The sequence below is a fragment of the Haliotis asinina genome, chromosome 4 (assembly GCF_037392515.1).
Source record: "Haliotis asinina isolate JCU_RB_2024 chromosome 4, JCU_Hal_asi_v2, whole genome shotgun sequence".
In the NCBI taxonomy this organism is placed as follows: Eukaryota; Metazoa; Mollusca; class Gastropoda; order Lepetellida; family Haliotidae; genus Haliotis; species Haliotis asinina.
In genome coordinates, this window is record NC_090283.1 from 56,221,709 (window position 1) to 56,293,797 (window position 72,089).

The 72,089-nt window shown below is 41.3% G+C and overlaps 4 protein-coding genes and 2 pseudogenes across 11 annotated transcripts in view; 2 read left to right on the plus strand and 4 right to left on the minus strand.

Moving 5' to 3' along the window:
* Positions 1-235, minus strand: part of LOC137281700 (monocarboxylate transporter 2-like) — an 18,679-nt gene extending 18,444 nt beyond the window's left edge. The window contains exon 1 of one of the 2 annotated variants that reach the window (XM_067813112.1): positions 1-161. This exon is cut by the window's left edge and continues 42 nt beyond it. In XM_067813112.1, the coding sequence (XP_067669213.1) occupies positions 1-151 (151 nt within the window). In that variant the 5' untranslated portion in view covers positions 152-161. The other variant, XM_067813114.1, reaches the window with a different exon arrangement.
* Positions 236-3,944: 3,709 nt separating this feature from the next.
* On the minus strand, positions 3,945-7,693 carry LOC137281702 (monocarboxylate transporter 14-like). The gene is made up of 5 exons (XM_067813115.1): positions 7,495-7,693; positions 6,595-6,738; positions 5,152-6,120; positions 4,681-4,731; positions 3,945-4,151 (listed from the first exon to the last, which is right to left on the minus strand). The coding sequence occupies exons 1-5, from the start codon at positions 7,691-7,693 to the stop codon at positions 4,087-4,089; spliced, it is 1,428 nt and encodes a 475-aa protein (XP_067669216.1). The 3' UTR covers positions 3,945-4,086.
* A 19,775-nt stretch (positions 7,694-27,468) lies between these two features.
* On the plus strand, positions 27,469-30,569 carry LOC137281030 (putative nuclease HARBI1; annotated as a pseudogene).
* Positions 30,570-30,710: 141 nt separating this feature from the next.
* On the minus strand, positions 30,711-32,499 carry LOC137282608 (nuclear apoptosis-inducing factor 1-like; annotated as a pseudogene).
* A 1,402-nt stretch (positions 32,500-33,901) lies between these two features.
* LOC137282607 (monocarboxylate transporter 5-like) lies at positions 33,902-49,012 on the minus strand. 6 transcript variants are annotated; one of them, XM_067814385.1, is made up of 8 exons: positions 48,437-48,507; positions 46,811-46,928; positions 45,968-46,141; positions 43,868-44,188; positions 41,267-41,410; positions 35,851-36,849; positions 35,542-35,592; positions 33,902-34,838 (listed from the first exon to the last, which is right to left on the minus strand). In XM_067814385.1, the coding sequence occupies exons 4-8, from the start codon at positions 44,148-44,150 to the stop codon at positions 34,774-34,776; spliced, it is 1,542 nt and encodes a 513-aa protein (XP_067670486.1). In that variant the 5' UTR covers positions 44,151-44,188; positions 45,968-46,141; positions 46,811-46,928; positions 48,437-48,507; the 3' UTR covers positions 33,902-34,773. The 6 variants fall into 6 exon arrangements, with proteins under 6 accessions (XP_067670486.1, XP_067670481.1, XP_067670482.1 ...); XM_067814381.1 differs by lacking the exon at positions 48,437-48,507 and adding an exon at positions 48,786-48,981 and having other exon boundaries at positions 33,929-34,838; XM_067814383.1 differs by lacking the exon at positions 48,437-48,507 and adding an exon at positions 48,786-48,949 and having other exon boundaries at positions 33,929-34,838; positions 46,811-46,942.
* Positions 49,013-65,368: 16,356 nt separating this feature from the next.
* The window catches only part of LOC137282609 (monocarboxylate transporter 5-like), a 16,453-nt gene continuing 9,732 nt past the window's right edge, over positions 65,369-72,089 (plus strand). The window contains exons 1-3 of one of the 2 annotated variants that reach the window (XM_067814387.1): positions 65,369-65,591; positions 69,937-70,248; positions 70,935-71,078. In XM_067814387.1, the coding sequence (XP_067670488.1) occupies positions 70,050-70,248; positions 70,935-71,078 (343 nt within the window). In that variant the 5' untranslated portion in view covers positions 65,369-65,591; positions 69,937-70,049. The remainder of the gene's footprint in view (positions 65,592-69,936; positions 70,249-70,934; positions 71,079-72,089) is intronic. The other variant, XM_067814388.1, reaches the window with a different exon arrangement.

Genomic DNA, 72,089 nt, shown 5'->3' on the forward strand with positions numbered 1-72,089 from the left:
ACACCTTGGTGATGTCATTCTCCACTTCCTCCATCAAGGCAATGTTAAATATTCCTGCTGAGTAAATGATGATTCCATGCACAAACTGAATACTCAGAGCTGCCCCTAGCGCTACCCAGGCGTACCCCCGATCAACGTCTCTTGTCGCCATCTTTCTAGGACGGGTTATCTCCTTGAAAAATATTGACACAAACACAGTGTATTTGCGGCCTACTGCACTCAGTAACTTGAGGATAAATACAGGCTTCAGAGAGGATCGTGACTAGCATATGATTTATGCAACAGATGAATGTAACATGTATTCATCTGTGCCTGTCAATGGTATGCGCTTCAGAAGGACGATTAACAACGTTTAGCATATCATACAGATCTCGGTTACGCTGCAGATTAATAACATGTGCTCATTAGTTGTTGGCTGTTGGCGAGGGTTGTGCGGTTGTACGAACACTGCCATGGTTTATAATGAGAATACTCATTACCATCAGAATGTTGCACAGTTGCACATCACGGCCGGAGACATTAGAAATGGTCTTAACACATTGAACCCTCGTTCGGCGTGACGAGCGAATGCTTTAACCACGAGGCCATCCCACCACCTGAATTCACTCAAGACGTCCTGCACTACTAAAATCTCCCATCACAATTTATTTCACTACTTTATCTGCGGGTTAAATGTGGTGTGGCTCTACTTGGTTAAAATATGTCATCGGATCACAATTTCGTAGACCCATGTTCAAGCTGATCACTGGATTGTCTGGCCCGATTATTTACAAGTCACTGGAATATTGACCAGGGCAACGTAAAACAACACATAACAATAGCAACAACTTCGCATTGGCAGACAGTGTACACAGATGTTGAAATATCGACTGAGCCAAAACACAGAGCAAACAGAAGGAACAGCATTTGACACAACATCGTTTATGATATGAACGTATGGGAACAGGTATGAGGTGCATAACATGCTACTCAGTCTTAATTTGGCGTTTTGGTAGCTTTGTGACTAAAGCATGTGCTCGTATAGGTTTAAGTTCGGGTTTAAAGCCCCTTTTGGGGGTCTCCTGCCAAGACCATGATTAGATATTGCCAAACGCAGTGCTAATTAGTTCGTCCAATGGACGGTGGTGTGTTTGACATAAATGGATTGTCATTACATTCTTATACGCCAACAACGTTTTCTGCCATCTGTGAATCCTAGGCAAAACCTAGAGTCATCAGAGAACATGGTGTAACGCCAGTGGCGCATAGCCCGTCCCTGATGCTGCCTAGCCCATGACAATCTTTGGCGCTTATGGTGAGCTGAAAGGGTGACACCCTTAAAAGGCCGTCTTGCATTCAGACGAGCTTGATAGAGTCGGTTTTTAACGGTTGAGGCTGAAATGCGTCTTCCAATGAATGTGCGGAATTCTCTATTGATGGCAGGGGCCGATTTAAACCTATCGCGTAGAGTAATTAACGTAATGAGACGATCCTGTCGTGGTGTCGTTGATTTTGGTCTACCACGCCCAGGTCTCGTTGCAACCCCACCCGTTTGACGGTACTTATCCCACAGGTGTGAAATTACACTTTTTGATTTACCCGTTTGCCGGGCAACTTCACATAATGATGTCCCCCCCGTCTATCATCCCCACAATTCTCCATTTTGTTGCTTCACCGAGATACTGCCTCGGAGGCATTTCTGTCAGTAAGTGCCAATCTCTATTGCATTAGTGATTGCGACTTCTCCAGTACATTTACAGGAGTTACCTTCTGTATGCACGTGTAGCACGTGCTGGGCATTGGATGTTGCGTTCAGGAGATACGCCACGATAACGGACCCTGTCACAGTCAAAGTCATCTACATTCAATTTCTTGGTTCCCTTATTTTCTGTCGGTAGTATATGTAGGTTGCATCGTTCGATCTATAATGCATGACTGCGACTTCTTTTAATTTGTTTATTGACAGTGGCCTAAGCGCCAGACATGTTAACTGGGTGAAGAATCTAGACTGAGTGATGGCCATTGTGAAATAATTGTGATCTGCAGGACACCCTGTGTGCTGCTGCGTTGTCATCCTGAAACACAAAACGACAACCATGCCAGCGCGCAAATGGCACCACCTATGCCCCAGCAATGTTATCACAGTTTTACTGATAAAGTGGGGTAGCCTAATGGTGAAAACTCGGGTTCGATTCCCCACAAAAGGGGACAATGTGTGAAGCCCATTTCCGACGTAACTTGTCGTGATGTCGCCGGAATATTGCTAAAAGCAGCGTTTTAAAAGCAAACTCACTCATTAACTCACTGAAGTGAGGTTTCAAGCGCTATGAGCTGCCAACGCAACTGATTATGCTACAGGTATATTTTACAGGCACTTCATGTCCATCCTCGCTGAATGGGTTATTGTTTCCTTACTGTGGATGCACATCAGGTGTGACCCGATTTAGAAATGGTCTTCAAGCACTCATGTGTGTCCTAAGAAGCGAATAACGGGATCGCCTGGTCAGACGTGTTGGCTTGGATGCTGCATGCTAGTGTTGCCCAACTGCGTAGATCGATGGTAATGATGTCAGTCATTGTATTGTCTGGTCCAGACCTGATTGTTTGAATACCACCGTCGTATAGCTGGAACATTGCCAAGCGCAACAGAAACACAATATGGTCAGCTTATAACATGTAATTAAATCTACACACTGATGTATATAAAATCTAACCTAAACACGTCGTAATGGCAGCGTTCGCTCCATGGTTTATTATAACGGAAGAGAGGTCAAGTAGAAAAAAATACAGATAACCACACACAACAAACTCCTCTCTAGGTGTAATGACATTCAATTATCAAACCGTCCTTTTGTAACGAGATATAAGCAAATCAAAATGGCCCGCTGATTCCATTCTCAGTGCTGTTGTCAAATGACGTACTGTCTTGGTCTTTCAACCTAATGACGTCACGATCCATAACGATATTGACGTCATAAATCATGTTCCATGACGTAACAGTGTTGGGTTCCACACGTTGCGAGTTGTTTGAAGTAAATTTCTGATGCTGTTTTGTCTTTGCTTTACCACCAAGTCCATCTATTTTAGCTATAAGAGTAACGCGTCCTGTTTCAGGACATTGTCATTTGCAGAAGCCCACAGTATTTACAGCTGCCCTCCTTCGTCGGACAGTTTAATTCTGTTACTTGCAAACAAAGGGTTTTCCCAAATGATAATGCCCTCAAAAACAGCGATACCCCTTTACAACTATGCATCTTTTGCATGCTTTTCTTGATCTTTAGTTACAGAGTATCTTCTTTAAGTGGGCACTCGATGGTTGGTTGGTTTTACAGTTTTACAGGCGACATGGGTCGCAAAATGCCTATTGGCTCCCAACGCATTGACTTCATTTAAATAACAACCTTATGTAACTGCACTGTAATTTCAAAGGGAATCGTTTGATTAAAATAAAATAAACGGCAACAGTATCAATATTACTTCAGATAGATACATAAGCATATCGAATAACATCTGCTTAGTGTTACGGATTAAAATCCTCAAGTAACCACTTCCATTTCTGAAAGACGAGATACTTTCTCATTACAAAAGCAGTAGGTTCAGATGACACAGTGTTAAAATGTTTTAAAACCATAGACTTACATCTATGCCATTGGAGACTCTGTCTAGATTTCATACTTTTTCAGTAGACGAGACAAAATCTATAACTGCCCGTTGCACAGACCCATACATGGTAGTGTGGCCCAAAGCTGTTTCTAATGGAAATACACCATCAACCTCAAGTACAGCATTTCTGAGATTATGTCATATGTTATTCTGTCCAGGGCATGTAATTAAATTAATGTTCGATATTTTCAGGCGTCTCCAAATTGCAATGGACACATTCAGAAGAAACCGTCTTGTCTATAATACTCCAGTCAGCCCACAGTGTCCGAGTCTAAGTCGTGAAAGAATAACCTTACTACGCCTTTTAACGACATCAAATTTTATGACCAGCTTTCAAGGATGGTCAAAGTTTGTACATATGAGGGCCGGTATTCCCTGTATCCCACCTCTGTTGCCAACTCACTGTAACAGATTTCGATTAGACACTGGAAGGTTCTCTCAGAGTCACCTTCTCTTCCTACACACCGTTATTGCTGCTGTTGACGTAGAACTTAACAGGAAACATACACCTGAAATACAATATACAGGACCCAGATTATCGAACGTCTCTTAGCGCTAAGATAGCCCTACGTGCCATACATTAACTTACGACTATCTTAGCGCTAAGACAGCTTCGAAAGTCCAGGGCCAGGTGAACATACATTTTGTCAAAATCACAATGCTATCATCCTGTTTCAATTTTGTATTGGAAGATGTATGTGTTCAAGTTATACATGTATTGCAGTGAGATATGTTTTACATACCCTCCAATAGTCTCGACAAATGACCTAGATATTACTTGTATCCTACCGGTAAATCCAGCATACAAATGTATTTGTGTAATACTGTCATACATCAATTGTCCCCGTGACAGGTGATGATGTGATGTTCTAGTCTTGTTCTGTCCATGTCGCCTTGTAACGCCACGGAAGACATACATTATGTTGTTCATAAGTCAATTCACGATGTGTGTAAATCTTACATCTGCCTACAAAACATTTATGGCATATTTGGCTATAATAACATGCAGGTACTTAAAGAGGTTATTTTGCGACTTACCGGCGAAAATGAAGGTAAAATCGTATAACCCCGAACTTTCGTAAATGAAACCTGAAAAAGAATAATCTGATTACCTAGTTACCTAATATGTGTGCATTTATCTAACGTGACGTCTGAAAAAAATGACATAACTACCCACGAAAATTTAATGTGCTTTTGAAACCAATATAGAGAAGATATAATTATAAAATAATTATTAATTATACAATATGCATGCATTCCTACATGCAATTACTGCTTCGTTTCAAGTTTGTTAAAGATCAATGACATTCAATTACACGTATACACAGAACAGGTGTTTGTGTCAAATTTCAAAATAGTAACAGTTATAATAATTCGCCATTTGTATATCGTTGGCTATAGCCCATTCAATATAATGGATTTTAGTACCCATGATAACCCAAGAGGGTTAACAGTCATCACTTATTCCCGGTACCCATGTTCTGCTATGTTTCTCAATGTAGAACTTACTCGCAATAACAGGTCCAAGAAGGTATCCAACTCCGCATGAGAAGTAGACCATGCCAAATCCAACAGCAACAGTCGCCAAACCCGCCAGCTCTATGGCGAAAGGACCCATTAAGGAATTCGTCCCATGACTGTATACCCCGTAAAAGAAACTAAAATCAAGTTGCCAACAATAGGTATCCGACATCAGAGGAAACAGAAGTGTGATCATACCAGTAATGCCAAGGAAACCCACTTGGAGCACTGAAAATTCCATGCTGGAATCAGAGGCCCAAAGTCCTATAATAAACCTCGCAAACACGCCGCCGGCACCAAGTGCACTCAACAGATTGGAAGCTGCTGTTGGAGAACTTCCCATCACCTCTGCATAATTTGGTAAGTGGAATATACATGCAGCGTCACCTAGTGACCAGAAAATGATGGTGGTGTTATATAGAAGGAACGATTTGTTAGAAACACTCTTTAGAACACTACATGTTGATTTGAGGCAACACTGTTTTGACATTTCCTTTTCAAACGAAATGGTGGAAAAATGTGCTTTATGGAGAAATGGGGATTTCGTTAGCTGATCATCAGAATTTTCCAAGCGCTGAGATGACGTCAGAGTAGTTCCGTTTCCGGTGCCTGAATGTAGATTACTCATACCGATAGCATCTTCTTCCATTGCCTCCATCTTCTTGGCGGATTCGTCTTCGTCTTCGTGTTCCAGCTCAATGTCAACAGTTCTGATGGACAGTGGTGCTTTACGTATGAGGGATGCTGCAACGCACATGTGAAATGCAACAGCTCCAATAATGAGGAGTGTCCCATGCAGTTTGTATTCGTCAAGGAGGTACCTTGCAAGGGGGCCAGCCACAAACAGACCCATACCTCCACCTACCATGCACAGTCCATAGGCGGCAGGCCTCTTCTTCTCAAAATATTGTCCAGGGATGACACCAACAACGTTGGCTCCCAGACACAACCCAAATCCTGTTGGTGAGAAACCAGCAGTAAGCCCCTGGACATTTAACAGACAGCACGACATGAAAGAATGGTACTAAATGAAAATGTGTGTGTACTGTGAATTTATTTCAGTAATTTTAGCACTAGCTTAATGTTGCTTCTGACTGTCTTTGTCCTCAATATGAAGGATAGGATGTCAACTTGAGTGAGTGAGTTCAGTTTTACACCACTTTTAGCAATATTGGTGAGGGACAACAGAAATGGGCCTCACACATTGTACCCACATGAGGAGTGGAAGTCTTCCACGGGGTCCCGTTTGTCAGATGGTTCCGAGGTTCGTACTTTCGAATTATTGAACAAATGTTGGGTGTTTACTGCTCTCCTTGCTCTGTACTTTGGATGTGTGTAGGTCAGCGAAGGGGAGTGTTTGGCGGCTTATAACAAACGTCCTAGGCATTAAAGGTCACTGAGAAAGTGACTTTACTTGATAATGGTTCTTACCCGCCATCATCCCATACGTGAAGATCAGTCCTACGACTGTTTTACAAAACGATGCAATGGTCATCCCAATCAGAGTCAGAGTTCCTCCGGCGAATGCCGTCAGTTTAGACCCGATTCGGTGTTGAACCATACCAGCTATTGGTCCTGAAGAGAATGAGTGAGTGATTTAGGGACCTTGTCCCACAACGGCAAGTACGAGACATGTGTTTTCCACGTGAAACAATGTCTGGAAAATCATGACCTGTCACCCTATATGTCCAAGGATATGAACATTACTCAAGTCGTAAAATCCCACACCTCCAACACAGAAGGATTTCCTTAAACTCCAGCTGGCACGCCTCGGCTTGTAACTGGAATAGTGTTGAAGAGGGTTACATACTAATTACAGTTTACAAAGTGATTACTTATTACAGCCTTGATGATTTGACCAAACCGATCCCAGTGGAGTGAGTGAGTGAGTTAAACTTTAAAATGACATTTGCAGTTTTTCAACCATATCGTGACGTAGCTAAAACAGTTGGAAAATATACTTACCTTCAGTAGAACAACTAGCGTATGAAAGAAATATAATTATTTAGAGACAGGGATTAAATCTAACATACTTTCACTATAAATGACAATAAAATATAAAACCTACAAAGCTATATACGGCCACCAACTGGAGGTAGATCATCATTCTACGGCAATTACAGTTCGCTGACCCTAATCCAAATGGACAGAACAACGATGAAATTTGTGACCGTGAGTGAATCATGTTTGGCGAAGGTTAAGCATGTCCTAGCGCCCGCCAATTGGCATAAAATGTATAGTTTGTGTACCAGATACAACCTAACCCATTTACTATTCCGCAAATAGGTTTTATAAAAGCACAACTACTGAAACACAAGCTGTTTCTCCCACCGAGTAATGTGTAAGATCCAATTAGAGTTGAACCTATCCATGATGTTTTCGTGATGTCATTCTCCACCTCGTGCATGATGGCGATGTTAATGACTCCTGAAGAAAAGGCAACCAGTCCTGCTAGAAGCTGAATAGAGACAGCTGCTGCCAGAGCTACCCAGGCGTACCCGTGGTCGACGTCCTTCCGAGTTGTCATCATCAGCTGTGGAACATAAAATATTTTCTTTAAATTGACAGTTACAGCACGTCCCCAGATATTTACGCAGCAGGGTGAGTGATATAGAATACTAAACGACCTTCCGTGTAATTCCATTTTTATTAACTGAGTTAATGAGTTGTTATCAAACGATTGAATTGCGTGTTTGATACTAAATCTTTCGATAGTTTAATGAAAGTGTTTTTTCACGGAAGCGAGTTTAACATACTGTTTATTACTCTCCAACATAATTGACAGAAACTGGCGATCTTAGTGTTACGATTGTAATAGTCGATCATAGTCAGTGAACAAGACACAAGTGTTCACAAGAACACGCAAAGATGTACGCCATGGTCATACATAGTATTTTCTATACATCATGTATATATATTGTCACACTTACACCTGCTCCGTCGTGCAAACTATCCTAGCCCAAATGACCCCAAAGAGCCATAGTCTCGTGGACGAAATATTACGTTGTTTCTCGAAACAGCTGTACACGGAGTCCTTTTCACGCAAGTAGTGGGGGTCGGGTAACACTAAAAGACCAATCATCGTTGAAATAGTTACATCGCTTCTGGATATGTTTCTATTCTGAATGCATGCTCAGAACACAATTTGTTAATTGTTTAATATTTAACGCCGCAATTAGCGATTTTCCAATTCCGTGGCGTCGGTCTGTCAATAATCGAGTCTGGACCAGAGAGTCCAGTGATCAACAGCATGAGCATTGATCAAGACAGCCAGCCTAACAGCCCGACCCCGTTAGTCGCCTCTTACGGCAAGCATGACGTATTGAAGATCAATTCTAACCCGTATCTTAGTGATTTAGGGGTTAATGAGATATATGATCATTTAAAATCGCCAATGTATATCACAGCTTTGTAAATTATAACACAAGTAAATATACATCAACGTTCATACGACAAGCACGGGTTACTGAAGCACAACAGTAGTATAGGGAATAGGGGTTCTGGACCACTTTCAAGAAATGTCTCTACAAAGCCTTATTTACTAAATAAGGCTTTGGTTGGGCCATTAGCTCTTGCTACTATTACCCCTACTACAAAAAAGTTGGCGGTAATTACTATGCCTACTTTGTGTTGGTAGGAGGTAACACTGTGCCGTACGGTACGATCAATAATTCTTCTCTTACAAATCCCCTACCCGGCCCACCCCTCAAGTAGTACAAGTTAGGTTCGTCGGCTTTCATATCCACTTTATCTATGTTGTAAGTTTTGACTGACCATATAGGATCGGTGGCTCGCTTACGGTTATCGCCCTCGTGTTCCCCCGGCTGGTATAGATACCTCACTAGGGCCCTATCTGGTATCTGTTTCTCCTTCCCACGCAATGGAGCGGCCGATTCTGCAACTATTGATTTTAGTTTGATAGCGTCTGCCGGTTTCTTACCGGTGAGACGGGTGACTTCATGGTTGATTGCCGACACCACCTTGGGTAACCTCGTGACCCATTCAGTCGATCGTTTTCCAGGGGTGGCCATCTCCCTAGCATACTGATAGCCGAACAAGCGCTCAGCCAAAGTCCTATTAAATCTCTCAACTATGGCTTGGCTGCGATGGGCTCCGGCCGTGCCACGCCTGACCTTTGTATCGTGTTTGGCTAGCAGTTGTGACACGGCACCCATGAACTCCCGTCCGGGGTCAACTTGCAGCTCTGTTGGCCACGTCAGCGGACTGCGTTTGTATATGCGTTCGAATCCTCTGGCTACCTGGACCGAATCTTTCGTGGTCAAGGGTTCGGCTTCCTTGTAACGACTGGCTACGTCCACTACGGTTAAGGCATACTTGTACCTCTTGTCGTGGGGTAGGAACAGTAGGTCTGCCTGGTGAACGCTATTAGGTATGTTAATACCGAACCTCCTTCTAGGCACGTAGCGTGGTGCCGGCAAAGAGATCTGCCACAGGGCTTGTTTTTCAAGCCACGCTTTGGCTTCCTCCGGGGGTACTCGCGCTATTTTAGCTAGCTTATCTACTGCGCTAGCTCCTTTCCAGTACCCACGCGGGCTGTAGTAAATAGCCTCAAATTTTTTCATGTCCATATGCATATGTGTTTATCCCATCAATAGCTATCCAACGTTTCGTGTCCATAGGCGACAGGGACGTCTTGTTTATAGTCAGTCTGTATATCTTATGTCCATCACTTCTAAGTGTGTTCATTTTATGCCTAAAGGTACGGGTCTTGAACAGGGCTTCCTTGAATCTGGCGTGTTTGATGTGTTGTTTCACCACATACTTCTTAACCCCCTTAGCCTTCCGGATCTCACTATTGTCGGCTTTCAGTATGGAGTACATCTTAGGTCTCAAACCTATGTACTCGGCTATGGGCGTGCCAGCACACTCGTCCTTCATCTTACCTAGGACCTTTTTATTTACCGTACTGTGTATGGCATGGGTCTTAGGGTAGTCGCTGGTGTCGTATAAATCGAGGTGTTTTTTCATGTCCTCGTACACGTCCTCGGTTCGAATCTCCATCAGCAGGGAATCCGTGTCAGTGTACAGCACTTCACACCTGTCGCCGTACTGTTTCTTGAGCTCGTTGTAGTAAAAGTCGTACATCAGGTGTTTGGATAAATCGAGGATGCTCATCCCCACGTAAACAGGCCGGTTGAATTTTATGTGACTTTTCTTCATGTGTAGGGCAACCAGGTTGTCTGTGAATATCTTACTACGGTTGAATGCCGGACTGGCTATCAATCTCCTGAGCTTGTCTTCCTCACTCGACCGAACCAGCTTCACGGTCACGCGTTTCCTCAGGTTCTCCATAGTCTTACCAAACACCGAGTTGTTCATGAGCTTGTAGAGATTTTTCTCAAAATCACTGGTGGCTTTTTTTCGTAGGTCTGTGTTCATTCTGATGTAGGGCTCCATCCATGGACTCTGGTCGAACATGAGCACCCTGTGTATTTTGGTCAGCCTCATACCCAACGACAGGTACAGCTGTAGGTTGCGATAGTGAACGATGTACTTGGTCTTATTCATTAAGTTAGGCACGAGTTTTTCAACGTCTGTAACACGCCCACCTGACAAGTTATGTTGGTACTCAGACATCCAGTCTGGGTTAACCCTCATACGTTCGGGGGCCAGGGGGTAGCTGTTGTGCGATGTGTGTAATTCCTTGGGATACTCTAAGTCAACCTCGAGGATATAACCTTTGTTCGAATCTGGTGCAACCCCCATAACATCAACGTGGGGTACCCATTCGAATCCCCCTGTAGGTAGATACTGACTCATGGCCCAGCCGTACAGGTTGTTTGCGTCGAGGTAGAGAATGTGATTGGTTGGTTTGTTAGGATCGTAACCTTTCACGTATTGATTATTTGCTTTCGCGTATCGTTTGGATGCCATGGAAATCCCACCTCGCAAACCTTTCTCAATGAATAGGTGCATGTCGTAATCTGTGAGCAATTCCAAATTAACTCCGGTCTTTTTAAGCAAGGCGTCCCACGACAGACCTGGGCTGGTGTAATACCATGCGGGGTCGAGTTTATACTGCTTGAAACATGTCCGCCTAAACGTTTCAAACACGTCGGCTAACAGCAGTACATCTGTCCTCAAGTACAGGTCGTGATAATCACCCAGGTTCTTACAACCCAGTTTATTCCATACGTTAGTCGCGTGCGAGTAATCATCTCGTGAGACGGACGCCTCATTCAGCTTGCTATAAAAGCAGTCAATAGGGGGTAGTCTGGTCTCGGTGAACTTAGCCCAACTATCCATGTACTCATAGGGGTACACACCCTTCCTCATAAGCAGGGGTCTAGTCTCGGCGTCTGTGTATCGATCGGTGATAGGGAAGGTATTGTTGGCCTTGACCAGACTGTCGAGTGACGACAGGAGGAACTGAAACGAGTCAATGAACCTAAGTCCGTTTAAGCTGAAGGAGATGTATCTCTCCATGTTGTTGGGGATGCACGTTATATTACCATCGATTTTCGCGATGGCCTGCATGATCAAGTGTGAGTCGTACCCTCTCAAGTTGTGAAAGACAACGGGGATGTTTATTGTCTTAGGGTTGATTTTAAGCTTGAGGTTGCACGCGTTGTGAGCGGCGCCTCTATACTTACCAGTTATGTGACAGTGATCTCTCACCGAATCACCGTTAAGTGGTGATTCACACACGTGACAGTTAGTGCTACTAGCGTGGGCTAGCCTGTCGACTCGGGTCAGACGCATGGGAGCGATTTTATACAATGCATTCCTAATAATTTTTTCTTCCTCCTGCAAACACTTTAGAAAACTTTCAGCCGCGTCAGGCCCCCTATACACTACCGGAGCTTTCGTTTCCCGGTCACAACAGACGACAATGTATCCAAACGAACAGGCTTTATGCTCTTGTGTTTTGTGGGTGATGGGAGCCTCGCCGGCGGCACCACTGGGGGTATCCCCCACAACTAAGGCTTCGAAGTCGGCATATATAATATAAGGCACAGACATTTGGTTCTTGTGGTTATTGAATTTTAGGATATTGTCACCTTCCTTAGGCATGTCGACTCGTATGGCCGTCTGCCCCACACCTTGACAATCATCCCGGTGGGATTCTAATAAATCAGCTCGGGTGAAGCCATGTAGACATCGTTCACAGAAGTGGGTCTTTCCTTTGTATGCTGATTGGTCATACAACAGCTTGCTAAAGTGTTTTATCCATGTGTAGTGATACTTTTCACCTCGTTGGATCATGAATATATTGATAACTTGGCGATCCTTCACCGGGCTGACCCTGTGTACTATTGTTGTGTTACCTTCGTGCCCAAAGACATTTATAGCCAGATTATTCTGTTTTTCTACTTTAGTGATCTGGGATATGGGGGTGGGTTCATCTATACCATCCCAGTTGAGCCCATCGTCTTGGGGATAGCTAGAAAGCCTATCTGAATGAGTGCCAGCTGGAAATAAGGCTGACCTGATAGCTAACCTCAGGCAATCGTTTCCTCTATTCTTAACGTTTACTATGGCATGTTTGTTCCTATAGTAGGGAGGCAAGGCTAGGTATGACCCGCCTCTGAACGGCACGTAGTTAGCTATGTCTAGATAGACATTATCGATTTTATCTACAGCCCACCCGGACCCCAAGTGTGTGTAGCGTTCTAGGTATTCTCGTATCTGCTGAAAACTGGTATCGATTGATGTATCAATGGTCTCTGTATGTGTGGCGACCTCTTGTTGACCTCGGAAGTAAGGCTGAACATACTCAGTGGTACTCCCAACCTGCTTATCGAGCGACATTTTCACTGTGATCTGAAACTTGATACTTCCTAGGTTATTTAGTTCCTGGTTGACCTTATCAGCTATCAGAGGCTTGATATCTGTAATGTCTATGTTTCTATCAACGTGCATGCGCCAACCTCTCAAATAGTTGCCTACAGCGCGCTCAGTGCGCATGAACTGTAGGTCAATAGCTCTATTCTGTCGTAATAATTCTAAAAGCTGTGGTTTTCTCATACGGGAATACCCGCCTAAACCCAAATCGTGTGCCTCGACTTTCAGTTGTTTTACAGTGGGACGTGCTACGGGGGCATGTGATAACAATGCGGTTAACCCGGCTCTCCCCAGGTTTGAATAACTCGTGTATCCAAGCTGTTTTGCTTGAGCTTTTAATTGTTTTACTGTAGGAGGGGCTTCTAAACCTAGTAATCTCAACAATGCTGACTTCCGCATTCTAGAATACCCGATCACACCTCTCTGTTTTGCGACCCGCTTGAGCTCGCTTACAGTAGACATCGTGTTTACACCTAAGAGAACCAATGTCTAATTGGTTCACAGTAAGGGGAGGTAACCCTTAAGTGGCTAACTTGAGCAATCGCCTACGTTCTTTTATGTAGCCTTTTTTATTCTCGTAGATGAGTTGATGTCTGACTACGTTCGCTCCGTGAGCTTTACATAGACAGTAGTGTCCTTTAACCCCGATACCACACACAGAACACGTGTAGTTAGGACTTCCCATATGGAAACAACAGAACCCCTGATTCCTGCATTTCCTACCACAGGCCTCGGTCTTCCCCATAAGTATATATTCGCATCGGTATGGAGCGGGTCTCATGTTTACTTATATAGGTATTTTAATTTAATTGCTTCGCAACCAACGCAGTAGCTGCTATACCCAACACTATGAAGCCCAGTTCACGATTCATTTGTCCCTTGGATGGTGTGTAGTACTGAGCGAGTGTGGGTTTATTGAGCGGTTCCAATTGTTTACCAGTTAGTAGGTAGTATTCTTTCATTGCTTCATCGACATCGTTGAATGTTTGAACGGCATGGTTTTCACGCTTGAGTTGTTCGTTAATAAAATCGATCCTCTGGAGACGTTTTTTAGCGTACTCGGCCTGTGCTCTTTGTAATTTCTCAGTAGCGAGATCGTGTCGCTTCCTTTCTTCCTGTATTTCAGCCGCGTGATCATCTCGTAGTTTAGAGAAGAGGAAATTACTCCCGGAAAATGCCAGGGCATTCACTAACGCCCCACCGACCATCATAGCTATCGTGGCCATCCCTATATTTATTTCATTATATTATCAGGTATTATTCCTTGTTTTACTAGGATGTCTTTTGTGGCCATCGCCATACCAAGGTTCATTATGAGCATACCCATATCCTGCAGGTTGAAATCTAGCTTGATAGTTGGTTGTTTAAGCACCATTTTAGTCAACCGAGCGTACCCTACGGCTAGACTGGCTACCACTGTGGCGTGGTATGCGTCGTTGACGAACGTTTTCCCTTCAGACATTATGTATATGATATAAAATATTAAAATTATAACATGATTTGCGGGTCGACAGTGGGGCATGCCGGCGGCGTGGGGGTACCCCCAGAGTTTCCCTCACTGTGGGAGGGTACCCCCACGTATAACCACGAGATAGCCAAGGCAGCAGTTACACCTACAGCCAACAACAGTCGGGTTGGGTTGGCCACTTTATGTTGGTTACACCACCGTTTTTTACCGGCAGCTACTCTCTTAGGATTCTTCTGTCTGGTTACTGTTGGGGGTACCCCCACTGAAGGGGTCTCCTCCATCACTGTTGGGGGTGGGGTCTCCTCCATCACTGTGTCCACTGGGGTTTCCTGTGCAGCATCCATCTATACTATTATTATTATTCTTTCTCTCAAATTGACAATGTTTTGCCGTGATAATCGCCGCCGTCACTGGAGCCAACAACATACCATATTTGTGGTACAGCCCGCAGCTGATAGAGCTCACGGCGTGTTCGATAAAAGGGTCTTTCTCGAGGTCCTCCCACAGGTAAAGTCGGCGCTCTGGTGGAATGGGAAGGAAGTGTGATACAATACCGGTGTATATCTGGGTCATAGCCGATCCTATTGTCTTTGTCATTTCTGCTCCGAGCCGGGACTCGTATCTAGCGTACAGCTTATCGATTTCTTCGGCTGACATTTTGTGAATTTTATCCGGGGTGTAGTCCCCAAAGTAATGTTTGGCTTTGCCGCCAACAGCCAACGCCACCAGTTTCTCTCGCTTGGGGGAATCCCCCACACCCCCAGTGGGGGTACCCCCCAACTGTTCGAGCAATTCCTCACACTCCATCTTATAATATAACAAGTAAGATTTAGTTTTAACTATATAATACCCGATACAGACAAAACACAGTGAAATGAAGGTTAAGTTGCACACGACAAACACTTCAAATATCATAGCTATATACTTAGCTTTGCTTAGCTTTGCTTAGCTTTGCTTAGCTTTGCTTAGCATACTATATATGCTGCTGGTTGGTCGGTCTTGAGCACGAGCTTAGCGTGTTTAGTTTCAGCGAGCTGTTTCTTCACCCGTTCCCATTCTAATTTGCTCATCACATCGTTCTCTCTCAAACACTCCTCGAACGAATCCCTGTCCTTGCAGTGAAATAAGGCCACCCATCGCGTCTGCTCCCTGAGGTCTTTCAACACCGAGTTGAACTTCTGCGTTAGCACCCAGACGCTGTGATTTGCATGCCGGCCGGAGAAGGCCAGGTACGATAGCATGTCTCTCTTTTTTGTTATCTCGCGATTAGCGCTGCAGTCGTCCAGTATAAACAGCGTCGGTTCCCCTTTAAATTTCTCGTGAAGAGCTTTCAACCAGTCCTGCAGACGTGTTCCAGGGTCGATTTTGTGTACGTCCGGGTCCGTCATCACCCAAGGTCGCGCGTACGTTTTATTCATGCTCAGAGTAGGGCACATGATAACACATCCTTGTAGTAACTCTCCAACATATCCAACACGAAAACGGTCTTCCCACAGCCAGTCTGCCCGCACACTATGGCGCAGTGTGGGTCAGTGGGGAGGTGGGGCAGTTTATTGTTGGGGGGTGTGGGGGGGTACCCCCCATCAGTAGATGGCTTGCACGAATCTCCCATTGTCTATATTAAGTTGCGCGTCCATAATAACGTACAGATATAATTTCAACTTACCAGCGGTTTGAGCCTTCTTAGTAATCTGGATGGTTATCCCTTCGCTGCCGTTATCTATACGGCGCCCGCTACCGTGCAGTTTATCATCATCCGTGGATCGCATGTCCAACCATAGGGCGTACTTGGTGGTCAGGTATTCACCGATCTGCACGGAGCCGAGGTCCAGGTCCTTTGTTATATAATCCCCCACTGGTAGCTTTTTTATCTCATCCCACTGCTGGTGTGGTCTCATACCATGACTGAACAGCTGGTTGGGCACGCCCTCGATGGTAACTTCCACCTTTTCAATCTCGGGGTTGAAAAACTTCTCGCTGTCCCTCCGGAATGGATCGTAATCCTCCACGGGGACGACCAGGATACCTTTCATCGATCGCGCCGGCACGTTCAGGTTGATATTCCACACAGTGTCGCTCTTATCTCGCACGACTGATCTATGCCTCAGTACGCGATCGTACAGGATGGCCATCTTCCCAGAGTGCTGGTTTCGAACCTGCCTGGCCAGCTCCGGGCTAGTGACCATGTCGAACTCCAGAGAGATGTTGTCTATGGCATAACTAGCCTCATCACCGTTCGGCGTGCGCACTACTTTGCTATAGTCGTTAAACGTGAGCTCGTATTCGAGCCTATCACCCAGCGCGGCCTGGTAAAACGGCGCGTGTCCCGTGAGCAACTCGAAGTCGAGCGGCACGCAGAATCGATTCCCGTATGCTCGAGCGATGGCCTTTTCACCGTCCGATAGCTTGTCTTGCTGGTCTTGCGTGAAGACATACCCTATGCGCGCCCGGGTTGATTTACTGATGCCCTGGTACACATCATTGACTCGTTCTCTCTCGCTTTTCCAGAGATCCTTGTAGCAGTGAAACACGTCGCTGTCGTCGATGCTCAGCACCTCGTTACCGCTGATCTTGACGGTCGTTTTCTTGATGATAGCTCGCCCCACGTTCCGCACTAGCTCGCGTTTGTCGTTGTCGGAGGTCAATGTGATATTGAACGCCACTCGAACAGTGCCTGGTACAATGAGGTCATTCTCACCAAGGTTTGGAAATCTAACCAGCAGAGTCTGGTCTATCTTGCTGGGATTGTTGGTGATGGTCACCGACTGGCGCACGGCTCTGGCTCCTAATGGCTCTCTCAATCTTCTGAAAGGATCTAATTTTCTGCCGTACATTGTTATATAAAAGAAATATATTTTTAATACTAATGGATGAAGACATAGATATGACGGAGATGCCGGGCGCTAGTGCCCAGGCATTCGATGATGAGCAGGAGACCTCATTTACTAGTTCACCATTGAACCAAGAACTCTTGGAAACAACGGTAAATGATTATTACGAAAGTTTAAGAAGAGATAAAAACTACGTTGAACCACAGGGTCGATACCATAAGAATTTTTTTATTGATGCAAAGGGTGTTCTACGCCTTAAGTCTGACCCAGGGGTTGACCTCTTTAACAAGAGCAATAAAAAACCACTGGCCTTGTCAACTCTAGCCAGCCGCCATGGTGTCGAATTTATCCGTAAAAATCTAAACATGAATGATTACGGTGGTGTAATACCTAAGGTCGTTAAAGAAGATCTGCAAGCTACCAGATCCCACCTCACCACTAGAGATGAAATGACACCACAGCGTGCTACAGAAGCCTCGGACAGTATAGAAAAACTGTTGAGCACCTACTGGGACAAACCGTTACCGGGGTTTGACTTTCCGGTAAGGGAACTGCGCGGCTTAGACGAAGCCGTGAAACGCGTGCGTGGAGAACTCGTGAACAACATGGGGAAACTGAACGAAATCGACGAGCACATCGCTAGGGAAAAAACCAAACTCAACGAAACTGAAAACGATGATATGAAGCGCCGTATCAATGAACGACTACGTGATTTAGAAGACGAGAGACGTACACGATTGGAAGCCGCTTCCTCGAATCGTGAACAGCTTCGATCCCAGATCAGTCGCATTCGGGAAACAATCGATAGAATACTGAATGAGGATACAACTTTAGCCAACAGGATTCGGATATTGTTCCGGGAGCAAGGGATCACCATCGCCAGCATTCTGACTGCATTGGGTTTCATTATATCAACCCTGGTGGTGTCACTGGTGGGAGGAACCCCCACACCTGCCGGCGGGGGAACTCCCACTAGCGGTGGGGGTGTTAAAGACTGGATAAAAAAACTCGGGGAAGGCCTAGCTAAACTGGCTGGTAAAGCCGCCGAAGCCCTTCCCGGCATCCTGGGTAGCATCGTCTCGTGGTTGTTGAGCGCTCTGTCTAAAACTGCCATGTGGCTCAGTCAAAACCTGTGGGCAGCCATCGTCGCCGTGGCGGGTCTGGTGTACGTAGCGGCTAAGAAATCTTTAACCAAATAAGTCCCACAGTTACCCCACCAACCACTAAGGCTGTTTTATTATCAATATGCTGCTGATAGGGGGGTACCCCCACATGCATATGGGGTACATGAACTTTAGACTCCGGGGGTGGCGCCACTATACCCTTTTCACGTGGTGGGATGTGTGGGATATAGGGGGTGTTAATATCGGGGTTGATACCCAATTTTTGGTCCGCCGTGGCTATGACTATTTTGTTGTTATAACCCACCACTTTTTTTATTCTCAGTTGCATATCACTCGGAGCCATGTACAACCCCACGCCGAACACGTAATTGACTTTCGATCTGGCGTATTCTAACACGTTTTGGTAACGGTCGATGGCCCTCGGGAGATCAACTGGAGAATTGATAGCATCATCAACGTTGGAAACGAACTGTTTCTGAGCGTCGTAAGCAGTTCCCTTACCGAGGATGTTGGAACGCGTCATCGACTGCGCACCCAACAGCGCCCACACGTACGTTCGAATCAAGTCGTTCAACCTGACTACCCCGGCACGAGTGAATCCTTTCGACGTGTCCAGCATGAACATTTTCCACCCGTCTGCGGTTGACTGCTCCACTTTCTGGACTGTGAAAGCAACACCACCTTTAAAGTTCATACGATCATCCCTCCATTCATTACTCGACAAAGCAAAGTCCTGGCGTAGTATATCTCGTTTCAGTAAATCATCACTGACTTCTTTCACTGATCACGCGCCATCATAAGGAATACCCAACCCGTGGTTCGGCCCCGGCAAACGCCAATCCGTCTTCGGGTTTATTTCGAATTCATTGCAAATACGTTCGTAGGCCCGTCTATCGTACGGGTTGTTTGTTGCGCCCCACGCTTTGTCCTGTGGGAGAGGGGCGCTGATCTCTTTAAGGATACGTCTGACCTGGTAGTACACGTGGAACTTGAACACAGACTGACTCAGCGGTCCACGCCGAGTGTCGGCCAATGTCACACCACACCCCGTTGTAGCGCACCACACGGCAAAGTTGAATTGATTCTGCCAGAACTGCATAGGGTTGTTGAACCAAGCGTGGACTGCCTTGATGTTAGTCACCGAAAGCTTATACTTATCGAACACATCTAAAAGCTGGGCATTGAAATACAACTCAGGAGCAACCACGATCTTCATGGGGGAGAAATCTACGTCCAGTTTAGGGTAAAACACACCAGGGGAATACATTTTAAAACTATTATATAATGAGCATATATACTCTAACATGTACATAACACTTCCAGGAATAACGAGCGGTGAGGCCGTTCAGCTGACGCACGCGATCGATAACACGTCAGGCCAACTCGAAGTCGCACTCTGCGATATCACCTACCTACCGCAATGGACTAACATCAATATCAGCAACAATAAGCTGTTCGTCAGTGGAACTCGCAGCCAGATAACTGACGGCTACTACAGCGTGTGCTCTCTAAACGACGAGGTCTTCAAACCCCTGGGAGCCGAACTCAAGATGAACGACTCAAACGGCACAGTGGTGTTAATCAACAACGGAAGAAACCCCTTGAGGCTCGGCCGACCATTAGCAAGGATACTCGGTATGTCTCCTGACGAGATAAAACCAACAACAACCGTCACAGGCACGAAGTTACCCGACCTAGTACCGTACCGAGAGCTGTACATTCATCTCGATCAGGTGAGCACAACGTATAACATTCAAGGAGGTCACCCTTCCACTATACTGAGAGCAGTGCCGGTGAAAACTGAGAAATACAACGACGGTAGAACCGAGTCGTTTTCACCACGGCAGTATAAGAGATTAACCCAGGGCAACATACCTGAGCTGACAATATCGGTGTTAGATATAAATCATAATCCTGTAAATATAGGATACCTCAGCTTAACGCTTCATGTAAAATGACCAGCGCACAAGGGCCCGGAGTGAAAAAATGCGTTAATATCGGGATCTCCGACCTTGGAGACACGCGCGGTTTCGACGCTCCCGGAGTAGATGGTAAATCGTACGCCTTGCAACTGAAAAACAACATTTACAAACGCGTTGAAATCCCCTCCGGTGGAACCCTAAGTGATATGATAGATACCACAAGAGCAACAGTCAACACTAAGTACGCCCTTGTCAACACCGGTCATAACTGGATAATATACCCATCGTTCGGGGGTAAACTGTTCGACTTAGACGATGTTGAGAGCACTACCGTCGTCCAAAACAAACCATATATGCTCGTCTTCACTGAAGATAACAAGTGGGTGTTGTTACCCGACGACTGGTTTCTCAATATTAGACTCGTCTCCCCTTACGTGTTTACTGATAACAAAGACAACCACCTAAACAAAGTCGTGAACAATGGAACCCTGCTCGTGGCTTACGTCCCAACTCAGAGACGTAGCGTAGTCGTCAGCCCAGTCAACACTATGGCAGCCCACATGCTATCGAGTAAACCGGCCATACAAAACGTGACATTGCAGTTGGTGTCTGAATTCGAAGGTGTGGTCAAGATACTAGAGAGTCTACCGGCAAACTCAACATTGATCATCAAAGTCTACCTAGGGGAACCATCGGTGAATGATGTCGAGATCGTGAAGGGGATCAAACTCGGGTGGGTGAAACGACACCAGTAACAAGTTTGCAACGTTTACGTGCGGGTGGGTGTCGACTCCAACACCAGTCTGCAGGGGATCAACGTGATCGTGGAAAACAAGATATCACTAACCAAGATCTTCCTGCCTGACAACATACACTTCATGGGTATGAAGTTCACCCCTGAATTATTATCAGAAAACCAGTTGGAAATTATATCGTAATAGTATAATAATGACCAGTCATCGTCCCAACACTACGCTTAACGACCTAGGAGACACGGAGGGATTCGATCAGCCTGGTGAGGAAGAGGAATTATACATCCTGCAATTCAAAGACAACGTGTACAGACGGATGTCGTTATCAGATTTTAAAGAGCCCAAATGGTTGATCAACTTAACACTCGCCTCACCTTATATCACATTAACTGAATTGGGGCGTATCTCTAAGATTAGGAATAACGGTATCTGGGTCGGGGATTTCATTCCGGAGAGGACATTAATAAGAAGTAGCAAAAATGGGTTATCGGCTTTCTTCGAAAATAAATTAACATTTAGTAATCCTGAAATAATATCCCCCCCTTTCACACTCATCATAGAAGTCTTCTTTGAGTATTCAGACAATGGAGACCCCCCAATAGTACACCAAATTTTACCTGAGGTGTTAATGAGCTGGTTTAGCATACACAAAGGCAAATATTGCCGTATTGTTATACAACAGGATACCACGGGTCCTATAAACCACTTGATAAGCCTCCTGGGTTTTTTTATTACAACAGAAAAATCTATTAGCCTCTCACCTATTACCCTGACTAATAGTCTAGAACTTGTAGACTTTAAATTCATTAATAGATTTTTAACTGAAACCCAATTAAAATATCTTTCAAAATATACATTATAGGATGGGTCTGTACCCAGTCGTAGAGGAAGTAGCGAAGACGCTGGAAACCGTAGATGGGTTCCGCTTGAGGCAGTTATGTGATGTGAAACGTCAACTAGAACAAGACCGTGACACGTGGAAAGCACTATGTAAAAAGTATAATAGAGCTTTCAATATCGTGGACGGGGCTGACACTACCCTTATGGCAACCAGCATGGGACTAGGGGCGGCAGGCGTTGGGTTGTTGGCTACCATCGTGGCTGCACCTATAGTGCTAGGTATTGAAATAACGGCTGGGGTGGCAGGGTTGGCAGGGTTGGCGCTTAAGTTAGTATCACGCAGACTTAATCGTAAGGCATTGAAACACGACGAGATCAGGGTTCTGGCCGAAGCAAAGCTGAACACAGTGAGTGAGCGAATTTCCACGGCACTCTCTGACAGTAAGATCTCAGAAGAGGAGTTTCGTTCAATCCTATCTGAACTCAAAAAATATAACGGAATGAAACAAGATATTCGGTCCAAGTCTCGTAAGTCTGCTATCAGCGAGGACGAGAAAAAAAAGTACATAGAACAGGGGATACAAAAAGCCCAGCAAGCCTTTATTATGAACACCAAAGAGATCGTAGGCGGTTCACGTTAAACTGTTTCATCGATATAAACATAACATAGGGGAACACGAGGGTGATAGCCGTAAGCGAGCCACCGATCCTATATGGTCAGTCAAAACTTACAACATAGATAAAGTGGATATGAAAGCCGACGAACCTAACTTGTACTACTTGAGGGATGGGCCGGGTAGGGGTTTTGTAAGAGAAGAATTATTGATCGTACCGTACGGCACAGTGTTACCTCCTACCAACACAAAGTAGGCATAGTAATTACCGCCAACTTTTTTGTAGTAGGGGTAATAGTAGCAAGAGCTAATGACCCAACCAAAGCCTTATTTAGTAAATAAGGCTTTGTAGAGACATTTCTTGAAAGTGGTCCAGAACCCCTATTCCCTATACTACTACAACTTACTGAAGCACAAGTTACTGAAGATCGGTTCTAGCCGTGTTTCAGAAAATAAGTAACGGGCCTCCTCTTTCAGTTCAGTTCACATCACCTTAGCCAGGGTATTACAGACACCTCAGTATCCTGAGGACAATGAAGGCCCAGGGCAGGTACATGTTTTATGTCTCACATAAATAGCTGTCTGTCTTATATACTCAGGTCTTGTTCTGATGACATGGATACATGTTTTCATTGCTCTAAGTCCAAATATTTTCTGGGTCATTTTAAGTCACGGCGTACGTGCATTGTGTTGCTACGACTGACCCTGGTACTGAAAGACGAGAATACAATACAGTAAAACTAGAGACAATGTAATTGCAACGCATCTTTTATTCTTGTTTTGTCTTCAGTCATGCTAAGGTTCGCAACCAAGAAAGTAATTTTAACATTTTGGGTCGTTATTTGTCGGAACGATGTAACTACATAGTGTTTGTGATATTTTGGGTGCCTACTTCACTTTTTACATATCTAGAATAATTAATTAGACATAGTACAGAAAGTGAGATTACAGATGATAAATCACAGACTCATTTGGGTCGTCATGTAATTATCTACCACACTGTCACATTGTGGCCATCGCTGGTCAACTACTACCCAGGTGGTAGTGGCCTGGATGACCCGATACGTTTAATGTTGCAAGTGCGTATGAGAATCCTTCCCGGATGAGTTCAATACTAAAGAGCTTAATCCTGCGTTCCCTGTCAAGATAAAAAGTGCATCTGGGTCTTGAAACTGGTAGTTTACATTAAATTACACTGTACCTTCATTCAGACTGACGCAGAGTAACCTTTTGCCTTCCCATCAAATTTGACACTTTCCGAAGTCACTGATAAAAGACTTCAGTTGTCGAAACGAGTCAACGAATGGAACATTAGAAGATATCATATAATGGATTATGGACGACGCGTTGCGATTGTGTGGAACTACATACCTGCACTAAGGGTCTGGAAATAGATACTGGATAACCAACCCTGTGCCGCACCTATCTGAGGCAAAAAAAGATGTATTCGGCACATGTTATGTGATGGATAGCATTCAGCATGGGATAAAAAATCTAATTAGTATGCACACCGTCGAACTTTGTTTTGACTAAGGGCTGGAGTATAACTAACAGTACTAGCACATAAAAAATCTGCAACCTCAGTTAGAAACAAGGGACACGTGAGACTGATGCATCTGTTTCAAATAAGGTACATGCAGGAAGACTCAACGTGACATGAACTACTCCACTCTGACGTCTTCAGTTCACCTTAACTTCCTTAAATAGGAAGCAATATTCCATCAGCACTAGCGTGTTGTGGGCACATTTCACGGCCTGATTTACAGTAGAGCAACCTCGTTCAAAGATGATTTCAAAGAAGGACAAAAGTAATCACAATCAAAACATTCACGTCCCAGGCATATTTCCACATGCTCTGTGGAGGATTTTCAGGTAACGTGCCATTGCATGTATTTAGTGCGTATGCCGCCACTTGGGGAGAAAAAACGTGTCGGTTCGTAAAATCATGGTAATTACTATAATATCTGTTTGACACTGATTCATCTTTCCGTCGCAACTGTACTATAAAATGATGGTCAATGATGATAGATGATAGATTTTCTCGCTTTAATCTATGATAGAATGGGCTGCATGGCATGTCAAACTAAATGCTTGTCTTCTTTGATAATATATACAACATTCATGTTTATATAAGAATGCTCTCAATTTCTTATACGTTTAAAATGTCATCTGACTAACTAATATTATACAGGATTTTCAAATGTTTTGAAATAATACGTGATTATGTAGCGTTTACAGAAAGAAATAGATTTGTTAAATAAGATGTAAACAGATAAATATATTATGACTGGCAGTTGAAATATTAGTAGCCGGAATTGTTTGCGGCTGTATCCTGCCAAAGTTCCATAAAATTATTGTCTCCAGAGAGGGTACGTAAATACCAAATGAATACAGTCACAGTAAATTTAAACTTACCAAACTCTGTTCAATTGTAGCATATGTGTGCTTTTAATATATGGCCATATTTGTCCCCAATCACCCGTGACTGAAGGGTTGGTGCAAATCCAACTTGGGCCTATGCAGGTAGCAAAGGTACTATAAGTCCATTTTGATTTTACTTTGTAATGTCCATAAAAGTGTGTTGAATTTTCCAATTACATGTTAGTTTTAATTGTCTGTCTGTGGTAATGTAGTTATTTTACTGCTCTTCGTTGACAGGTTTTGACATTTTATTTGAGCCTATTATGCATTTATAACTTTCATGTTGCGATATGGCTGGAATAGTGCCAATGTGACTATAAATGTTAACTCACTCACCCTAGATGTTTAGCTGATCAAATTAACATTTCAAACCGGTGTAAGTAAATCAACAAATTGGACTCATACACTGCCTGTTGAGCATGCAAGACTTACGGTCGATTCAGAGAACAAACATGCTAATGACCTGGTTCCTCAACCAAACAATTACCTGTCATCTGAACGAAAGAATCAATGGTAAACGAAGAAACGACAACCAGCAGATCTAAAGATAGCATGGCACATTAATATGACGAAGCACAGATTCGAATATCCACATAATTCGTTCACAGCAACTCACAGCCTACTTTACCACTGTGTCCATGAAGTGTATGTCACCCATACAGCTGCTCCATCATACATGCTGTCATACAGGTCATCTGAATGAATCTCCACGTGTATCTCAGTATTACATAAATGTCATGCTGAGAGTCTGAGTCGTCCCAAGGGAATATTTTCTCACTGTGCTATATACAGTGTCAGCCCCAGTGACGGACAGTTAAAATAAAAGTGGAACTGAATTACTTATTCATGCTTTTGTCACAAACGTGTCAACACATATCACCAAAATTTAGAAACGGTTGCATTGTAATTCGTCTCAAACTTATCTGCCGGTGTTAGTTCACTATCTGATGCTATCCTGTCAGTTGTTTGTGTGTCTGTGGCAAATTCACCGTGAGACACGCGCCTGTCTCCATGTGTTGATGAACGCCTCCAAAGAGCATATTATTGACCAAACGTCAGTTTCTATAACATCCGTGTCTTTCATCACATTTGGCTTCCATCGAACAATACCCGGTCCAAAAATGGCGTAACAGTATGTCAAACATTGAACCGTATTATCTATCTTATCACATAAGGCACGTGCGGTAATGACAAACCTAGTGTCACGATTAAGATAAATCACCTATTCGAAGCGCAGATCAGCAACGTCAATGGGAACACCAACATCACGCCAAGGCAACCAATTTTCTAAACATGAAATAATTTTCTCCGCGATAATAGATTCATAAACGAATGCAAGATTGCATTTTATTAATGCCAAAGAAACGAAACATCAAAACAACGATCGTTTTGGAAAATGTCAATATGGATCTTACCTGTTTCTGAGTAACTTACACTGTGTGAATTATCACCCCATAACTAAACCCCTTCCATGGCCACGGAGTTTGATGTCACCGCTGTGTAATCCGTTGTTTAAGTCTTTGTAGCACAGGCCATATGTGTTGTAACATCTGACCATATAAACCGGTCACGTAGTTGAAATCATAATCTTGACAGGGAGTCGGTGTGCGTTGATATGGTCTGCCAAGTAGTTGACAGGTCTTGACCCCAGATTACTAGGGCATACAAACGCAACGCTGTGTCCAAAGTCAACGTGGTGACATGACCTCGCTGTGTGCGAGATATAGATCACTGGCCTATTGTGTATCTCAAACAAGTGACGTCTACAGTGTTGTGTTGTCATCCACGTTTGGCTGTTGCAGAATGATTAGGGTGAAGGAAGTCATACAGACTTCAAGCGCGGTACCTGTTGCTCGGGGCTCGCACCTTCTTCTATATATATGAGCATTTCTGTTCATCGTTGGCGATTGGGAGGTTTCAAATCGCTAAAAAAAAGAAAGAAAAAAACCCATCTAGTTAGTATGTAACTAACTGAGACTGGACCACACAAACTGAAAAACGTTTGTAAAAGCGCCCAAAGAACAGTCCGAAATTTAACGTGTGGGGTGTGGCGTATCTGTGTTAGGGGCAACGCCCCTCTGTGTATTTAAAGGAATATGAACAGTGAGCAGTACACAGATGTTCTCGAGGGACATTTATTTCCATCTGCTCACCTGTTCGATGGAAAGTTCCAGCGCGACAACGTCCCGTTCAAAGCATTCACAGGCTTGGTTTCAGACCCAAAATATGACATTATTAGATAGGCCAAGCAATAGACCTGAGGCGGTATTCTAAAAAAGTCTCAGATGTTTCTTAAGGTTTGTCTTAAGTTTCCAAAAATCGACTTAGCTAAGTCAGAAACATAAGTTCGTATTAAAACTTGAGTCGGAGGTTAAGTCGATCATAAACTTAAGTTCTTGACCGCTGTGCGTGCGCATCGTTGCTAATGGGAATATAGCAGCAACGGAAAACTTCCGATGGAACTCTTTAATGCAAGAAAATAAAACGTGACGTCAAGCGGAACGCAGACGACAAAGAATCTGTCAGCATGGCCAAGACCGATACTAGCAAGAAAGGAAAACCCAACTGGCATAAAGAAGAATGTCTGCTGTTAGCAGAATTGGTGAAGGAGAGGAAGACTGTAATAGAGGGGAGATTCGGACCGGGTGTGACTTCGGCAAACCGACATGAGGCGTGGCAGGTGAGTGCATTCAATACGTTAAAGAACGTCTTATCAGGATAAATTTGTTAACATGTATTTATGTATAATTACCCCATGAATTGATGGTACATTGTACAATAGGGAATATATACGAACCTTCGACATCATCAATTAGTATAGAAATTTACGAGCACTATTTAATGCATTTTATCAATTTTTGTGTAAACTGATTTTTTTAAAAATGGTTGGTTTGGCAACAATTCCCTCCTTGTAATATAAAGTATTATGCTGTCAGTAAGGATTGTTTATTTACAGAAATATTCCATACATTCTTCTTTATAGACCTAAAGACGTTTGCTTCAAGTTATAATGTCCCTGAGTAATGGTACACAAATACTAAATCAGAGAAATCATTAATCATAATGAAAAATTACTTTTACATTAATTTGAAAATTGTCATGTTCTCTCCTGAAACAGAAGAATGCCAAAACCAAATTTGTTATTTTCAACCCAAGGATCCAGGTAATATTAATCCAAATGTTGACCAATTTTTGTCTTAGAAAATCACAGACACCCTCAATGCAAATGGTCACCAACAAGGAAGCAAAGAGGAGGTCATTAAGAAATGGAAGAATCTAAAGAGTGCCGGCAAAGGTGCTTACAGCACTTTCAAGAATTCAACAACTGCAACCTGTAATTCAATGCGCTACAGGGAGCAGTTGGCAAGGACTCACTGGGGCGGTATTCATAAAAGAACTTAAGTCAGAAGAACGTGTTTCACTCTTTCTGACTTAAGTTCTGTGATTTTACTTAAGTCATATTCATAAAGCAGCTGTGGCTTAAGTTTTGGCAATTTCTGGCTTAAATCAGAGGACTGGGCAGGGGTAGGCTTAACTAGAAGGTGTTTGACTTAAGTCAGTAAACAGCAATGGCTGCCTTAGCGAGGAGGCGTCGTTCATTTTCAACAAAGAAGGCCAAGTGTCGTTGAATACAGTGATGAAGAACTAATTCGGCGATACTGTCTTGATGGGAATGGCATTAGATTCGTTGCCAGTCTAATAGCGCCAGACGTAGAGCCTACAACCACCCGTAACCTCGCACTGGATGCTACACAAAAGACACTCATCACACTGAGGTATTTTACCACCGGAAAATTTCAGTTGTGTAATGCGGACACAGCCCACAAGTTCCAGAGTTGTGAATGACTGCATACGAAGTTTGTCATCTGACAGGATTGTGAAACAGTTCGTTTGCTTCGCCCTTCAACTTCGTGACATCAGGCGTCACCAGTCAAACTTTTATCAGATTGCACACTTTCCCGGAGTTGTAGGGGTGATCGATGGAACACACGTTCTGATTCAAGCTCCAACAGAAAACGAAAATGAGTTGTAAACCGGCATAATTACCACAGCATCAATACACAGATCGTCTTCGATAGCGAAGACAGGATGATTGACCTTGTTGCTCGGTGGCTTGGGTCGACACAGGATTCACGCATATTGACTAACAGCGATCTCTACCAGTTATTCGACGGCAATGTTGTCCCCATCGGATGTCACCTTCTCGGTGACAGTGGTTACCCCTGTAAGAAGCGGCTACTAGCCTCTTTCCTAAGACCATTTGCTTGACCACAAACAAACTACAACAGGTACGTCAACTTCCGTGTACAGTTGCCGATTGCAACATAGAGTGGTGTCCCTTGTATTTACCTCGCATAAACATTGGGGACTCGTTGTCATTAATTATTACAGAGCATATTCGTTGTTACATTTAGTCTGGATAACCAAAGCAGTTACGGAAAAATACAAAAACAGTGTAAGTAACATACGAAATTTGTAAAAGGATATATCCAAAACGAATATATAATGATGTATATAGATAATATAACCGTAATCAGGCTGTAGGCTCTTTATGAGTATGCTGAGTAATAATCCATCAAAATAAACTATGTTAATGAATTGCTAGTTATTGTTAATTTTCAGAGTTACTTACTGAATAAATGGCAGTTTACAATGATGAGATAAACAGTTCTTGAAGTGCTGCAGATTTATGTACAGGCTACTGTATTATGTTGTTTTCATAACCCAGATCACATAAAAGGACAAGGAGCACAATTGAAAGGGCTATTGGCCAACTGAAGCGCAGATTTCCTGTTCTTCATGGGGAAATCAGGTTAAAACCCGATGAGCCTTGCAAGGTAAGAAAAATATAATAACAGTTATGTCTTTAGCACACTTTACTTGCTTCATGAATTATACAAAAAAATGACAAGGTAACAAAGCTGAATGGCAAAACTATGAAGAAGAAATTACAGTTTTGCAGGATGTATGTTTAATTGCATGAGGATCATTCATCAAACTGTTTAAGTATGTACAAGTATTGTACATGTGAACAGCTGCATTTTGGTGTACTGGTTTTTTAAGGAAATGAAGGCATTTTTCACAGCTAGAGTCTAATCATTTATTGAACACATGTCAATAATCTTTTCAATGTTTCAAAATTGTTTCACAATACATCAATTCATATGTTTTCACAATACATCAATGCATATGTAAACAGTTATTTCAACAATATGTATTACTTTGCAAAATATATTTTTGAACAGTTGACTGAAGTATGTGGCTACATTTTCACTAGTTGTTCTAAACTTTTGATGGGTAGTGTATGTATAGAGTAGTTCATCATCTCAAATTATATATTGCATGGCCTTGCCTTAATTGACTTTTGAATGTAATTTCATTTATCCCTAACTATATCAGGTGATCATAGCATGTGCTGTCCTACACAACATATGCAAGGAAAGAAAAATTCAAGTACCATCCACAGATGGGAATGATGGATCTGGGAGGCAGGATGGGCCTAATGGAGGTGTACCAGGGATTACTACACCAGTGGCTGCACTGAGATACAGGGAACATTTCGCCTATACACACTTTCCTTGTAGGAAATTAGGATCTTATTTCATAGTGTCTGAGTTTGGACTATAAATGGTAGATTATGTTCTGTTAAATTTAAGTCGCACAATACTTCTCCTTTCTAACAGAATCTGTTTTATCCATATATTAAGAAGAAAATGGAAGCATGTACATATGTCCAATGTTCAACAACAACATTTATGGCAGTTTAAGTTAATTCAGTTTCATTATCTTCTGTTTTAGGTGCTCCTTTTCCAATTTGAGGCATTCTATTTCTAGTTGCAATTTCTGCTTTAACAGAGCTTCAACTGTGGGGCGTCCTGTAGCATTGTGATGGATTGCTGGTTGCTCCTCGGGACCCACTGTCGCTCCCTCTGGCTGTGGATAGGGGTCACACATGGCTGCATAAATCTGTCTACAAAAAACAACATTTATATACATATTGTTTCTGTTATAACTGGACTTGTTTTATGTTATTACAAGTCGATAAAATTAATAATGGAAGTTGTTCATTACATTTATTACAATAGAGAGTGCACATATGCCACACCAACAGTGTGCGATCACATTTATGCACAAGTTATGTGATCATGTTCTAACCAAAAGGTACTTCATATCATTCATGTTTACCTTTCATCAGCTCGTACCAAATCAAGTACGTACCTGCAGCATTGTCAACTGACCCAGACACACCTGTCAGTGCCACGTTGTCCTGGCCTAAAATATCAATGACAGCATTGGTCACTGGGCTGACTGGTGTTGGGGCTGGTCCACCTCCTATATTAAAATTTAATCACATTCATTAACTTGATATATTTTATGTAAAATAACTTCATATAGATATCCACTGGAATAAGAAATAGGACAATCACTGTTCCATTCAGTTCTGGATCACATTTCTTAAAAAAATATTACCCTTCACAAAAGAAATACGACAAATATGCAGAGAAGATTGTTACTGAATATTGATCCATCAGAATTACTTCTTTATCAAGAGATCGTTATCATTTAGCACCTGTGACACATATACAGTATTTTTGAACTGAAGTCGGTTACTGGCCTGTTCCTTTAGCCATTCTGCTGAAGTCCTAATATTTTTGTTTTGACTGACTCTTTATGTTCTTCCACTTTTTTTCTACCTCTTCCTTAGTTCTGGGATGCAAACGAGAAGAGTTGAGGGTTGCTGTAATAACCTGTTGATCTGAATGAAAATTGTCAACCTTTATTATGATATATATGAGTTATCTGCTTATGAATTGCTCTCTCACAGCCATAACATGTTTGAAATCAAATTACTGTTTTACTATTGTGACCAAATAAGAGGCAGTGCATTTGGGAGAAAGTATATCCTAGTTTTTAATTGTCCATACATTCTTGGCATTGTATTAAAGTTTATAAATCGATCCCACACTTTTGATGGTAATACTTAAACAGGTATCACTTTAAAGCTTTCACATTAAATTTTAGTACCAGTTCTGCAAGCAATGAATTGTCAGTAGATAAAACAATCCAAACATTTACAATTATTGAAGAAAATATATGCTGTAGCCTCATCACATTATTTGTATGAGGTCATCTTCACTTAGAAAACACTTTTCGTTTATACATGTTCCTTACCTTCGTTGTGTGACTTCTGTGAATCATCAGTCTATTTCGGCTGTATGTTTCTCCAGTGTTTGATGAATATTTGTTTGTTTCATAAGACTACCGTCGTAACTCAGGAAAGAAAAGGGAAAATCGTACATATATTTCATATAATTCAAAACAAATAAGATCAATGTGTGGCGCGTAGTCTAAGGCATTTCTGTATTCTTGACTGCAATTTGACAGTCGAACCGAATGTTTACATTATCTGCCACGCCTCTTGCCGCTTCGCCGATGTCACACCCGGACCAAACTTTCCTTCCAGCACACTGGCGTTTGTTTTGACGAGTTCTGTCAATAGCAGTACTTCGTCTTTGTTCCAGTTAGGTTTTCTCCTCTTCGCTTCTGCCTCCGACATTTTCTTTGACAATGTATAAATACCGCAAGCGCAGTACCGTCAATGTGTCGTCTGCCGTAAATAACCAACGGGAAATCCCCCAAAAGCGATTTTCAGACCTTTTTGTAAAAGAGTTCCACCGAAAGTCTAAAAATAACTCGGAATCACCCTGGTCATCATGCGGGTACACACTATGGAAAAAATGTTGTCTTTGGAAACTTAGCTAAGTCTCTGACTAAGTTGCTTTATGAATATCAACTGAAGTCTCAGACTTAGCTAAGTCAGTTTTCAAAAACTTAAGTTTGGACTTAGGAAAAATCTTAGTTTCTTTATGAATATGAACTCTGACCTAAATCCAAAAGAAAATGTTTGGGGAAAGTGTCAGTTAGAAAATTCTGCCAAATATTACTGAAATGGAAAAAGGAGTTGTCGGATATTGGGACAGCATGGACCACGACTTTCTAAGATTAGTAGTATGCCCCTCCGCATTGTAGCATGCATTGCTGCCCATGATGACTGTTCATACGCACTATTAACATTGTCGTTGTCGCGTAAGAGACCTTCAATCCTGGTTATGCTTCCAGGTAAGTAGCATGACGTATTCTCATCAGCCAGGAATTCCACAGGCTCAGTATTTACATTATAACGTCTCATTCCAACTGAAGAAATATATCCGAACAAGCATCGTCGTTGGAGGAGAATAAGACCCAGACAAGTTAAGAGGGTAAGCTGACATGGAATGGCCAGGTAAAAATTCTGGAGCGCTATCGGCATACATACCAACAATAGAAGACATAGTGATACCTTCAAACTCATCAAACAGAGGCAGCTGTCCTTGGGGAACGAGACCATAGTCAAGCACGGATCGTTCAGTTTGACTGATACACGTGAAGTCGTTATTTATACCATTTCTTCCATTCAGCATTCAAAAGTTGACGTCTACCAGGAAATCTGTCAGATATCTTCAATATGGTACTCACCGTAGTGGACTATATTACGTATTGGCAGGGAGTCTACACCATCAACCCAATCAGAGTTGTCTCCCTTTCTAGCGTTACTATCCCGCACACTTGAACAATACCTTCGGTCCGGTTGCAATACACTTGATGCAAAAGACTCTCTAAGAATTCCTCTTGGTCTCTGACATGGGGGAAACCAAACGGGGTAAGGTAACAGACGGCTAAAACCACTTTAAAATCTACTGATAGGTGAGAATATCTACACCATAAAACATCATCAGAAGCATGATCAACGATATCACATTTAAAATGTTCAAGCAGTGACAATTTCCAAAGAGGACTTAGTTGTGAACATGCTGATTGGATGCTAACTGTTTAGTTGATTGGTTAACTTTTTCATCGACCGACGTTACGCAACTACTTTCCGCTCTTCTCCTGACCATAAAGGCAATTGAGGTCCATGCAGTAAGTAAGAAGTTGTCACTCATAAAGTGGTATGCTTCGTTGTTTATTTACCATAACAGCGACCTAGCAACAGAATTTGAGATAGTTTACATATGATCAGCTTAAATGTTGTTATATTACTAATTATAAGTGTCATTACATTAGCCTCTGTCAATGGGTTAAGTCACATTAGGTTATAGATAGATAGGAATGAGTGACACTGCAGTAAGTCATGTACATGTAACTAATTCATCAGCGGGTTTTTCAAGGGACCCGTGTAAATGGCGTGAAATCTATAATGTTTGTATTTATTCGTTCATGTGAAAGAATCCAAACATTAACATACTCAATCATATATATTTTATGTAAGGGAAAACACCGTCTCTATATTAAATCGGTTTCGATTCAGATAGGCCCATTTTACATTAACTTCTGGGTCAAAGATGCGTCTTGCTGTTAGTGTATTATAATTCGGAAATTATTTACCGTTTCACTTACTACCTTTTTCATCAGATGTTTTCATCAGATGTTTTCATCAGATATGCCTCGCTACGTTCTTGGCACCAACAGTTACTGACGTTGTGTACAACGTTATAATCATGCACTGTAATTTGATAACAATCATTTGACCAAGTAGTTACAACAAGAAACATGGTCATCAGTATCTCCCGCTACAGTGCTGTGTTCCTCTTTGGTACCATCCACCAGGACATTCATGTCCTGAAAACACATAACAAATTTGGTTTCCCTTTCTGTGTCAGTTCTTGAGAAGATCTGTCCCCATCATTTCGGACGGACGGAGGGAGGTGAGACCAATATCCTTCTCCAACTTCGTTGCGAGAGATAAAAAACATGATAGATATTCATACAAAGTTCAGATTAAAATATCAACTTATGCTGGCTTCTTGGACAAGGGAATACACAAGGCGAAGAAGGCACTGATGATGAAGCAGGCACCTGTAACAAAACAATGAACAAATATACACAGAGTTACAAAGATATGTCTTGTGTCCTCCTCTGTGACATTGCTGATATAATGCTGAAACGGTGTAAAGCTGTACTCCCTTACTATGAAATATGTAGACAGCAATGAAACTGATATTGGCAAAACATTTTGTACTGAAACAAGCGAATGCATACACATTAAGTATATACTTACAAACAATAACATCTGATGCTTTCAATGGAAACGTGTTGTTTCTAAAAATATGTACGATTGTGGTTTCCTCATAATCTAATTACTTATCTTTACGAGAAATTAAATGTAACCACTTGCTTTGTTTGTTCAGCACTCTTGAACATGGAAAACGAAGCATACAACGACATGGATGACATCTTGATTGTTGCACAGAGCAGCCTTTCGATGTCTGTTCTTACAATGTTATCCAACTAAAAGTGACAACGGTGTGTTATTCTACATCGAAACGTCTTTTCAGTGTCTTTCAAGCTGGCATCCACCAAACTGTATGCTTCATTAACGGTTTATTATGCGGACAAACAAATGGGACAGGAATGTTGAGGTCTGAACAAAATACATACTACACACTTACTCTCATACTTACCCAAAACATTACTTACATCTGACGGGTTGCATTAAGTAAATTTTACTTGCTTCCTTTAACTAGTATGATACTTAATAACGGTGATCAGAATTACCTACCTGCGAAAAGAAAAGTAAAGTCATACACTCCGGTACTTTCATAAATAAGACCTGAAACACAACGTGGTGGGTCTTCATGTAACATATGGCTCAATTTAATGACAAAACAGTTCATGGTCTTGAAAAAAATAAAAGCTTTAGTAGTATACACCAAACTACATATTTGAGCATTTATGCACGTTTCATGATTGGTTCATACCATCACGCACCAGTCAGATAGCGGATTACACATTAACACAGTTATTAAAGCATCATCGTATCAATCACTCACTAATTCACGGAGAAAATATAGGTTCAAAGTTAACCTACTTGCAATAGGTGGTCCAACCATGTTTCCGATTCCCATGCAGAAGGAACATACACCAAATCCAATGGCCAGTTTGGAACGGCTTATCAGCTCAATGCATATTGGACTAACCAATGTAAAAGATCCTTGACCGTATGCACCATACAGGACACTGAAAATCATCTGGAGACTGTACGTATGTGAGAGCACAGGGAGTAACAGGAGGGACACCCCTGACATTCCTTGTAGTCCAACGTGAAGGATAATGCTTCCAATAGCTGGATCAGAAGCGGCAAAACCAGTCAGCAGTCCGGAAAAAATCGCAGGCACACCCATGACAGTGAACAAATTTGCAGACTGTGCAGGTGTACTGCCTTTCAATTCAGCATAATATGGTAAATGAACCATGCAGGCTGCATCCCCAATAGCCCAGAAAATGATACTGAGCAGATAAAAGAAAAATCCATTTGAGCAGAACATGTTTACACACTGAGGTATGATCCTACTCCGTGAGTTTTCAGTTGCTAAATGCAAGTTGTCTTCAAGCAGAGATTCTGCCGTTTCATTACCGTTCCCTGGACTGTTTTCTGCAACGCTCCGAGGCGAATTAGCTGGAGAACAACGGTTCTCGTCATTCTGTTCAAACTTGTCGGTTGTGTCTTCAACAATTAGAGCGTTATATTGTGATTGCGTCTTCATTGTAGGGTCTCCTTGTGCATCACAAATCTCCCCTGTGTCGTCCTGGTGGGCAAGATCTTTTGACATTGACTCCTCTTGCTTCAGTATAGACGAAGGTCGAATTAGAGCTCCAGCTAAGCACACATTGAATGCAATGGCGCCCCAAATAAGCAACGTGCCGGATAAAGTGTACATTTCTAACAGCTGAATTGTTAATGGTCCGACTGCCAGCAGTGCTAGTGCATTTCCAGTTACGCAGATACCGTATACTACTGGGAGTCTTTTCTTGAAGTAGTTGCTGGGGGCCACGCCACTGACATTAGCAGCCAGACCACAACCTAAGCCTGTGGATATAGATGCATACACCAATGAGATATTACGTTTAATACAGAATAACCAACGAGGTATGGGTATTTACGGAAAATGCCTCACGAATGTATGGTTTCAGTACAACGCTTCGTTAGCAATTTAGACAGGTCTAGCCATAAATTAAACTCACACTTATTCTACGATTAATATATGGTGAGTTTAGGACTTGTGTACCCTCTCAATACGGACAATAATTTTAGAGTACTTTCACCCCTCTTGAGGATACAGCCACTAACTTGTTACTAATTCAAACTTCCAATCATAAAATATTTATCTATGTACAAACCATTAGCATATATCAAACTTCCAATCATAAATTATTTATCTATTTACAAACCATTAGCATATATCAAACTTCCAATCATAAAATATTCATCTATTTACAAACCATTAGCATATATTAAACTTCCAGTCATAAATGTTTTATCTATTTACAAACCGTTAGCATATATCAAACTTCCAATCATAAAATATTTATCTATTTACAAACCATTAGCATATCTTGTTTTTGTTTTCAAAATGCGATAACTAAATGATAACTGATATTATGAAATAAATATTTCATTGTTCGTGATTAAAAATTTAAGTTATCGATTGTGATTGAATATTCAACAGAGTCGACGAGCAAGACATGATCCTGATTTTCTCATCACAAGAGATGTAAGACGAAGGATCCTCACCGCGTTCAGTAAAAGGTGTGTGATGACCTCTCCAAATCAGGGCCTGTTGCACAAAACTCTCGTAAGTCTGAGATCTCGTAACTATTCTAGTAGCATTTGCATCTCCTATGTTAGAATATACCAGATATAACCAATGCAAGCTTTTATGCATTTAATATATCTATACCTACTTGGGTGTTGTATTGCTTCCTCAGATCACGGATATAAGGTCTAACGGTAGCTTTACAACGATTGTATGGAAGGAGAAGTGGTGTTACAGATTTTTTGCTAGCTGCCTTAGCAGCAAGTTCATCCATTGTATTCCCAGAAATGTCAGCATGGCTGGGTAACCAACTAAAGACGAGTAGTAAGATAATTGTATAATTCAATTATTTCAATTACAAGTGGAAGAAAGCACGAAAGACAGTCTGAAAAATTGCTATATTATTTATATTTAAGGTCTTGTACTATATTTAAGCGGCACTATGTATATGTGGCATTTTCTTCAGCTGAGAAAATTGAGCTGTGACCCTCTATTCTTGTAAATAATGTTCTGGATCCAATAAGAGTGGCACAAGCAGCAGCGCCACCACCCTTGGATGCATATGTAGATATGGATTTACCTTACCTCACACATAAAACTCGCTGTCTGATTGAAAAGAATAGAAGAGCGCTCAGCCAATGTACCGCGTGTACAAGCGAGGTGCATTGCAATACACCCCGCTGCCAACAGCAACTGATTCGGTACTTCGTGGTGGTTACTTTTTTTTATCTCGACTGACATTAACCTACGCATGATGCACGGAAATTACCGATTTTTGCGAATGCAAATCGATGGTTTTCTTGTGTCGTCCGCAAAATCTAGCTATGACTACAAAACATTTGACTCTCTTTCCAAGAAACAAATTTTGACAAAACGTTCAAATGTTGTCCCTGTGAATATTAAGAGGGGGAATTAAATCGCGGTGACTTTACTAAGACAATACCTACTGGGAAAACCAGCAAGATGCATGATTCGAATCGTTTGATTCACACAAGTTGGTTGAAGTGTATGGTCCAATACCCATGCTTTAAGCAGTTCAAAATTAACATTGAGGTGTTCCCCAAGACCACGGGGACCACGGGTTCAGGTACTCTCGATGTTTGTTTATGTTCCCCTCGTGACCACTGAAAAACCTATAATGTATGCATTATATACTAAGCATCAAAAGAAACGTCAGTAGATATTCCAAATTTGACAGGCACTTTATTCAATTCATTACAGAATGTGATACAATAAGTGTATGGAAAAACGGTTTTGTTTACAGTTTCTACACACATTGATGAATAACTAACCAGCATTTCATTGGAATACGTTAACGTTTAATGTCCAAACAGAGTCCTGACTTCAGTACCTCGTGTGACCACCACGAGAGGCAATGACCGCAGCACAACGTCGAGGCATGATGAATGCCATGGGCACCTGGTTCCACACTCTTAGGAAGGCTTGACGCAGTAAATCAGCTGTGTTTGGTCTTGGGATGACGTCATTCAACCGCCTTTGAATTTCGTCCCAAAGGTGTTCAATTGGATTTAAATCGGGACTTAGGGCTGGCCACTGCATTACAATGACACCATTCTGCTGTAGGAAGTCCCGTGTAGCCCTTGCAGTGTGGGCTCTGGCATTATCGTGCTGAAACACGTTGTTACGGTGACGAGCAAAATGTGGTATAACGTGGGGTCTGAGGGCTTGGTCAATGTAACGCGCTGCTGTGATGCCGCCTCCTCTTCCAGGACCAAGATTCTGGAATACCACAGGACCAACTCTCTGGTTTAGGCCAATTCCCCCCCAAACCATGATGCTGGCACCTCCCCATGCGTCCCTTTCCATCACACACACGTCTGCGTAACGCTGGCCGCGACGTCGCCAAATTCTTGTTCTGCCATCTGCCGTAGAAATGCAGTACCGACTCTCATCTGTGAAGAGAACAGTTCTCCACTGTCTGTGTCTCCAGTTTTGACGGTACTGGGCAAACTGTAGACGTTCACGGCGATGACGTGGCGTGAGGATTGGTCCACGGTAAGGTCTACGGCACTGAAGGTTACTGCTGCTAAGACGTCGGCGTACAGTGGAAGTGCTGAGCGGTCGCCCATATGTCCTAATTGTCTGACGTGCTGTCTCAGAGGCCTGTTGGAAAGGAGTCTGTACGTGGCGTCGCACAATGTAGCGATCTTGACGTCTCGTGGTGACCCTTGGTCTGCCGGTGCGGGGACGGTCGTCTGTGGTGTTGGTGGTCCGGAAGCGTTCCTGAAGCCTGTAGATGGTCCGAACATTAACATGGAAGTGGTTAGCAACGGCTTGGGCAGTGTGACCAGCTTCTAGTCGTCCTATGACTTGGTTCCTCTAAGCTGACGTAAGACGTGGCATCCTGCTGCCGTTTTGACGTTAATGTTTCAACCAAGTTTGGGGGTGCATTTTATAGGGCTGCATCAAGAGAAAAGCACGTGCAGCATTTGATGCATGCACTGCATGCAGAACACCGTACCCTCTTCATGTTCATGCTGCGTTTTGGTGGACCTTTCCTGGGTTCGAATTTGTGTTTGGAGACAAATGGTTTTTGTCACGTAAAGCTTGATTTTCTGACCAAAAAATACAATCACAACATTTCAGTTTTATGGTCGCAGTAAGGAAACTACCAACCTGACGTTTCTTTTGATGCTTAGTATATTTAGAAGAAATAAGAAGAATGGAAGGAGATATATTTTCTTGTTCGGTAACAGCATCAAAAATATTATTATTACAGGCACTATTAGTTTAGCACACGGAGAGCGCACATTATTTCCATGTTATTGCTTGCATCGAAACAGTAAATGTGAAGGCGCAATTTTTGTACACAATCCATCATGTAAGGTAATCATTCTCAGAAGAATTTACCAGTTATGTCAAAGAGTAAACATTTAGGAAAAAGCGGTTACTGAATGTTTAGCAATGTAATGTTAATCGGCTGTAAGTTCATTAAACGAACCCCCAAACAATTTTATTCTGAGGCGAGCGTGAATCATAGAGTGCTGCAGAACCCTTATTTGTACAAATTGGTGTGTAGAAAGTGCCCACTTGATTGTGTTTATGACATGTCCTCATTTGCATGTGTGTCTCAACAGGCTTACCCCTTTGTCCGGCTGTATCAGACGTACCCATTTGGATGTGTGTGTATATGAGGTGGACACATTTGTAGTTGCATTTACAAAACCGAAAGGTCCTCGATTAACAACGCATGGGTTAGATCAAATCGGATTTTTTAACCCATAGGAATTCTTTAAGTACTAATTCAAATTCTTATTGAAAATATCTGCTCAAACTAGTGCCTCATGTTTAACACATGGCCCCATGTGTGTGTGTGTGTGTGTGTGTGTGTGTGTGTGAGAGAGAGAGAGAGAGAGAGTGTGTGTGTGTGTTTGTTTGTGTGTGTTTGTGTGTGTGTGTGTGTGGAGATGTCATTCGGGGCAGTTGCGGTCATCGCATGGATTCCGCCATCTTGGTTTGGTGATGTCATGGGGCAGTACATTTTCGATGCACACGTATATTGTGTCACCTCGGAACTGTGCTGGTCTCCTACTTCTGAGTTTCAGATATCGTAACTCGTTGATGTCGTCAGAATCGACCATACACATTTGAAGACTGTTGATCTGAGATCAATTTCTGTCACTTTTCATTTTGATTTTAAGTTTGCACAACAGGCATGTTGATTCTTACCTGTTATGACTCCGAAAGTAAGGATCAAACCAGTGACAGTCCTACAAAAAGATGCAGCTGTCAGTCCAAGAAACATCAGTATACCGCCCAGAATCCCTGCCCGTCGGTTTCCAATTTTGTCTTGAATAATTCCTGCCAATGGTCCTGAAAGAGTCATTTATTTATTTGTTGGTTCCCGTATTGACAGCACAATACAAAGGAAACACTTGACACGTTTGGCTCTCGAAACCATGGAACAAATTTTCTATTTAGATCTCATCGAGGAAGATATGTTAATATTGGTGTCCGAATTTCATTTCCAACATGTTTAAACTTTGAAGGAACCATGTATTTCTTTCATCATACTACATCCATGAAGGAACCATGTATTTCTTTCATCATACTGCATCCATGAAGGAACCATGTATTTCTTTCATCATACTGCATCCATGAAGGAACCATGTATTTCTTTCATCATACTACATCCATGAAGGAACCATGTATTTCTTTCATCATACTACATCCATGAAGGAACCATGTATTTCTTTCATCATACTGCATCCATGTAGGAACCATGTATTTCTTTCATCATACTGCATCCATGTAGGAACCATGTATTTCTTTCATCATACTACATCCATGAAGGAACCATGTATTTCTTTCATCATACTACATCTATGAAGGAACCATGTATTTCTTTCATCATACTACATCCATGAAGGAACCATGTATTTCTTTCATCATACTACATCCATGAAGGAACCATGTATTTCTTTCATCATACTACATCCATGAAGGAACCATGTATTTCTTTCATCATACTACATCCATGAAGGAACCATGTATTTCTTTCATCATACTACATCCATGAAGGAACCATGTATTTCTTTCATCATACTGCATCCATGAAGGAACCATGTATTTCTTTCATCATACTGCATCCATGTAGGAACCATGTATTTCTTTCATCATACTACATCCATGAAGGAACCATGTATTTTTTTCATCATACTACATCCATAAAGGAACCATGTATTTCTTTCATCATACTGCATCCATGAAGGAACCATGTATTTTTTTCATCATACTACATCCATAAAGGAACCATGTATTTCTTTCATCATACTGCATCCATGTAGGAACCATGTATTTCTTTCATCATACTGCATCCATGTAGGAACCATGTATTTCTTTCATCATACTGCATCCATGAAGGAACCATGTATTTCTTTCATCATACTGCATCCATGAAGGAACCATGTATTTCTTTCATCATACTACATCCATGAAGGAACCATGTATTTCTTTCATCATACTGCATCCATGTAGGAACCATGTATTTCTTTCATCATACTGCATCCATGTAGGAACCATGTATTTCTTTCATCATACTACATCCATGAAGGAACCATGTATTTCTTTCATCATACTACATCCATGAAGGAACCATGTATTTCTTTCATCAAACTACATCCATGAAGGAAAGATGTATTTCTTTCATCATACTACATCCATGAAGGAACCATGTATTTCTTTCATCATACTACATCCATGAAGGAACCATGTATTTCTTTCATCATACTACATCCATGAAGGAACCATGTATTTCTTTCATCATACTACATCCATGAAGGAACCATGTATTTCTTTCATCGTACTACATCCATGTAGGAACCATGTAAATCTTTCATCGTACTACATCCATGTAGGAACCATGTATTTCTTTCATCATACTACATCCATGAAGGAACCATGTATTTCTTTCATCATACTGCATCCATGTAGGAACCATGTATTTCTTTCATCATACTGCATCCATGAAGGAACCATGTAAATCTTTCATCATACTACATCCATGAAGGAACCATGTATTTCTTTCATCATACTGCATCCATGAAGGAACCATGTATTTCTTTCGTCATACTATATCCATGACAAACTTTAGTAAATACGCTGCACATTTTCTTTTCTTTTCTTACTGTAATGGACTTCAAGATGGGATTATTTTGTGGTTTGGCATCAAACGCTGAAGAGCAATGTTTCAAAATAGGCATGATCAGCCATTAATGCATTACGTGAGATACCGAACATATGCCCCTTATACCCACACAATGACCTTGAGTTAAGTATGGCAACGACTGACGTTGTTTATGAACCACACAGATTTGCATGGTCAAGTCATTGCCGATCGCTTAATTGCCCAACCTACCTAAAGTACCTACATGTACAATACATAGTTCCTATTCTATCTTTATATACTCTTTAAAAAGAAACGTCATATGATGTTTTGGAGTGTACTTACTATGCACCTATAACTGATTCAAACATAACAGCATTGGCCACTTACAGTAAAATCATCACTTTACTAATTTCCAAAACATGATTGACGCACTAGAAAGTGGAATAAAGAGGAATAATATCATACGATAATGCACATTTGCTCTTCATGGTGAATGAGGCATCAAGCCTCGGGTTTGCGAACAACTGAATACATCGTAATGATAAGAACTGCCTTCTAAAACGCGTTTGCCACACATTTAGTTTAACATTGAACCTGAATTCCTGCTCTGTTCATCTGCCAGCTAAAACGTATGGTTGCAAACCTGAAGTAAGCACACTTACCGCACATTGTGAACGTTCCAAGCAGTGTTGAGCCCACCCACGATACTTTGACCAAGTCGTCATCAACTTCTTCCAGAACAGCAGGTGTAATGACTCCAACTGAAGTGTTTATACATCCACCGATCACCTCAATAGCAAAACAAGCAACACAAACCACCCATGCATACCCACCATCAATGTCCTTTCTTTGACTGTTCATGGTTTTATTTTCAAACTGACATCCAGTGTTTTGTCCCTTATTCTTGAATGTGTCTTCTTCCTCAACCGCGAGGACGGTTTGCATCTACCCTGTATAGTATCTCTGGCGTGTCAAGGAGGTTCCTGAAAAATAAGCCGTATGCATTCCTCAAATATTAAAGGGATACGACACGTTTGGAATAGTGTTAATTATTGTGTGTTTTTAAACATTCATTTGGTGATTTGCATTTAGATTTTTGGACGTTTGAAAATGTTCATATCTTCATGCTTAAATAGCCCTGCCCTACCATTAACGTGGAAAATGTGTTATACATCTAAACATATTGAAAGTGTTGACATTATTGACATTAAATACTTCGCACTGTACTTTATAACGTACAACGGACTTCACTGTATGGTAGCTAATGTCGAGCTTTTATGTCAGTAGTTTCACCGTTGTATGTTTAGCATGACGCTAGGGACACTGATACTCTTGGTTCAGAAAAAACATGATTGGGATCAAAACAATTGTGAGAACAAGACCTTGAAGTGAAGACTATGTACATTTAAGTTTCCCCAGAAGACCAAACCCACAATGAAGCCTACTTGATATGGCGTATTATATGCATAGTGAACTGGGCGCTGGGTTTTGATATCAGTTTACAAAATACATACACGCTTACAATACCAAATATTAAAGTCCGTTTACGTCTATTTTATACATTCTAGATCTCCACAAATTGATCATACGAAATGCATTCATTGCTTTCAATTTAAACCACATTACGGAAGAACATATATGTCGTTTCTTGAGCATATATTTCAAGCACTTAGCACTTACGTACACTGATGCACATGCATAGGAACCAAATATTCAACACCTTATTCCAAACATGAGGCAACAAAAGCAAATCGACTGTTTCACACAGTGTTAAATGTTACATGTTTTGTGTTTAGAATTCACCAGTTTCACCCCATATTGCAAATATGAGTGAGTGAGTTTACACTGCTTTTAGCAATATTTCACCAACATCACGGCGGGGGACTCAAAAAATGCGCTTCACACATTGTACCCATGTGGGGAATCGAACTTGGATCTTCTGGGTAATGAGCGACCACCTTAACCAGTAGACTACCCATCGCAACTCCAAACAGGATGTACCATTATGTCTAATGTGCGATGTAACATTTCTACCAATAAACATCAGTGAATTAACAAGCATTCTTCCAAGTTGTATTTATCACCAGTTAAGTTATGTCACATCAGGTTTATACCGGGAATAATCTTCACGCCTGTAAGCTGTTCGTTCATTAGTATAAAACTTGTATGGTGTTCATGCATAACTATAAAACACGTGAAGGTCAGGATTCCAATTTCAGCAACCCAAGTGTGTACTAAGAGACCACAAAAGGGATTAGATAGTCAAGCTCACTGAACTGGTTGTCAAATGTCATCTTATCCCAGTTGTGCTTTTGAAGTTGTTTACCGAAGTGTCTGGTCCTGATTTGATTATTTACAGACAGCCGCCATAAAGCAACAACCAACAAATCAACAAGCAAATCAGTCATTCAGGTGTTTATACCATGCCAACACGAATGTATATGAATCCAATGCCTTTACATCTGTACGGATATAAGCGGTCTAATACGTGTGTGTGATAAACTGAACTAAAATGTATCTGACCATTGACTGCTAGACTCTTCTTTGAACAATCAAGCTGTCACTGCTGTTACCTCATTTTACTACAAGTTTACGAACCAGATAGCTCGAGACGAGGGTGATCTCATTTTCTCCGAGTACCTTCTTATTGCTGTGCCTTGCACTTTGAACATGCACTATGCATGAATGTATATTACATACAACTGGACTATTGTTATAATCTTTAACCGTGAAGTGAAGTGAAGTGTAGTGGACAAACTTACCCCTCCTGTCCTTGTCGACTGTGGTGCAGCGACGTATCATAACCTTGGTTAGTCCACTGCTGGGTCAGATGAGATGTGCGCATGCCAGCGTTCCCCACTGCAAATTACTCATCCTTTGCTCCAATTGTGCAAGCTGTGTCGTTCAGAGGGAATATAATCCACTTATCTAATTTCCTGTCAATTTAAAGAAAGGTAAGGAATGTGCCGTGAATAATCATGCCGTCATTTTATCTAGATGCTCAGCTCGAATCTTGTTGACCTTTTTCCACAATTGTATGGAATCCAGCTACATTGCCGTTATAATAGGATTGACATACGCTCAGTCAATCTCATCTCTGTAATAAGTCGTTGTGCTATTTCATTGCACGTTTTGGAGCAAAATGTTTGTTCGTCCCTTCAATCTTGAAAGATGAAAGTGGAAGTAGTAGTATTATATGTATCTTTTTATGCCATGAGTAAAAGCAAATGTGAAAAAATTGTAAAGATGCCAAGTGTTCCCAAAGTCCTTTTGCACACGATGCTCAAAGCTGTTTAACACATTTTATGCGAACACAATTACTGAAATGTAAAGGAACCATACTTTTAATGGATACATGCGGTGCGGTGTCCTAATTCAGACGACCACTCTCTGTTAATCTTAACATGTCACCTGATAAACAAGATCACATTGATACTACTCAAGAGGACTTCACGACAGAGAAAGAAGTACGTGCACACGCTAGCATGGCATCCATGTCCTTGTCACATACACCTTCTGAACACCTCAGCGTTGGCCAATGTCAACGAACAGGTGTGATGTGCTCAGTGTACAAGTGTACGTCTGTTTAATGTGTTATCACATACCTGGATATCATGTGTGCAGCAACCTTAAGGTTCCAGGTGATTCCAGGCTCTCATGCATGTCAAGTAGCATGGTGACATAACTTGAGATCGGCAGACGGCAGTGTGCACTGGCAAGAGACTGGATGACATGCTCTAGATTCATTTGAATGGCAAGTAGAGTATCGTGTTACTGTCGAAATTCATCAAACGTATGCTCAAACATCTGACTATCGACGCCACACCCCATGTGGATGCATAGATAATTAGATAAACAAACACCACAGATCACAACAGACATCACGCTTGATCCTTCAGATACATGCTTCAGTTGCCAAACTCCATACAAGAAAGACCCTCCTCATTCCTTACCTGCGCCAAAAGCCACAACTTACAATCTAGTGTCTACTTGGGACAGAGAAAAGAGGCTGACCGAGGTCTGACAAGGAAGCACAAATGATCTCTCACATACAAACCTTAGTCTCCATTTCCCGGATCGTAAAATGTATCCCGGATCGTTTCGTAAACGAATGTGGCACTAATGTCATAAACACAACATGATAACATGGTAGAACACATATCCACCGTGATATAACATCGTGACCATGTTAGAAACACGCAAACGAGCACTTAAATCAAGGCCCCAGGTTCCATCAAAGAAATCCCTGTACACCTGAACTACGAAATCCTTTCAACAATCACATACGATATGAACTAAACCCAATATGTTGTTTCATGTGGCGAAAATTCACTGAAAGGTTTCAATATTAATGTTGTGTGTATGTTAAAACACGTCCGAGTCCAATGTTTTTCATTTCCCTATATTTCTTTCACCCTTGTTTAGTGTGCCGTGTTTGTTTTACATAGGGGTCTTTTTTAAACATAAATAGCTCATTGAAGAGCTCATTGTTTTCCCAAAATTCTTTCCCTTTATGCCTGTTCATACACCAATTTTTATAGCAGTGTAATCTACCATGTTGACTCATACCTTCCATCAGGTCTTCGTGCTTTCAGGAGAGCAAAACTTTCTCATGAATATTGATAATAGCTTGTTTCTAGATTGTAATAGGTTTTATTTTCCCGACGCTGTTTTACAAAACGGTGTGAATATTAATTTACTGTTTATGATAATATTCAAATAAAAAAAAGAACGGTCAACATCAGAGATATGACATCCCATTTGAGTACCTGAATGCGACAACACTTTATCACTGGTAAACTCCTTTCCACACACAAGGTGGTGGGGTAGTCTAGTGGTTAGAGCGTTTGCTCCAGTTCGATTCGACGGGTAGTGATGCCCATTTCTGGTGTCCAAACTGTGATATTGCTGTGACATTGCTGGGATACTGTTGTGATATATTGCTGGGATAGTGCTGGGATAGTGCTGTTATAGTGTTGGGATAGTGCTGAGATATTGCTGAAACCGGCGTAAAACCGCTGGAATGTTTAAGTCTCCTCACTGAGCTAATACATCGCAGTTCAAGTCCTATTTCTGGGTTATGTACAAGTGTACAAGACAGGGAGAACAGGAAAGACCCTTCACATAAACACCTCAGTTCCGAGGCCCCACATCAACTACAAATTGACACTGACGTGCCTCTGTTCCCATACCCCATACCAGACAACACGTAGGAATTGACACATACATACCTCAGTTCCCTTATTCCAAACCAGACAAAACCCAGCCCACACTATATAGCAGGTACAATCTGTGACATTATACCTTATTTACCGTACATCACAGCAGACAGCAGATTGACCCGTCGCACATATTTGTTATCTCTCACTCGTCATTACATGTAGGTCAAATAAATACGAGGTTACACAGACAAACACATACACTATGCATACATCGAGAAAACCTTGAAGACTCAAAGATGAATGTACAAATTATGTGATATATGCGGGTATGTTCTGAAAACACATCTATTCAACGAATGTACACTATACTAACGATAGCAAATCAAAAGAATATGATTATAACGTTATTAGCACTCACAGTCAGAATGTTTACTACGTCGGTACGACCGCGTGCCCAGACAGAACTTGTAATATGAGGCTGCTAGGTCACTTCAATGCACAGCAACAGGAGAAGTTAAAGGCGTGAGTATACATGTAACTCAAGCCTTTTGAAACTTGCACTTGATACACAAACAATTGTGTACTACGTTTGTCAATGCACTGTCGGTACATTACCACTCACATATAAGCATGGATCTTGATAACGGCATTGTTATCAAGCATATGCATGACTCACTATGCACTAGGCCAGTAGAAATCGAACTGAAAATAAAATAACTTCGACACTTGAAATATGAGCCAAATATTGTAGCAATTGTTCACATGGGTCTATTTATAAGATGAAAAGTTTGGTTTGTTCAGTTTCCGGGATTCACTGGAATTCAACGTAGGCAAATTTACTTTAAAACCGACAGTAGTCGAGTTTAGAAGTGGTCAAGTCAGTGCAGCAAAGGTTTACAAGTGTCATTATCGGGATAGCGGTAGACTTTGCTGATGATGTTGCAGTGACAGGTTCTACTGAGTTGATGTGTGCATCCAGTTGATGTGTTGAAATCGAGGATGACACCAGGATTCCTGGCACTCTCTGGTCGTGGAACATCTGTGCCGCCAAGTGAAAGTGATGGAGAAGCAGTTTTCAACTTTATAAACTGATGTTTGGTGCTGATGTGTTCTCCTCATTCGAAGTCGGAACATTATGATGCCCAGACGCACCTTTTCCACAAATCATATATATCTCCTTGAGGGGATGGTTCTCTGACTATTAACTTCTAACTACATTTTGCCATGTATATTGGGATTGTGATGAAACCAAACCTTTCTGGAAGAAACTTGAACAGTGGATTACAAAACGTATCCAATCACTTAATGTGATAAAAATGGTTTTGTTATTTAGATGAGAACTCATTACTGAATTACATAATCTTATTTGCTAAGAGCTGTATATACAATTGCTCTTTAATGAAAACAATTCCAAAAGTTGACAATTACTTAAGGTATACTGAACGTCATATTTACCACTGAAGCCAGAAGAAATAATACAGGGGAAAACCTTTCAGCCAAATTGTCTCCTTTTATCCCTGGATTTAACCATGAATGACTATTTAACCAAAAGCTATTACTGATATTTACTATGCTTAATGTACTCTATCTCTAAGACCCGTGAAGGTCCCGGGTAAGAATAGGCTTTCAGGAACCCATGCTTGCCATAAAAGGCAACTATGCTTGTAAGAGGCGACTAACGGAATCGGGTAGTCAGGCTCGCTGATTTGGTTGACACGTCACCGGTTCCCAATTGTGCAGATCGAAGTTCATGTTGTTAATCACTGGATTGTCTGGTCCAGACGTGATTGTTTACAGACTGCTATACACCTGGAATATTGCTGAGTGCGATGTAAAACTAACCTCACTCACTCACTCTATCTCTATTGAGCCCACTAGCTGCTATGTACACATATTCCTCTACGTGCATGTATTCATCGTGTTTTTGTAAAACAAGAAAATAATCAATTAATAAGTAAATATATTGCCTACAAATGCTTATTTACAGTTGGGTCCAAGGACGGTAGCGCTGTAGCTTGTGCCAGTCATTGGCTCCAGAACAATATCCTCTAGATTACCGGATAATAGCTCACATCTGAAGCAAACGCCATATTAACGGCTCTTAAATATATTCAAGGACATCTTAAAAATAAACAGTATTCAGACTCTCGCCTAAAAACCTATCATATAACATCCACATTTATAGAAATTATTGCATTGTATAATGATCCTGAGTGAGTGAGTGAGCTAAAATTTAACGTCACATCGGCAATATCTCAGCCATATCGTGACGAGAACATCTAATATCAAAATTAATTATGTGTCTGCTATAAAACCTGTCAACGACGGACAGTAAAACAACTAGAATATCACAAATGGAATTAAAACTAGCATGGAAAGTTAAAAATAACAACACCATTTGGACAATACACTATAAAATCAGGCTATAGATCGCCAACAACTGAAGGTAGATCACCATACTAGGACCATGGGGACTTACAGTACTTTTGCTACCTACATGGACCCTAGTTGGATTTACACCATCCCTTCAGCCGCTGGCGAGTGTACAATATGCTAGCCACAATTACAACAACACGAATACTACGATTAAAAACAGTGGTAGACTTAAATTTACTATCAATGTTTTTGGACTTACGTACCCTCTCAGGAGGACAATAATTTTACAATACTTCAACCCCCTTTGAGGGTACAGCCACTAACAATTCTAGTTACGAATCCAAACTACCAATTATTAAAATACATCTTTTTACAGAAACATATTGCTCAAAATTCAGTCAAAAAATCAATTTCTTTTAAAAAACCAAGAATTAAGTGAAAACTAACGTTGCTAAAAAGATCCTTCATTGTTTTAACTGAAAAATACATATCCCTTGTGATGGAGAATTCAACACAGTCAAGCAGAATATGCTTGACTGTAACTCTCTCATCACAAGGGATACAGAAAGGAGGATCCTCACCTTTTAACAGGTACGCATGAGTATATCTAGTGTGTCCAATACGACATCGTCGTAGAATAACCTCTTCAAATCTGGACTGACAACCCAAGTGGGTATAGCCAATGTAAGGTTTTATCTCATGTAATTTATTCATACCCACTTGGGTGTCCCACTTCTTCTGCATCAGGTCACGGATATAACATCTAATGGTGGCTTTGTAATCAGTGTAAGGAATAAGCAGTGGTGTCACAGATTTGTTGAGTGCTGCTTTAGCAGCAAGGTCAGCCAATGTGTTACCAGAGATCCCTACATGGCTGGGTAACCAACAGAAGACGATGTCGTATTGGCCAGTAGCAAGATCATTATACAATTCAATAATTTCTATTAAAAGTGGATGTTTACAAGAAATATTTTTAATAGCCTGAAGGCAAGAAAGAGAGTCGGAGTAAATTATATATTGTTTGCGTTTAGGGTGTCTCTGAATATACCTAAGAGCTGTCAATATGGCGTTAGCCTCTGCGGTAAAAATAGAACTATTATCGGGTAATCTAGAAGATATTGTTCTGGATCCAATGACAGTGGCACAAGCCACAGCGCCACCGTCCTTGGACCCATCTGTAAATAAGGATTTATAATTGCTATATTTATGTTTCAATTGATTATATTCTTGTTTATACTGTAATTCGTTGGTTTCTGATTTTTTAAATGTCGTTAATGTTAGGTCAACTTGTGGCCTAACCAATTGCCAAGGAGGAGAAGAAAGAAGACGGGAAGGAGCTATATTGTCCAGCTCGATGCTAGAGGCTGCAAGAAATGGCTTAATTCTGAGCCCAAGAGGCGGAACAAGGGAAGACTTTTTGGTATACATATCCTCGTAGAGAGGATTAAAGACACAATTAAATGCGGGATTAGACTCATTTGAAGCTAATTTTGTAATGTATTGTAAAGATAGTTTTATACGACGTAAGTTGAGAGAAGGCTCATCAGCTTCGACGTATAGACTGTCAATAGGAGAGGTTCTAAAAGAACCAAGACAAAGTCTTAGGCCTTGGTGGTGCACAGGATCAAGTAGTTTTAGGTTGCTTTGACAAGCTCCACCATATACGATGGAGCCGTAATCAAGTTTAGATCGGATCAGTGATCTATATAAGTGAAGAAGGGTAGACTGATCCCCTCCCCATTTTGAATTTGAAACAACCTTTAATAAATCGAGTGCCTTCAGGCATTTGGCTTTAAGGGATTTAATATGCGGCAAAAAGGTCAAATGTGAGTCAAAAATAAGTCCCAAGAATTTAGCCTCCTTGACCACTTTGATTGGGGTACCACTGAGAAATAGTTCTGGGTCCTTATGGGGTTTGTATTTACAACAGAAGTGTATACAATTGGTTTTTGATTTAGAAAATTTGAAGCCGTTTTCAAGACACCATTTATCTATTTTGTTTAAACACAGCTGCAGTTGCCGTTCAATAGTATGCATATTTTTACCACGGCAAGAAATATTAAAATCATCCACAAATAAAAATCCATCTATTAAATCGTTTAAAACTTTAGATAAACTGTTGATCTTGATGCTAAAAAGAGTGACAGACAAAATACTGCCTTGTGGAACACCCTGATCCTGATTGTAATGATCAGACAGGGTAGAACCCACGCGCACTTGAAATTGCCTGTTATTTAAAAATTTGGCTATGAATTCAGGCAAACGACCTCGCAAACCGAAATCATGTAAATCTCTTAAAATACCATATTTCCAGGTTGTGTCATATGCTTTCTCAAGATCAAAAAAGATAGACACAGCATGTTGTTTATTAATCAGCGCATTTTTCACAAATGATTCTAAACGCACTAAGTGATCGACAGTACTTCTGTTTTTACGGAAACCACACTGTATATCTGTGATAAGGTTATTAGTTTCCAAGTACCAAACTAGTCTATTGTTTATCATGCGTTCCATGGTCTTGCAAACACAGCTAGTTAGTGAAATAGGTCGATAATTGGACGGATCCGTATGATCACGTCCAGGTTTAGGTATTGGTACTACTATGGCGTCACGCCATGAGGGAGGAAAGTTACCCGATGTCCAAATATCATCAAAAATATTTACAAGAGTTTCAAGGCAGGATTCTGGTAAATGCTTCAAGAGTTGATAATGTATGTTATCAGCTCCTGTAGCAGTATCATGAGCTTGATCAAGTGCAGTATGGAGTTCATGAATAGAAAAAGTTTCATTATAATCTTCCCCATTATCTGAGTTGAAATTAAGAGTTTTCTTTTCTTTTTCTTGTTGATACTGCTGGAATTTAGGTAAATAATTAGAAGAGGAAGAATGTTTAGCAAGGGTTTCGCCCAGTTTATTTGCGATATCTGATTCATCCGTAAGTAACTGATCTCCATGTCTAAGATGATGGACAGTAGATTTAGCACCTTTACCTTTGATTTTCTGGACCATGTTCCACACCTTGGACATAGGTGTCCGAGAATTTATTTTAGATACATAATTTTGCCAAGATTGGCGTTTGTTCTGTTTAAAAGTACGCCGCGATTTAGCATTTAAAATTTTAAATTTATTTAAATTATACACCATAGGATGGCGACGGAAATAATGTTCTGCTTTTTTCCTTGCCTTCCTAGCTTGTTTGCACTCATCATTGAACCATGGTTTTCGAATATGTGGAACTGCAGAGGACTTTGGTATACACTGATCAGCTATGGAGTTCAATTCATCAGAAAAGCATTTAATAGCATCAGGAATGTCAATAAACCGTTCTTGTTTAAGGTTTTCAACACACAGTGTTTCATATAAAGCCCAGTTAGCCTTTTTAAAATTTCGCCTTGATGATGGAGGAACATCAGATGGAGTTACAGAATTTAGTATAGTAGGAAAATGGTCACTTCCACAGAGGTCATTGTGGACTGACCATTCAAATTCATTTAGTAGTTCTGAATTTGTGAGTGACAAGTCGAGAGCAGAATAGGTCCCTGTCCCAGGGTGTAAATATGTGCTAGAACCGTCATTATATAAGCATAAATCGTTATCGGAACAGAACTCTTCTAATAGTTTACCTTTAGTATTCGTAGTTGTACCGCCCCAGAGTGGGTTATGGCCATTCAAATCTCCCATAATAATACACGGTTTGGGAAGTTGATCGTATAAGGTTTGAAGGTCGGTTTTCTGAAGAGGTGTAGACGGTGAGGCATACAAAGAACATAATGTAAGAGTAACATGTAAAGTGAGTCGGACGGCAACTGCTTGAAGATTAGTAGTGAGTGAAATGGGGCTATGGATAACATTCTGCTTGACTAAGATTGAAGATCCTCCAGTGGCTCTGTCACCCTGAGTTGAGAAACAATGATAAGCATTGAAATGACGTAGCTCAAAAACATCTGTCTGCTTTAAATAGGTCTCCTGCAGACAGACTGCTGACGGCGTACAATCCTGGACCAATAACTGTAACTCATTATAATTATGCCTTGGTCCTCTGCAGTTCCACTGTACAATATTGTGGGAGTAAACTATCTTTTAGGGGGGTTTATTGGGGATCTACCCCGTACCTTTTTGGTGGGCGACAAGCTGTGTGCCCTAAAATGGACATTTTCGGACACGTCCATGTCGTCAAGTGATCCATATTTGTTGAAAAGTTTAATCTTATTTTCGGACCCTTTTGGGGCTCTGCCACTTTGTTTTTGGGAAGAATCCGGCTTATGTTCACTTTTGACTTTAGCAGTTTGTTGCACGTTACACAACAATTGAGACCTTGTGGTAGATTGAGATGACACATTTTGATCACGATCTGGCTCTGGTTGACTTTGAGACGTGCCAGGAAGTGACTCAGCAGTTTGAGTAGCTATTGCAGGTGCAAAAGTTTGTGGGGAATCAGTGTTCACCCACGTCAAATCTGTTTGGCACGCTGAAGTTGATCTGGTTGATATATTCGTCGCCTCAGATGATGTCTTTGTTTTTGAAGCATACGTTTCTGTTAATTCAGATCTTTGAACAAGCTGTTTTGCTTCTGAAAAACTAATATTTTGGGTATATTTCAGTTTGTTTATTTCCATCTGCTGCTTCCATATTGGACACTCTTTTGAAAAAGAGGAATGGTCTCCTGAACAGTTAGTGCATTTCTTATAACTACTGTCACAATCTTCTGTTGTGTGTGTCTTCTCACCACAGTGAGCACACACAACAGACAATGTGCAAGTGTTGACGCCATGCCCATACTTCTGGCACTTGAAACATCTCAGTGGATTCGGAATATATGTTTCCACTTTGATATGACAGTAACCAGCCTTTATGGATTTAGGAGCAGTGGGAGTAGAGAATGAAAACAAATAGGTGTTTGTTTGTTGGATCTCATTGTGTTTACGGGTAGTGAAACGTTTTACATACAACACACCTTGTTCCTTCATCTCTGAGGCAATATCAATTTCCAGCATATCAGCAAAAAGTCGGTCTCGGTCTCTCACTATGCCTTTGCTGGTGTTAAGCGTTCGGTGGGCAGAGACTGACACGGGAATGCCGACAAAAGATTTAGTTGCCAGGAGGTTATTTGCCTGTTGTCTCTTATTACATTCAATAAGAAGTGAGCCTGTACGCAAACGTCTAACATTTTTAACATCTCCTGCTATGCCTTGTACGCCTTTTGAAACAGCAAAAGGGTTCAGCTTCAAAGGAGTCTTGTCAACAGCCTCAAGTACTATAAAACGTGGCCAATAGTCAATAGATGTGGACGGTCTTTGTTCATTAATATCAGGATCCGTATCAAGAGGACGTTTTTTCTTGGTGATAGGGGTTTCGTAAGCCATAATTAATGTTTTCAGGTTCATCATCCGAGCTCCCCACCCACCACGGAGTATCACAAGGACAATGCTAAAAACAAGTGGGTCTCCAACTTGCAGCACCAAGGATACTCGGATGATATACTCCAGCAGAAGAGTTATAAATAGTTAGTCCACCAGATTGGCCCATGAGCCAATCATTGACATTTGATATGAATAAATGAACCAAGTCCAAATGTAAAACATTTCCAAATTAAATTTGTGCAGTGACGTACAAGTCCATACACAGGGCTTGGCGTGACCAGCCGATTCTACCACCCGTCTAGGTGAAGTAAGGGCCAAAGTGGTGTGTTGAGCAACAGGAACACGGTTCAGGCTCCTACTGCCCTCAACCACCAGACTACCGTCCTCCACCGACGCGGGACGCAACCCACGGCAAACAGGTTGCCCAATTCGGTTGCTCCTTGCAACCAGCAATGGGGTGCTATGGACCTACTTGACCCGGGCCCACACGGGGGTTTGAACGACTCTTGGCATTACCCAGCACCCACCACGAGGAGGTGGCCGTTCACGGGTGCCTATAATGATCCTGCTATTGACCAATACGACTTCGTCTTGTATTGGTTACCCAGCCATTTCTGGGAACACAATGGCCGATTTTGCTGCTCAGGCAACACTCAACAACTCTGTGACACCACTTCTTATTCCATACTCAGATAATAAAGCTACGTCTTATATTATATCCGTGATCTGATGCCAAAGAAGTGGGACACCCAAGTGGGTATAAATAGATCACATGCAATAAAACCTTTTACTGGTTATACCCACGTGGGTTGTCAGTCCAGATTGCTTAATTATTTCGCTTACTCACTGTACAGACATTTAGGTACAACGATAAAGACATTATTGTTTTAATTTTCAATTGTAATCCGTCAATACGTTTACCAATACTTCAGTCAGGCAGATAACGCAGAGTTAACTCCCTTCCCTTAAAAACCTTGTCGAGAATCTGTGTAAAGGGAGGCTGACTAGTCGTTTTTGTCTAGCGCTGAATTTTAATATGCTGAATTATATCTGTGTATTTCAGTGATTACTGTAGGAGATCGGTCATAACGCTGTATGTCGGTACGTAACAATGGACAGTGAACATAAATAACATATATTCAGTGAAAACAAAAAAGACATTTTCGTTAGTTTCAGGTGTTGTCATCTGTCAATGACGTTAGCAAAATCTCTATTCAGCAATTAGACAAATTACAAGATTTTGAAGTCTGAGCCTGACAACAGGGCTGGAATACAGATATCTTGTATAATGAGAACACACAAACGAGTCATCTCAGCGGCTATTAGTACGGACAACTGAGTTCGACATAAATCTCAACATACAATTTAGGTAGACAACACGTGAGTGAGTGAGTGAGTGAGTGAGTGAGTGAGTGGGTGGGTGGGTGGGTGTGTTTGAGTGAGTGAGTGAGTGAGTGCTGTTCCTCACTTTAATAGTGTGTAAAACAACAGTTACTTATATATTTTTAGGACAAATTCTGCAAAAACAAATCACAGAGTTGGTCTAACGTTTTGATTATGATCAGCGTTTCATTGAGCATTATATGTTAATTACTTTTCGAGTTAGATTGCAATCCGTCGGTCCGCTTTTGAGCCACACGGACTATAGCAGTGTCAGCTGAGTGTGGACATCTCAAGAAGGCGGTATAAAGGGGTGATAAAGGAAAACAACCCTCCCAATAACACTACTATCGTCTTGTCAACCGTCAATGTCACCTCGCGGCTAAAATGTGCAAAGCCTATTTCTTGTGTTGAAGGAAGCTTCTTTTGACCGATGAGACTTAATACTAGCAAATACCTAGAGGGCAATAACAAATGAAAGCATCGTTCCCTTTTTGTTATAGTCACTATGTACTTTGTCCAAGTGTGACATCACATCATCTAAAACTCTTAGTGACAGAAGAGAGCTGTTTATCGCGTGTATGTCACAGACACATACAATTGTGTGTTTTGATATCAATATAGTTACACGGTTAGGGTGGCAGAGACCTTTGGGTTGGGGTTGTTGATTTTATTACATTGCACTCAACAATATTCAAGCTATATGGCGACGGCTTGTATTTAATTCTGCGCTAGACAGTTCAGTGATTAACAGCGTGAACATCGATCTACACGGTTAGGATCCAGTGACATATGTCAACCAAGTCAGCAAGCCTGACCATCCGATGCCCTCAATTACCTTTAACAAGCAAGGGTTCAACAACCCATGGAATCTACCACTTCCAGCACAAATAAAAAAAACACAAAACAAACTACCTTCGTGTTTGTGATCGCTCAAATATATGCTGCAACCCAAAAAGCATGGAAACATCCAAATATTAGATAGTCATATGTAAACTTAAGGTCTTTTATACTCTAAGTTAAATGCAACTTTTTGTGGTTTTAATGTTTTTACCTCTGTCATAGTGAAGACGTTGTGAGGCTGTCAGAAGCTTTTGAAAGGAAAAAGCTACACACGCGCTGCATAGGAATTCTGTCTCCAACAATCAAGTCATGCATTAGTCTGTGGTGTTTGTGTGTTTGAATCTAACATGGTGCTGATGTGTTTCAGCAGCCTTGTTTTCCGCTGTTTTTGGCAACACCTCAATAGATGGTGTCACACTCAGCGAATATTGAATAAGTGTCTTCAGTACAAGTTCTAAATTGATGTTTGAGGTACCCATGAAGCACACAAGGTTGTATTTACCCTACAGTATAAATGACCTCACCACATTTAAGTTTACCTTTGACTAAGAATTATTGTGTGTAGTACAGTTACTGAACCATGTATAGGTATTTATCATCTTTGAATAGTCGAATGTCCTGGTTAGACAGGCGTAATGTTTGCACTGCTGGGTTAAGTTAGATATATTACGCGGATGTCCCAAATAATGGAGAGTGTCCAACTGATTGGGTTTTGTATTGGATGTATGTCGTGGGTTGGCATTCATGGGTGTTTATTGGTCTAAGATTCGGAAAACACCATGGATCTCAGCGCATGTATGCGAAATAGGGGGCTGTGTAAAGCCGTATAAAATGGTATTTTACCAACCGTCGCTCGGATCATAAAACTAGGGCAAAATGCTACCCGTATGCATCAAACAATCTAGTATTAGTAGAAGTGACTGTGTAATTCCGACTAAACCAGAAGCGAATTCTTTCGTTCTGTTGCACTCACATGAAGTTTTCTAACACAAGCAAACTCATCAGATTCCAGCTATGTGGCGACGGTTTGGCGGTTAGTTGTAAATATTCAAGTCTGGATCAGATAATCCAGTGATCAACACCATGAGCAATACAATGATACATGTCAACCAAGTCACCATGACTACACAAACCCTTTAGTACGATACCAGATCACCTATATATTTGCATTCGGACTCACTGAAAATTACTCACTACTCATTCAACTCATCAGAAACTTTTCTTGTAGGCAAAGAAATCCAAAACGAAAGATCAGCAAGAAAAGCACTTCAACAGATGGTTAAATGTTTGAATACGTATTCATTGTCAATGCCAATTAATGATCCTGGTAAAATTAAATAGTGTGGTGAAACATTGGAGAACCATGTGATACTTCCGTCCGTTCACCGGTGACAAAGGCTCTTTGGGATTCAGTGCAAGAAAGGAGTCACATGGCTGCAGGATGTGGTTATGTGAGGAAGTGCATGTTCATGTTGGTTATTTGTAATAAAGGAATTTATTATTTCTTAATTGTTATTTATTCCTGCTTTGGTCAAGACACAACCTACCACAACACCTGTAGTATATATGTGCATAGACACACCTACACATATGTGTGTGCGCACGCGTGTGTGTGTGTGTGTGTGTGTGTGTGTGTGTGTGTGTGTACGTGTGTGTGTTTTTATGTTGAGTGTGTGTATGTGTGTAAAATAAATTGGTTTTCATTAACGAACTACAATAAATTGTGGATTTTTCATCTACAACAAACTGACAAAAGCTCCTTCACCTCCTATACTCCAACAATTAAAACATAGTCGTGGCTAAACTGTCGTCAAGTAGTTCATAGAACTAAGAACAGAGATATTACCTTTTGTAGAGTTAACATTTATGACAGGGAAACTGTCGAATAGCGCGAATGGGGTTGCGCAGCATACGGAACATTACCAGTCTTCCTACATTCGAGCGCAGCGGGAAAGGGTTGGACACGTCACCATCGAAGGTATATACCCATTTCATCACTGGGTTGTGCTCTCAGATTCCCAACCCAATGTTTAATATTTACTCACGTGAAATATATTTTATTCAACATATTAAGCACAACTCCTTGCTCCTTCACTCCCTTCAATCGGAAGCTGGCAGGGGGAATGGAGAACGATCTGAATACCACGAGAGGCGCTAAAATGTTAAATGTATGTGGCATTGGTTGTCCTCCTATAAATGCAGATAGGCAGTTCGCAGACGTATTTAAAACAATATTAATATTGTTACCAAAAGCAGTACCCAATTGTTTCCACTGTGTACACCCCACTCACAGCCTGTTGTAAGTGTCTGTCTTCAGATATATTACCCAGATTTCGTCCACTTTGACAGGAGCTTGGCAGTTGACAGGCGTTGTCTAGATGGTAACCGTGTTATCATTCGAGAACTACTTTTGTGTAATTTGCTGAAAACAAAAGTTTGGTCCCTCTTTTGGTCTCTCTACAAAACATATTTACCTTTCTTGATTTTTCTTGAGTTTTTGGTACATAATGAGTAAACTTTGAAAAGTTTCCTGCAATAACTGCCTTGTTATCACAAGGAGGGGGACGCCGATTTCTACCGGTCAAGTGCGTAGAGAGTCATGCATATCTTAAAAGGCTTGATTTCCATGAATACTCACTCCTTTAACTGGTGCTGTTACTTAACTTTGCAGTGACCTAGCAGCCTTGAGGTACAGGCGCTGTCTGACCACACTGCATCAAACACTACTAACATCCAGACTGTGACTAATATTGTCGCCATAACGGGTAATGTTTCTTTTGTTTTGCTACTGTAAGTGTCGAATAGATTCGTTGAATGGATGTATCGTCACAACAAATGGGTGTATATGTCATGACCTTAATATATTCATGTTTACATCGTCAAGGTTGTTTCGATGTATGCATTGTGTGTGTGACCTCGTGTGACTGTACAGGTTTCTTACCTACGTGTCACGAGCGACAGATAAGATATAAGTTTGAAAGGTCAGTTTGCTGTCTGGCGCGGTGTACCGTAAATAAGGTATTATGTGATAGATTGTCTGGTAGTGGGTAAGGGAACTGGGCTATCCATGTATTCTACACATCAAACGTATAGACTCACTTAGATGAATTGCAGATGAATTGCAAGAGTATCGTGCATCAAATTGGTGAATAGCATGTGCAGATATGGTACACGTGAACAGCTGCGTTTTGATGTAAGGTTATGTTAAGAATGTGGAAGGAATGTGGGTATGTATTAGTTACTTCGTAGTTGTTGTGTGGTGTAAGGTAAGGGATGTGGGTATGAATTAGTTACTTCGTAGTTGTTGTGTGGTGTAAGGTAAGGAATGTGGGTATATATTAGTTACTTCGTAGTTGTTGTCTGGTGTAAGGTAAGGAATGTGGATATGTATTAGTTACTTCGTAGTTTTTCTCTGGTGTAAGGTAAGGAATGTGGGTATATATTAGTTACTTCGTAGTTGTTGTCTGGTGTAAGGTAAGGAACGTGGGTATGTATTAGTTACTTCGTAGTTGTTGTCTGGTGTAAGGTAAGGAATGTGGATATGTATTAGTTACTTCGTAGTTTTTCTCTGGTGTAAGGAAAGGAATGTGGGTATGTATTAGTTACTTCATGGTTGTTGTGTGGTGTAAGGTAAGGAATGTGGGTATGTATTAGTTACTTCGTAGTTGTTGTGTGGTGTAAGGTAAGGAATGTGGGTATGTATTAGTTACTTCGTAGTGGTTGTGTGGTGTAAGGTAAGGAATGTGGGTATGCATTAGTTACTTCGTAGTTGTTGTCTGGTGTAAGGTAAGGAATGTGGGTATGAATTAGTTACTTCGTAGTTGTTGTGTGGTGTAAGGTAAGAAATGTAGGTATGTATTAGTTACTTCGTAGTTGTTGTCTAGTGTAAGGTAAGGAATGTGGGTATGTATTAGTTACTTCGTAGTTGTTGTGTGGTGTAAGGTAAGGAATGTGGGTATGTATTAGTTACTTCGTAGTTGTTGTGTGGTGTAAGGTAAGGAATGTGGGTATGTATTAGTTACTTCGTAGTTGTTGTGTGGTGTAAGGTAAGGAATGTGGGTATGTATTAGTTACTTCGTAGTGGTTGTGTGGTGTAAGGTAAGGAATATGGGTATGTATTAGTTACTTCGTAGTTGTTGTGTGGTGTAAGGTAAGGAATGTGGGTATGTATTAGTTACTTCATGGTTGTTGTGTGGTGTAAGGTAAGGAATGTGGGTATGTATTAGTTACTTCGTAGTTGTTGTGTGGTGTAAGGTAAGGAATGTGGGTATGTATTAGTTACTTCGTAGTTGTTGTGTGGTGTAAGGTAAGGAATGTGGATATGTATTAGTTACTTCGTAGTTGTTGTGTGGTGTAAGGTAAGGAATGTGGATATGTATTAGTTACTTCGTTGTTGTTGTCTGGTACTAAACCCAGTAAAATGTGATTTGGTTTGAGCTCGTATGCGTGATCCTGTTAGACGCGTTTGTATGGAGTTAGGCAACCGATGCATGCGTGAAAGATCAAGCCTGTTGTCTGGTGTGAAGTATGTCATTGGGAGATCTTATTTAATGCTGTAATGTTTGGAGTCTTTTTTCCCTTTTTTTCTTCTTTTATTGTTGCTGTTGTTTTTGTATGTCTATTTATCTATGCAGCCACATGGGTTGTGGTGTTGACAGGCAGATGGGTGCGCATAAGTATGTTGTATTACGACCCCAACGCGAAACTCTACTCGCTATTCAAATAAACCTCGAGCCTGTCATCCAGTCCTTCTATAGTGCATATTGCCGTCTACCCATTCCCATTTATGTCATGATTACGAATGTTATGGATTTATAATTTCTTTAATAATTACAACAAGATGTTTCTGGACTACTTCTTGTCCCTTCAGCAGGTGAATGAATATGATTACGAGCAAAGTATATAGTATGTACAGGGAGCCAAGGAAATGGTTTTGTAGATTGAAATGTACAGAGATCACGGATATGGAGTGACATGTTTTGATTGAAATTACAGAGAACAAGGATATGAAGTGATATGTTTTGATTGAGATGTGCAGAGATCAAGGATATGAACTGATATGTTTTGATTGAAATGCGCAGAGTTAAAGAGGTAGTATGAGGGGTATCAAAAATTCTATTTGTCACCAAGACGTTTTCCAGGTTGAAACTGCATTTTGAATTTCTTGTCCTTGAGCCTTCTCTACATACTCACCATCCAGAGTGACACATTTCTCCCAACCTTTCTTGGTTTTGTGCAGACGGCGTTAGTAGACTCACTAAGGGAAAATGAACACTGTGCCATTTCCGTGACCTTACTGGTTTCGTCAAAATGGAGTCCGCATCTTAGCTCATCTGTCAGGGACATATAATCGGTTTGAAAATTCATTTTCCATCTCGCAACAGATTTCATCTCTTGAATCCGTCAGGCAGTGCAACCCTTCAACTGCAAAAACCTGCTAGCACTGCATGAGTCAATCTTCTGCAAGCATGGGGTACTGGCTTTTATGATCAACTACCACATGATTGAACACAGTGAAGTAAGTAGTTTCTGGTCCATTAACTAGATAAGGATCACCGATGTTAAAATTTTCAACATAATTTCTCAATAAATTCATGGTGTTAATTTCATCTTTTTATATCCCCTCCTTTATATATGCAATGGATCTACAGAGTGTTTATATGGTTGGATATACATGATAGGATGGACTGGAAGCCACTTATGAGAAAGGAATTAATAGGGACACATACATATGACAACACACATGGTAAAACATATACACTGACAAGTTAAGATTCTATACACTACGCATTCGGTAAGTGGATCCAGACGGCCTCCTTTTTTCTCCATCAGTTGCTGATGTTGATGGCCATAATGTCAGTGTCATCCCAAAAGGTGGTATGACCGGGATTTCTGATAGAGCTGGAAGCTGTCTAAACCGGCACTCACTGGGACTCAAGAAACAATCCGGTTAAGACAACGTGCTGGATAGTAGAACTAGTAACAAATGTACAAACCACGGACGGGACAGACATTTTATGCCGGTGTTGACAAACCTGCCGGACTGGACAGATGCCAGCTTTGACAGCTTCCATTGTAATTTATTTTCATAAGGCCGATTTCACGTCCGAGTTTTTCTCCGATGCTTTGTACTGCACATATGTGAGCATGCTACTTGCTATACAAGCTTGGACATATGAGCGATTTGTTCATAGGTAACATTATAAAAAGGCTATTGATATTACACTTATGCATTGAGCAAAGTACGCCTGCAAGTCAATATAATCCAGACTGGGGAGTTAGATAACGCATGTAACAAGGACATGGATCACTGGTAGGGAAATAGGTTACAGTGCAAGTGGAGTCTAGGTGATTTTGTTGCGACGAAAACTTTGCTACATGTAAAAGAGTATTTTTGATTTTAGCATCAGTAAGGGGTAAGGTACGCCTGGTCGCCTCCAAAATCACAATTACAAAAGGGTTGATTTCACATTAACTTACATTAGGTTTCCATCAGTAATAAGTAAATATAATGCCATTAAAAAGCTAGTGGTAATCACATAAAAACAATAATTGTCATGCAATTAATACTTGTTGATAAATGATCAGTATATTGTGACAAATGACCCAATACAGCAGTAAGTGTAAAAATAATACAAAGCTTGTGCTGTGTTATCAGTTTAAAAAGCGAGCATATGAATTTTTATGAACTGGTCTAATGTCAGAGAAACTTTGTGCTGATGTACGAAAAAGTGATGCAGAAAGCTTCATTCTATGTCCCAGGTACTTCCCTGTTAGGGGAGATGGCATATTATTGATGTTACTCACACTGATGTTTCCAAAGTTGCATACCACACACATGCTATTATTATTTCAAACTTCTGACACTTTGTCTTGCGGGGTAATGTCAGTTACATACTAGTTAACGAATTAAGTATGTAGTTTATGAGTCACTATACTATATTCCACTGTTGGTACCCAAATCCCTCCATTGTTTTAACACTGCACATTTCAAAACATGAGCACAGTGGGAGTAAACCCTTCTCCTGTTGCTATACGCATTGGTTAGCCTACTGCTGTCTTAGGTTAGACGTGCGCATGTCGGTGTCCCCGGCTTAGTATGCAAAGGATGACAGCGGAAGACAAACTGCAGTGAGGGACACTGGCGTGTGCACATCTAATCTAAGTCAGCAGTAGACCAGCCACGGCATAAACCGACAGACTGATCTTTTCTGTTTGCGACTATATGATCCGTAGCTCCAACACAATCGACAAGGACAGGAGGGGTAAGTTTGTCCGCTACAATGCACTTCACTTCAAATACAATATAACCATAATAGTCCATTTGTATGTAGTATATATTCATCCAAATTGCATGTACAAAATGGTGAGTCATTTGGAGGAAATGAGATTGCCCGCGTCTCAAGCTGTCTGGGCTTAAAGAAGTAGTAAGACTGAGGTAATGGTGGCAAAGTGTTTGTCAAAACAAAAGTTTATTACAGAAGGAGAGTCTACCAAGCAATGTACAGAAACATTTCAATTCAGTTAATCATAAACACGTATCAAACCATATGTGACATCGCTACAGATGTAAACGCACTGGACTCATATACACGTTACTATTCATGCTTAGCATGATATAAATACGTGAATAATAAATGGTTGCTTTGCTGGGCGTTTGTTGTTTAACGCCGCAATCAGCAGTATTCCGTCTGGACCAGACAATTCAGTGATCAACTGCAGGAGTATCGATCTGCACAAGTGACATTTGACAACCAATTCTTGCAACCATTGAGCGTGCTTGTTAAAATATTAACCCTGATCTTTTCGCGTTATATATACTGAACCACAAAAGAAACTTCGCGTTTGAAAACCAAATGCAAATATTTGTTCTTATAAGGTGGTCCATCTATTTTGATTGTGCCGTTTTGTTAACATAGTTTTCAATCAAAATGGCCAAACTATTACCTACATCATAATATTTCTGATGAAAAATGTTCCCCCTGTCACTCGAGATAATGAAAATGCACGTCATATCGTGGCAATCTTACCAATGAAAGCGGCTGGAATCGATCAGGCATTTCGCAGAGTATGGACACAAAAGTCTATGGCCTTCATCAGCCAGCTATATTTGTGATTTTGTGTGTGAACAAAATGTGATTCCCAGAGATGTGGTAACCATAATTGTCAAGTCTGAACTCAGTCCTCCGTTTTGTTAATTAAAGTGAATAAAGTGTTTGCTTTAAGAAACTGCTGTCAGTAAGACATTTCTTTTGTGGTATATTTATGCAGTAATAGCATCTGGCTCGACATCTGAGAATGATATAAGTACATTTTATACTGAGCAAAATTGTGCTTTCCAAAGTCAGTTACAGGAGCAGAGTGAATTCGATAGCCACGGCATATTTTGACCCCAAATTGACGATGTAGCACACCATTTGTGCTGATTCCTCAAAAAGTATCTGTTATCAATGTGAGTCCCTTTCATATGCTGTTCCTAGATTTATCAGTGCTAAATAGTTAACCTCATAAATTATATTGGAAAGGTTCTGCTGGCTAGGGGAAATGTGTTAAGAAGTTTCACACTATAAAGCAAGCGTGGTGCGGCCTGGACTCCAATCGAAATAATCCGGATACTCGCAGTTGAGAATAGTGAATGGGCAGGTGTACAACAATTCAACAGTGTGGCTGACTCTATGCAGAAAGAGATCACGTTTAACAGAATTGAAATTAAGGGCAAGAATAGGTACATTAGATTGTTGGAGAGACAGAATATGATTGTGTTAGACAAATTAGATTCCAGAATTGGATCCCAACCCAGAGCGGACAGTGATACAATGGAGTCTCCAATCAGCTGTTTTGTTCACAACTTGGCGCCGTCTGGAATGTATGGTAGGGGTAAGCCCTCATTTTATTCCCAAACTGGAACTCGTCTGCATGAAGGTGAAGACAGACACTCAAGCACCATTTAGTAGTTGCAGGGATTAAGCTGGTAAGATAGTCCACCAGACACTAGTAACTCATCCAACGAATCATACGGTCAGATTAAGGACTTACAATGGGAAACTACTTGAAATTCAGCTTAAAAGAATGGGTTGAACCAATCCAGTCTTCAGACGAGCCGATTGAAGAGTGCGCTAAAAATGTTCAAGAACTATATGTAGTGGTAGCAGGGTATCCGAATGTGCGGGAAGCAGTTGCAAGAGGAAGCTCAAACTCTGGGCATTTCTATAGCCCAATACAGACTCTAAATAGACATCATTTGTCAACCAAACAAGAAAAAAATGGCAGTGTGTACACGGCCTAAAACATGAGAGGTAATATCTTTCACTAGGTTGTGCGTTCGATGTAGTGCGTGATGAATGTCCTAGTTATTACATGTGGCGATGTCCCCGGTACCCACTATACGACAACAAACACAGGCTGTGGACGAATCGGACGCACTGGGCATAAGTGTGAGTGAAAAGGACTACGCTGATATATTGAAATGTTCTTTGAAATGAAGCCTGATATCAAATGTATGAACACAAACTTTGTAAACCTCAGCGACAAGGTTGACAAGATGGTGTCAGATGTTACCAGCCATCTTCATCACCAAGAAAACAAAGAGCTGAAGTAAAAACTGTCAGCAATGGAAGATAAGATCACCGACTTCGAATCTAGGAACCGAAGAGAAAATCTAATTTTCCATGGGATCACCGTTGATAAAGGTGAGACGAGGGAGCAATAGGAGAATTAGGTTCGCGAGTGTCTAAATAAAAAAAATGCATATGAACCAATGGGATGATGATAATAGGAACACATAGATTAAATCTGCGGAAACCAGTCATCGCTAAATTCTCGGGGGTCTAAACATAAGGGCAACATATTCAAGGCAGCAGGTAGTGACAGATAATTAGATATTTCAGTAACAGTGGGCAGCACAAGTGGGATATGCATCTACATCAGTCGGTAAAAGCCGTGTGAGCAACCAGGAGCTGGCAAACTGGATCAACGTGTAGTAAGCGTGTGCTTGGAAGTGACATTTCACTTCCTTTAGACATCCCGTTTGGTCACCTCCGTCCAACCAAACCAACCATTAACAGAGCTCTCATATCTGCCATCTGTTCAAAATATCACGGGAAGTGCACCAACAAGCGAAACAGAAAATAGGAGGTGTCAAGATGGATTATGACATCAAACTGAATCAACAATCTTTTGAGACGGGAGATCTTGCCTACGTGCTGGTAAAGTTGGCTTTAATAAGAAACTAAAGTATCCAGTATGCAAATTCACACACCTTCATCATCACATAACGCATGCTCATCTCCCTTGGTTTTTCCACCTAACAACATCGTGATGGATTTGTAATGATCAGTTGGGGCAGCTTAACTTCCTCTTGAGACGCCTTGAGGGTGAGCGTAAAAATGAGTGCGATGTGGCCTCTTTTACGGGTGAAAATCAACTCCAACGATTGTTATATTATCCATTTTTCGACAATTTAAGAATGTAATCTAAGTCTGTGCTATCTGCCACATGATGAGATTCTAGAAGATGTATATGCTCTACATTCTTTGGCGGAAACCTTAAAATCAGTGGTCAACATTGGTGAGAATGGTGAACTACTCCACCGGTGAAGCATCTTGTCCCTCTTAGAGCAGCTTCCATGGCAAGCAAAAGAGGTGTGTGCATCCTCGTTCACATTTAATCTCGGAGTAAAGAGTTACCAGTCTGTCATTTGGATACCAGACTTACTAACATTATATTAACTACAAGCAGGTCAGCAAATATTTTGTGGCGTTAAACTCAAACCAGGACAATATGGTCTTCAGGTGCTACGTGGTCAGGAAATCAACCGACCAATATTTAGTTCCCAAGGCAGACGTTGTGTCAATTATTGAGTGAGTAAGGTTTTACATCGCAGTTAGCAATATTCCAGCAATACCAAGGCGGGGACACTAGAAATATGCTTCATACATTGTGTCCTTGACCTTGGATCTTGTGCATGGCCAGGGGACACTTAAACCGGTAGGCAACCCCTACCGATTTTACAGCTAGAAAACAAAACAGCTACCATACAGTGATGTCCCTTGTACGTTATGCACTACCGTACAAAGTAGTCCATACTACAAACTAATGTATGGGATCATGTGTGGGAAATGTGACGACAATGTACAAACCTAAACGTGATGAGTTCTTTCAATCTGTCTTCCACGTGCACTTGGTTGTTGTGTTTGATTGTTTGAATCAAACGTGCTGGCGTGTTCGGCATCCTTCTTTTTCGCTGTGTTTGGCAATGTTTAATTTCACTCATAATCAACCAATATTGATTCATGTGCTTCACTGCATGTTCTAACTTGCCGTACAAAGTGCCCATTGAGCACACAGAAAGTTACACTCACCTTAGGGTATCTATGACTTCACGTTTGAGTTTAGATATGTCTATCAAAGTGTAGCGTGTTCCTATACTTATTGTTTGTATCATACTAGTATTTAGATTTATAAGGCAGCTTCCAAGGTAATGGAAGGGCATGGCTATTTATGTATGAAGATGCTAACATTTGCAAACATTCCAAACCGGTGTTTACATGCAAATATCAGCAAATACATGTTTGACCATGTACACAAAAATCAACACTGTTTGTTTTGCAGGAACGCACCGGAAGTATTATACAAATTAGATGCAAACCGTACTCACGTCTTGAGGAAGAAGACACATTCAAGGATAAAGGACAAAATACTGGATGTCAGTTTGAAATAAAACCATGGAGAGCCAAACAAAGGACATTGATCGCGGATATGCATGGGTTGTCTGTGTTGCTTGCTTTGCTATTTCGGTGCTCTCTGGCACTCTAAACTCTTCAGCAGGGGTCATTACACCGGCCATTCTGGAATATGTTGATGATGACTTGGTTAAAGTATCGTGGGTAGGGTCAACACTGCTTGGAACGTTCACTATGTGCGGTAAGTCTGCTGGCTTAGTGGTTTGCAACCATACGTGTTAGCTGAGCAGAGTAGAGACTCCGGTCGTGTGTGGCAGACAGTTTATTCTGTTGTTCCCAAGCATGAGGCTTACTTCCTCAGTCACCATGGAGAGCATTACTCCTTTACATTAGTTTTCCTCTTGATGTTTAGTTATAAAATGATAGCTTTAGGACAACAGGAACTAAGGCAGATTTGAGATGCCTACGAGCACTGACTTGAGCATGTATATGTATCTGTGTGTTTCATACAGAACCAAGACTGTTTGTAAGACTCGGCAAACATTGTAGTTAAACCAGTCTTTGCCACACATACCTGAGAGTCATAGTGTAATTATTAGAGTCGCAATTTCGGTATCTCACTTAATGCATAAATAAATGTTCTTCCATATGTTGAAATATTTGCAACCAATGTTTGATGCTCGACCACGAAATAATGTCAATGTTGGAGCACAGGAGCAAAAAAGACACAAATTGAAAGAAATACATTGCTCCTTCAAAGACAAAAATGTTTGAAATGAAATTCGGACACACAGCTAATGACATATCCTCCTCGGTCAGATGTAAATAGAAAACTTGGTATAGTGTCCAGAGTCGATCGTGACAAGTGTTTCTTTTGTATCTTGCTACCATTAGGGAAGCAAGTAAACTAATGAAGGACTTTTTCAGGACCACTGGCAGGACTTATTCAAGACAAAATTGGAAACAGATGGGCGGGTATTATGAGTGGCATATTGATGCTGGTAGGACTGACTGCTGCATCCTTCTGTAAGACTGTCACTGGGTTGATCCTTACTTTTGGAGTCATAGCAGGTAAGAATCAACATGCTTTTTATGTAAATTTGCACTGCATGATGTGACTCAAAATGAGTGAGTTAGTGTGTGAATGAGTGAGTTAATGTTTATCGAACAATCAATTATCACCGATCAGTTTATAGATTAAAAAAGCTGTAGACGAAGAGTAGTAAACATGTTGTATTATCATAGAAAAGGTAAAACTAAATACTCGTAGCTGCATTTAGCAGGTAATCATAAAAAAGACATCATTATAAGAGAACAAGACAAAAATAGAAATGGGCTATAGATCGCCAGCAACTGAAAGTAGATCACCATACTAGGGACCAAATTGAGTGAGTAAAGTTTTGTGAGTTTTACGCCACATTCAGCAATATTCCAGCTATATTGTGGCGGTCAGTAAATACTCGAGACTAGACTAGACAATCCAGTGATTAACTTACAGTCTACATGAGCATCGATCTGCACAGTTGGGAACCGATGACATGTGTCAGCCAAGTCAACGTGGCTGACCACCCGACCCCGTTACTCGCCTCTTACGACATGCATAGTCGAGTTTATGGCAAGCATGGGTTGCTGAAAGCTATCCTACTCCGGATCTTCACGAGTCCCATTGTAAAGACACGTGCTAGATTTGCTGAAGACGTGGAAGGGCCTATGTGATTAAGAGTGTCTAGGTACATTTGTCTCGCGGTCTAGTCTAGACAGCTTTCCAGACAGCACAGCATTTACTAGCCTACATGTAAATTTTGACGCTTCAGTGCTTGCCAACTCTGTGTTTTAGGAGGTAAAACACTCAGAGCAGCAATCGAGAATGCTACACTAGCATGACGGACACAGCCCGGGTTCTTATAATGGACATTTTGTCTCTGGTGTAATCGGGGGGATCACTGCGAGGTTGCGTCATCTACAATCACTCATGACCGGGGACGTCACCTCAGGAGTGTGTGTGCGGTCGGCTCGTGCACGTGTATTGCGTCATGATCGCCATTTTGTTTTGGTGATGTCATTCGGGAAGGGTGTGGTCAG

What these genes read in the sequence shown, in the direction of transcription:
- LOC137281702 (XM_067813115.1), bottom strand. Translation starts at nt 7,693, where the DNA reads ATGATGACAACTCGGAAGGACGTCGACCACGGGTACGCCTGGGTAGCT. An exon ending in TCTTGGACCTGTTATTGCGA is followed by an intron (nt 4,732 to 5,151) that starts GTAAGTTCTACA and finishes ATTCTTTTTCAG; the next exon opens with GTTTCATTTACGAAAGTTCG. An exon ending in TTTTACCTTCATTTTCGCCG is followed by an intron (nt 4,152 to 4,680) that starts GTAAGTCGCAAA and finishes ATTGTATTTCAG; the next exon opens with GTGTATGTTTCCTGTTAAGT.
- LOC137282607 (XM_067814385.1), bottom strand. Translation starts at nt 44,150, where the DNA reads ATGCAAACCGTCCTCGCGGTTGAGGAAGAAGACACATTCAAGAATAAG. An exon ending in TGGAACGTTCACAATGTGCG is followed by an intron (nt 41,411 to 43,867) that starts GTAAGTGTGCTT and finishes TGACTCTTTCAG; the next exon opens with GACCATTGGCAGGAATTATT. An exon ending in GGTTGGACCACCTATTGCAA is followed by an intron (nt 35,593 to 35,850) that starts GTAGGTTAACTT and finishes GTTGTGTTTCAG; the next exon opens with GTCTTATTTATGAAAGTACC.